This window comes from Chenopodium album, chromosome 8 (assembly GCF_948465745.1).
Source record: "Chenopodium album chromosome 8, dcCheAlbu1.1, whole genome shotgun sequence".
NCBI classification, from domain to species: domain Eukaryota; kingdom Viridiplantae; phylum Streptophyta; class Magnoliopsida; order Caryophyllales; family Amaranthaceae; genus Chenopodium; species Chenopodium album.
The window spans coordinates 7,185,111-7,257,199 of NC_137841.1; the positions used below are offsets into that span (position 1 = coordinate 7,185,111).

The 72,089-nt window shown below is 34.1% G+C and overlaps 6 protein-coding genes across 6 annotated transcripts in view; 3 read left to right on the forward strand and 3 right to left on the reverse strand.

Annotated features, from left to right (window-relative positions):
* Positions 1-1,099, reverse strand: part of LOC145555764 (uncharacterized) — a 4,753-nt gene extending 3,654 nt beyond the window's left edge. Inside the window, exon 1 of the mRNA XM_081617487.1 lies at positions 394-1,099. Coding sequence (XP_081473613.1) covers positions 394-1,092 — 699 coding nt within the window. The 5' untranslated portion in view covers positions 1,093-1,099. The remainder of the gene's footprint in view (positions 1-393) is intronic.
* A 2,549-nt stretch (positions 1,100-3,648) lies between these two features.
* Positions 3,649-5,351, reverse strand: LOC145642695 (protein ACCELERATED CELL DEATH 6-like). The gene is made up of 2 exons (XM_081693868.1): positions 4,796-5,351; positions 3,649-3,719 (listed from the first exon to the last, which is right to left on the reverse strand). The coding sequence occupies exons 1-2, from the start codon at positions 5,349-5,351 to the stop codon at positions 3,649-3,651; spliced, it is 627 nt and encodes a 208-aa protein (XP_081549994.1).
* A 13,414-nt stretch (positions 5,352-18,765) lies between these two features.
* Positions 18,766-21,917, reverse strand: LOC145642697 (uncharacterized). Its single transcript, XM_081693869.1, has 3 exons — positions 21,194-21,917; positions 19,358-20,054; positions 18,766-19,244 (listed from the first exon to the last, which is right to left on the reverse strand). The coding sequence occupies exons 1-3, from the start codon at positions 21,908-21,910 to the stop codon at positions 18,766-18,768; spliced, it is 1,893 nt and encodes a 630-aa protein (XP_081549995.1). The 5' UTR covers positions 21,911-21,917.
* A 1,663-nt stretch (positions 21,918-23,580) lies between these two features.
* Positions 23,581-27,312, forward strand: LOC145642698 (uncharacterized). The gene is made up of 6 exons (XM_081693870.1): positions 23,581-23,858; positions 24,957-25,216; positions 25,293-25,416; positions 25,499-25,798; positions 25,892-26,008; positions 26,815-27,312. Exons 2-6 carry the CDS (start codon positions 24,963-24,965, stop codon positions 27,310-27,312), a joined length of 1,293 nt encoding a protein of 430 aa, XP_081549996.1. The 5' UTR covers positions 23,581-23,858; positions 24,957-24,962.
* A 20,607-nt stretch (positions 27,313-47,919) lies between these two features.
* On the forward strand, positions 47,920-54,329 carry LOC145555766 (uncharacterized). Its single transcript, XM_081617488.1, has 5 exons — positions 47,920-48,482; positions 49,536-50,287; positions 51,427-52,123; positions 52,237-52,715; positions 53,162-54,329. The coding sequence occupies exons 1-5, from the start codon at positions 47,924-47,926 to the stop codon at positions 53,849-53,851; spliced, it is 3,177 nt and encodes a 1,058-aa protein (XP_081473614.1). The 5' UTR covers positions 47,920-47,923; the 3' UTR covers positions 53,852-54,329.
* Positions 54,330-58,708: 4,379 nt separating this feature from the next.
* Positions 58,709-67,243, forward strand: LOC145642699 (nucleotide pyrophosphatase/phosphodiesterase-like). Its single transcript, XM_081693872.1, has 13 exons — positions 58,709-59,013; positions 59,150-59,237; positions 59,441-59,710; positions 59,816-59,924; positions 60,615-60,729; positions 60,968-61,100; positions 61,287-61,474; positions 61,722-61,908; positions 62,060-62,127; positions 65,694-65,787; positions 65,892-66,080; positions 66,298-66,378; positions 67,153-67,243. The coding sequence occupies exons 1-13, from the start codon at positions 58,709-58,711 to the stop codon at positions 67,207-67,209; spliced, it is 1,884 nt and encodes a 627-aa protein (XP_081549998.1). The 3' UTR covers positions 67,210-67,243.
* Positions 67,244-72,089: the final 4,846 nt, after the last annotated feature.

Below are 72,089 nucleotides of genomic sequence, written 5' to 3' on the forward strand. Positions count from 1 at the left end.
TGATGAATTTGACTTAATAAATGACCTTTTACAGAATTTATCATGCATGGACATGCTTTAACGTTTTAGCTTAAAAATTATTTTAGTTTTAAATTGAAGTTTAGGTACAGTAGCTCTAGATCACCCATATCTAATTTATTTTTCTTGAACACTTAATTATCTCTCTTAAACTTCTTCATTCAAAAGTCTTCTATATATCAACCTTATCTAAACTTTCTTTTCTTAAGCTTTTAATCATCTAATTCAAAGTTTCAACTTTATTTTCCAAATATAGATGAAAATGAGAAGCACTTCCACTTAAAATTAAAAGACCTATCTTAAAGGGCTTGAACTAAATCAACTAAATTAAAGAGAGAAATAAAAACATGTAGCTAGCTAAGCCAAACATCTTACCCTTGGTAGTAATCCAGTACATGAGAAATGCGATTTAACTTGTTGAAAAAGAGCAGTAGCTGATAGTCCTTCTTTGTTTTTAAGGCTGAAGTTTGTTGATGATTCCAACAAAGCTCTAATCACCCCAATAATATCATCGTCTCTCTTGATGACCATTTGTTCATCGAGAATGTTTTTCTTGCGATTCATTACAATGGGTGGTGTTAGAGTATTTTCTTCATTATTGCCTTGTTCATCATCTTTCAAGCTAATGAGTTGCGAAGTTTTCATCGTAGTAACCCTACCATCTTGCCCTCCTTGGACCTTATTACTTTGTTTCGAAATCCTTTCAATGCAATTCATTACAGCAATATGTGCTGGAGTGTTTCCCATATGGTCTTGTTGATCCTTCAAGTTAAGAATTCGTGGATTCTTTCGAAAAAACTTCTTTGCCTCATCATAGCTTTGAAACTTCAAGAGATGCAAAACGGTCTTTCCCTTTGGATCACACGTCTCCAAACACTCTGGATGTTCATCAAGCATAATTTCGATTGCACGAAAATGTGATTGAAGGGCAGCTCTAAGTAAAGGGGTTAGACCATCGTTGTCCCATTCATTGACAATAACTTTATTTTTTTGTAATAGTAGTTTTATTATGGACATCGAACCTTCTTCCAACCTTGATCCTTTGTAAGATAGGCTTGCTTGTTTCTTGTTCATTAGCTCAATGGTGTCTATTGCTAGCTTTTTATCCCCTGCACAAGTTTCTCGAATTAATTTATCATAATTGAATACATTATTGATAATGTATCAGCTAAGATCGAGGCCCATCGAGCTAGTCTTTAATTCTTAAAATTGATAGGGTAGTTAGTTAAACATACTATCTGATATTGTAGTTAAAAAAAGGACGAGTAGAGTAATACAAAGTAGGTCATGATAAAGGATATGAAATTAAAATATATAGACCTGCTAATTTTAACCTGACCCGAATGACCTGATCAGTAATCCGAACTTGACTAAAAAACAATAACCTAAAACTTGAAAACTACGTACTCGGCCCAACCTATGCTGACCCGAAATCGGAGATTACCCGATGTTGACCCGATGCCCGAAATAACCTGACCCAATTGTACCAAATATGAAGTTGACTCAATACCCAAAATTACCTAACCCGAAGTTGGCTCGATCTGATTTTAACCCGAATTGCTTGATCTGAACAAAATCTATACGGAGATGACTTGAACTAAAATTATCTTATACCCAAACTAAAAATGACTTGAACTAAAATTATCTTATACCCAAACTAAAAATACCTGGTGCCAAAAATGGCTCAAAGTAACTGGTATAATAAAACTAATAAAATTTTCGATTTGAGCTGGATCCACTGGTGTATATTGACTAGGGGTGAACATGGTTTGGTTTGGTGCGGTTTGAGTCCAAACCAAACCAAACCGCAAAATACGGTTTGGTAAAATTTTCAAACCAAACCAAACCATATTAGTATTGAAACCAAACCAAACCAAACCGTAATAATACGGTTTGGTGCGGTTTGGTTTGCGGTTTATGATGAGATGATATATTTTTTTCCAAAAATTGTCAAATAATACTTCACTAATTTATAATAATGTTTAAATAAGTAGCCCTAACGGATTAAATTGTACTACAAAGTTGCAATAAAAATATCAAGTGCTAACACATAATAAAAATAATACATAACAATAAAAGATATTCATATGAGTACTACAGTATAGTCATTAATTACAGAGTATTGACGGTATAGTTTTTATCTATTTTTCATGGTTTTTTTAATTTATTCTTTAATTTTTTTAATATAATATAAAAAAAAAATTATTGAAAAATTATATAAATATTAAAATATGGTTTATTGGTTTACGGTTTGGTTTGGTTTATAATTTTTGCAAAACCAAACCAAACCATAAACCATATTTACAAAAAAAATCAAGACCAAACCGTAATTTTATAAACCGTAAACCAAACCAAACCGCTAAAATACGGTTTGGTCTGGTTTGGTTACGGTCCAGACCAAACTGTGTACAACCCTTATTGACACAAAATTAGACCCAAACATAATCCGGTCCAATTTTGACCTAACCTGAATATACTCAATTCGAAATAGACCCCAACCAAAATAGACTCGACCCCAAACATGCCCAAATAAAAATTGAATTAACCCCACCTGAATGTTAGCTGACCCGACTTGATTGACTCATACCCAATCCGAATGACCTATTTGCCAAGTCTAGATATACTCATAAATGATATTTTATTTGTTTCATATTAGTTGTCACATTTCATTAGGCACGTTTTTCTATGCATACATTCAAATACAAATACTCTTGATTACATATAAGCAAATTATAAAAATTTAAATATTATAAAATAGATGTTGAGACGAACAAGGCCTCACATGACTATAGTATTTCATATAAAAATTACAATATGAAATACTTCCTCCGTTAACTATTATTTGCAACAAAGGGGGTGTTTGCGAATCCTAGGTAAAATTTGTTTGTGAGAGTAAAATGGAGAGAGAAAAAGTTTGGTGCATGTGATGAGGAGAGAGATAGAGAGAAATGATTACCTAAAAAGGAAAAAAAACATTTGTTGCACATAATAATTAGCATCCATTTATAGTATATGTTGCAAATAACCGTTAACAGAGGTAGTATTATATATTGAATATATCAGATGATTCAATATTTACTATAAATGGATTGAGGTACATAATACTCGCCAATGCTTAGTATTCCCTCCAATTCTAAATGTTCTTTCAATTAAACTACAAGAATACTAGTTTAGAAGAATCGAATTAGATCTAAGTATGATATGTTTTATACATTGACAGTAATTTTAAAAAGGATTTGTTTTTTTTTTTTTTTTTTTTTTTTTTTTTTTTTTTTTTTTTTTATGTGAGAAACTACCTATTAAAAACTTCTTTTTGTGAGAAACTACCTATTATAAAATATGTTGTAAGAAACTACCTATTAAATGCAAAATGTTGTAAGTGACTACCATAGACCGGAATCTCATCATTAACTTTTTTCTCCAACATTGACTAGACCACGTGAGGGTCACGTGCCCTATATTAACCACCCTGCCACCCCTTTCCCTTTTTTGGTTTTTGACCACCCCCACTCCCTCCCTTACATTGTCTAGTTTCTGACCACCCTCATCTCTATTGCATGCACTTGATGTTGCCCCTCCGCCCCCCTTTTCCAATTTCCGACCATCCCCCCTCCTTTTCCCTAGCCATCCCTACCCTCCTCCTTCCCCGCAACCACCCCCAAAACCCACCTCAATGTCCCTAAACCTAGAATTCAAAACCTCTGAAACACCCAAAACCCAAAATACAGAAATTAAAAAGGGGTTCTTGTTTTTTTTTCGAGGGGGGTCAAGGTTTCTTGGGTACGTGTCGAGGGAGGGTGCGTGGGGTTTCGAGGGCAGGGGATTTGTGTGGGTGGGTGTCACATTTAGCCGGAAAAGTTATTATGGGGTGGTCGTAAATCGAGAAGCGAGGATAGGGGAAGGGTTTTGAGGTGTTCGGAGAAGGGATGAGGAAGGGGGTGCGGTGAAGGGAGGTTAGCAAGGGAGAGGTGGCCGGAAATGGAAGTGGGGATAAGGAGTGGCCGGAAAAGCTTATGGGGAACATGGGGCGACAAGGGGGAGGGGGGTTAGTAAAGGTCACGTGACATGGTCAACGCTGCAAATATAAGTTAATGACGAGATTCCGGCCTATGGTAGTCGCTTATAACATTTTGCATTTTTTGTAGGTAGTGTCTTATAACATATTTTGTAAAAGATAGTTTCTCACAAAAAAAGCTAAGTGATTTTTAATAGGTAGTTTCTCACAAAAAATCCTTTAAAAAATCCTCACAAGATATTGTTTACATTACATCTTTCCTTTCCATGAAATCTCCCACTCCGTGTTTATTTAGTTGACACCGTTTGACCTTTACACTATTATACACTACACTTTGAGTCATTTTTGTGACGTTTTAAATAGGTAGTTTCTCACAAAAAATCCTTTAAAAAATCCTCACAACATATTGTTTACATTACATCTTTCCTTTAAATGAAATCTCCCACTCCGTCTTTATTTAGTTGACACCGTTTGACCTTTACACTATTCATACACTACACTTTGACTCGCTTATGTGATTTATAGATATGATAAAATATTGACATGTGAGATTTTGTTTAAATCGTCTCAGTATATATTATATTAATATCTTTTTTTCAATGTTAATAACTAAAGATATTAATTGTTAAAAACATGTACTAAAGATATTAATTATTGTTAAAACATGTGTTAGCGCAGCAAGTGTGATAATATAATGGTGTCGACTAATAAAAAAAAAAAAAGGAATTATATCATAGTAATTAAGAAAGTAAAATAAAATACCATCCACATTGTATTTGATGGCAAGATGGAGAGGAGTTTCTCCATTGTTGTTCACAAAGCTAGCAAGTAGAGGATCAACCTCTACCAAGTATGTCGCAACTTCAATCTTGCCATTGATGAGTGCTTCATGAAGGGGTGTGTTCCCCTCCATATTCTTAACCCTCCATGGCCTTTTCTCCTCCCCTTCGGCCGCCTCGCTACTCACTCCCCCTAACTCATTAAATATCTCTACCTCTCCAAACACCAACTCATAGGCTTCTACTAGTAGCCTCACAATCTTTTTGTTTCCCTTCCTAGAAGCCACATGAAGAGGTGTATCACCATTAGTATTTGTGCTAGCGATCATGAGAGGAGAGAAATTAAATAAACTGAAACCCTTCTTTAAGAAATCATATTGGTCATAAAGGGATGCAATGTGTATTATGTTGTTTTTTTGGGATGTTAGGGAACCAAGAAAGTGTTTGTTCCAGCAGCCAGTTTCAATTTCTCGGTCGCGGACTACCCGAAGGAAGTCCACGTTTCCTTCCATGGCTGCTCGGTACATTGTCTTCTCCATTTTTGGTTTTGGTTGTTATTTCTAAATTTTTGGATGGTTGTCACACATTTTTTTTTCCTTGAATTTTTCTAGTGATAAAAGGTTTTTACTACGTAGTGATGCATATATATACTATAGCGTAAAGCATGTAATGCATGCATATTAAATTCTTTTTCTAGTGCTTTCAAGTGTACAAAATTCAGAAATTATTTATTCTTTGCTTATCATTCCATTTAAGAATTATTTATTCTTTGCTTATCACTCCATTTAAGAATTCACTAAGGCTGATGATCGATCAGCCTTAACTTTCAATTTGCTTTGTCTTTAATTTATTACTTTATTCTTATTCCTCCGTTTACACGTTTGGGTCATCATTAGATTATTAATTGTTTACTGATCTTACTATAAAGGTATTGAGTAATTATGATTTGCTACTTGCGTCTTACTAATCCAATTGCATTGTGCCCTTGTATTTCTAATAAAAATCCCTCCTAGTTTGCCTCATTTATATACATTAACTTCCACCTTTATAACTAGCCCTTGTACAACGAAATATTATAGACAAAAAACTTCTCTATCTTTACAAAGCCAAACATTTACAAAAACAAGACAATTCGCTATAAAGTTATCTTAAAATGTTCAAAAGTTACCCAGTATATATTAGTTATCCTGACATAAATAAAAATTATTTATGATTTGTTGATAAAAGTTAGCCAAAAAATTCTAAAATTTACCCTAAGTTAAAAAAAAATTTTGTCGATGTACAGTATTATTATTGTACATCAAATGCATATAAAAGTGTGAATTGAAGGGTACGAAACAATTTTAAAAATTTAAATTAAGGGGCTTTTGTGAGATCATACTCGTAAAGGACTAAAGGGTAGGAGACTAGGAGATTAAACAAACACAAAACCTACAAGAGTTTGTGAGGTGAGTGATTTGATATTTGATATACCAAACACATACAAATTCTTAAATGGACCTGGTTCACACTAAGTTATTGTGGACCACTAATATTTGAGAAACTATATTTGTTTTATTAGTTAAAAAAAAGTTCACTTTAGTTGAAAAAAGGTCTCTATGTTGAAATAAAAGTCATTTTGGTAATATATAGACTATAAGAGGTTAATTTTTTAATGAAATATTTTATATACTAGTTAATATGAATAATAAAGGTCAATATGTTAACATTAGGGTCATAACGTTGTGCTTTAAGTTCACAATAATATTAAACGTTATATTAATTTTAATAAGGTTACTAAGTTAAAATTAAGGTTACTATGTCAAGACTAAGGGTCACTATGTTCAATATAATGTTAGTTGCGTGTGTATAAATATCGAATCCACAATAACATTATTGTGGACCGGGTCCACGCAAGTCTTTGTGCCAAACACAAACCCACGAGATTTCGTGAGGTGTGATTGTGTGAAAGTAGTGAACCTTAAATTTATAACTCACAAGAGTTTGTGAGGTGAGAGAGAATTTGTTACCAAATACAAACTCCTATTAGAGTTCGTGACGGAAATTTTTGATTTTTATTTTTTTGGGATTCAATTATACGTTATTTCATATTGCGTATAATATGAGGTTGTGTGAAATTGTGAAAAAAAATTATTTTATTTTATACGTTATTTTCATAATTAACTTATAATATTGTGATTGTGTGAGAATTATCGTGAGAGTTCACAAATAATATATTTTTTATTGAGAGATTTGATAATTTCAATGGCGAGGAATATCGTAACGTGATGAAGTTCAAAAGGATTAGGAGGCGGATGATTACATACTGCGGCTTGATGATGATATGATGCACATTTTATTTTATTGTCCATGTCGAACGTTCGAGATCTACACCTCCGACTTGAGGGAGGGTATTGACTTGAGGGAGGGTATTGAGATAGGAATGTATATTGTGATATGATATTATGAGAATAATATCATATAAAGTATTATTGTGAAAAGATATACGTAAGATATTATGATAGAGTTTAGGAAGTTGAGATAATAAGGAATATTAGGGTTAGGTATTCCTACTGTCTATATATATTGTAATGTGACCAACTATTATAAATGGAAATATAGAGAGAACTATTTTCCCCAATATTTAACAGAACTGGTTAGAGCCAATCTCAAAATCGAAGGTTACATACTTCCACTGTTTTATTAGTTTAACGCTTTAGCTGGCATTACGACACAGAGTTTTAAATTAGATTGTTGGACAATTGGGTTGGGTTTATTAAAATATTTTGTAAATAAGGTTTGTTATGTATATATATGGATTTAGGGTAAAAAGAGAATGAAGTTCCTTAAAATGAGAAGGATTTTATGTACATATATTTTGTTCTTAATGTGCATATTTTTCGAAGTGAATGTGCAAATATTTTTCGACTCAAATTCGATGTGCATAATTTTTGAATAATTTTACTTCTAAATATGCATATTGTTCACTCTTCCTACTTCTCTGTCTCCGTCATCCTTTATTTACATTAAGATGAGTCTGCATGTTGACTTATATGTTGAGTTTACAGACATTTGGAAGCTGCATATTGTTTACTTTCTTATTCCTCTGTCTCCCTCATCTTCTATTACGGAATACACAACAGCAATCGACATCAAGGGTGATAGCAACGTTGACCGATGAGGGGTCACAAGCCTTAAAATGATTTGTGGAACGACATTCATCGGCGTTGCGAATGGCGGCATGCTTCATAAAAAATTGATGATCCATGAATAATAATGAAGATTATTGAATTGCTTCTGTTGGAGGAAAGTCATGGAGTTGTTTCCTTGGAAGAGAGATAATTACAGAGTTGCAATTTTGCCCATTGTTTTAATTTTGTTATTTCGCCTGTTGGATTTAATGATTTGGATGGTTGAGATTGCTTCTCATCCTTCTCATTTTAAAGTCCATCTCATCAATTAACCTATACTAAAAGCGAACCTAAAGTGACACTTGTCAAGATGTCATTAAAAAATTTCCCGCTTTATTTATTTTTTTTTCTTTCTTTATTTTTATTTTGCGAAATTTGAATGACTTCCAATAACTTATTTTCATTTTGCCAACACATTTAATCAAATCATACTCAACTAATTTTTTTATTATTATTTTTTAACATATATTTTATATACTTGGAATCTTTTAGTTACAAATATAGTAGCATAGATTAAAATTAAGGCATTGAAATACTTCGTATATCATTATCCAAGTTTATTAAAATATTATCAATTTTTTCCTCTAACTTAAAATTTATTTTAATTAAAAATAGAAAAAAAATATTTTGGTAGCATACTTTGTATAGATCTTAAAAATTATGCATAACATTTATAAGAACAACCAAACAAAATTATTTTATTATATAATACTCTTCCTTTTTTTATATGTTATAGTTGAATTTGCACATTTGTCGAGACACAACTTTAACCATCAATATCCTTAATTAAAGACTATTATTTTGTTACAAATATTTTTTTTTGGTAAATTATTGTTAAATTAACATCATTCTTTATAATTTTTGTTATAAAGTTTAATTATTACCGTGCATGGCACGGGACTTAACCTAGTTATATATATATATATATATATATATATATATATATATATATATATATATATCATCAATCAATAATCATCAATAATATCACTGATTTATAGAGTCGGTCACACAGCCAGGCCATGAAATAGCGACACTTGACATTTAAGTTTTTTGCCAAGTATCGTACCACGTTAGCAACAAATACGATGCAAAATAATCGAATTTTGGATAGATTTTTGAAGACAAAAATGTTGTATAGAGTTTTATTATCGATACACTAATAATATTTCATATATACAAAATTAATCATAACTTTTAATAAAAATCTAATAATTCGGTTCTATTTCCGTCATAAAATTCGTTTTAAAAGGTTCCATGAAATAAGATCCATTTATAATATATTTATAATACTAGAGAATTAGTAAAAAAAAAAAAAAAAATTAACCGATAAAAATACTTTCAGTTTTGTAAAAATAATTTAAGTATGACCGTATTTAACATTCAAGCCAATGAAAACACATAGGTACAGTTAAGAATCTTAACATTTACGCAGAGAATCATGTAATTTGGTACTGTGGTAATTTCTTAGAATAATATAGAATATAGTCTATAGACAAGCTAAGGAATGAACCCTTAGCGCCCTTCAAAGCCATTATTATTTAAATAAGCACAAATAGTTATTACATAACATGGTTTTCAAAGTAAGCAACATAACCAAAAAAATGAAGAAATTGTACATAATACTATTAGTTACAATGCTGAGACTCACCACGATTCAAACCAACGCACTAGAGAGGATCTTATTATACATTGATATCAATGGCGCATACAATCGCACAATCTGATTTGGCAAAAGCATAGTCGATGGCAACCGTCTTTTACACTTTGTTTGGATAGGAAGAAATGGAAGGAAAAGAAGAGAAGAGAAATGGAGGGGGACAAAATCTCTTGTTTGGGTAAAAGATTGGGGGAAGGAAGGGGAAGGAGAGGGAGGGATCCATTTTCCCTCTCTCTTTAATAACCATAATCTCTCCAAAATTAGAGAGATTTGGAGGGAAAATGGAGCTCACCTCCCCCTCCCTTTCTTTTCCCTTCCCTTCCTTCATTTTCCCTCCCCTTCTTTTCCTTCCTTCTTTGCTATCCAAACAAAGCGTTAGGCTATGGTTGGATATAAATTCTTAAATGGACCTAGTTCACACTAATTTATTGTGGACCACTAACATTAGAGAAAGTATGGTTGTTTTATTAATAAAAAAAGTCACTATAATTAAAAAAAAGTCACTATATTGAAATAAAAATCATGTTGGTAATATACATGCCTAAGTGGTTATTTTTGTAATGAAATATTTTATATACTGATTAATATGAATAACAAAGGTCACTATGTTAAAATTAGGGTAATAGCGTCATATTTCAAGTTCACAATATTATTAAACGTTGTAGTAGTTTTAATAAAAGTTACTTGGTTAAAAATAAGGTTATTATGTTAAAAATAATGGTCACTATGTTCAATATAATGTCAGTTGCGTGTGTATAGACCTCGGGTCCACAATAATATTATTGTGGACCAGGTCCACGCAAGTCTTTTTGATGTTTGGATAACAAAAAATGGAAGGAAAGGAAGGGAAGGGATGGGGAGGGAGACAAACTTCCTTGTTTGGATAATATGTTGGTGGAGGGAAGAGGAGGGGGTGGGAGGGATCCATTTTCCCTCCTCCTTTATAAAGACCATCCCTTCAAAATTGGAGAGATTTGGAGGGAAAATGGAGCTCATCATTTCCTCCACTTTCCCTTCCTTCCCCTTCCTCCTATTTCTCTCCCTTCCATTTCCCTTCTAATTTGTTATCCAAACATAGCATTAATCTGTTGTACAAACTCTTTACTGCTTTGCTCGAAGTAACCCATCCAAAGGTAATTTAGTATTGAGGTAATTTGGTATTGAGGTACAAACTCTTTTAATCATATATGTACAAACTCTTTTAATCTGCTTTGTACAAACTCTTTTAATCATATATGTACAAACTCTTTTAATCTGCTTTGTACAAACTCTTTTAATCATATATGTAATTTGGTATTGAGGTAATTTCTTTGAATAATACTCCTATATATAGTTTATAGACAAGCTAAGGAACCCTTAGCTCCCTACAAAGCCATTATTATTTATCACAAATAATTATTACACAACATGGTTTTCCAAGAAAGCAACAAAACCAAAAAAAATGAAGAAATTGTACATAATATTTTTTGTTACAATGGCTAAAACATACCACGATTCAAACACACTAGAGAGGATCTTACCTTAGCTTATTATATATTGATATCAAATTATGTACGAAACACACAACCGCCCTCTCTGGCTGCTCGAAAGCATAGTCGATTGCAACCGACTTTTAATGTGTTGTATGAATTTTTTACTGCTTTGCTCGAAGCAACCCATCGAAAAGTACCCGTAATTGCCAAATAGACAGTGAGGAAAACGTACTGAAGGGGTCTCATAACTACACATTTTTGGAAAAGCAACATTATCGTAGAGCACACAGCAACAGTGAAGATGGCCAAGGTACTCACCATATGATAATTCGAGGCAAACACTCCCATCATAAACGCTACAAATGTTGTCATAAAACCCAGATTAAGAAGACAAAGGCAGAGGTCCGTTATCACAAACTTTTCCTTGTCATCGCCGGTGAGGATCCATTGGAGACAAAACAAAACCATCATAGATAGACACATTGTTAGTATATCCGCCACCATGAACACCCAGAATGCAGCTACCCTGTAGAATTCAATTGCAGCATCATTTTGGCTGAGGTGATCATGCTTTTTAAACAGCACTGGATATCCATCATCTGAATGGTAACCTCCTGGCACGGCGAAAGCTCCTTGGAATGCAATTGTGGCAAGAAGAGCAGCTATCACACCAATTGTATTGGTGTAATTGCTTATTGAAAGATAATGGAATTTGAATGCTTGCCTTTCATTAGAAATTGGCAGGATATATACACGATTACAAGTCAGAGTTAGGCCTACAATTAAGCCTTAGATTAGGGAGCTAATTTACAGATTACTACCTATTAATATGCACAAGAGAAATATATGGCAAGTATAGATATGTACAATATAACAGAATATAATTATCATTATATTCTAACACACCCCCGCAGTCGAAACGGGAGAATCACGAACGCTGAGACTGGCTCGAAAATCTTCAAATAAAACACGAGGTAACCCTTTTGTAAAAATATCTGCAATCTGATATCGAGAGGGAATATGTAGGACTCGTACCTCGCCTTTAGCGACTTTTTCTCTGACAAAATGGATGTCCATTTCAATATGTTTGGTACGTTGATGTTGTACCGGATTTCCTGATAAATATATGGCACTCACATTGTCACAATAAACTAGAGTAGCCTTATGAATAGGACAATGAAGTTCAAGTAACAAGTTTCGGATCCAACATGAATCAGAAACCACATTGGCAACTCCTCTGTACTCGGCCTCTGCACTGGATTTTGATAAAGTTGGTTGTCTTTTGGATGACCAACTAATCAAATTATCACCAAGATAAACACAATAGCCGGAAGTAGAACGTCTAGTATCCGGGCATCCTCCCCAATCAGCATCAGTGAAAGAAATAAGCTTAGTCAGAGAGGATTTATACAAGTGAAGACCAAAAGATAAAGTACCCTGTAAATAGCGTAGAATACGCTTGAGAGCAAGCATATGCTCGGATCTGGGATCATGCATATGGAGACAAATTTGTTGCACAGCATAGGAAATGTCCGGTCTGGTAAAAGTGAGATACTGTAGAGCACCAGCCAAACTACGGTACTTGGATGGGTCTTCACATGGAGAGCCAGCAGAAGAACTGAGTTTTGGTTTGGTGTCAACCGGAGTAGCACAAGAGCTGCAATCAGCCATGCCGGCTCTTTCAATGATCTCTTTGGCATACTGTGTCTGAGACAAGAACATACCATTAGCATCGCGGGACACAGCTATCCCTAAGAAGAAGCTGAGAGGACCTAAGTCCTTCATAGCGAACTCGCCACTCAAAAGAGTCATGAATTTCGTTCTTAACCTGTCAGAAGAGGCTGTAAGGATAATATCATCAACATACAGTAAGATATATGCCATATCTGAGCCCTGTCTGTAAATGAACAAAGAGTTATCAGATTTACTGTGAGAAAAACCAATAGTGGCTACAAAATCTGCAAATCGCTGATACCAGGCTCTGGGTGCCTGTTTGAGACCATATAGAGATTTCTCCAGTAAACAAACATGATCAGGATGAGTTTTATCACGAAACCCCATGGGTTGATGCATGTAGACAGTCTCATTCAGATAACCATGTAAGAAAGCATTCTTGACATCTAACTGATGAACAGGCCAAGATTTAGATATAGCCATGCTAAGTACTGTACGAATAGTAGCCGGTTTGACAACCGGACTAAAAGTCTCATCACAATCAACACCTGGCTGTTGAGTTTTACCATCACCTACAAGACGAGCCTTATACCGCTCAAAAGAACCATCAGATTTCTTTTTATGCCGAAAAATCCACATAGATCTAATTACATTCACATCCGGTGGCCGAGGGACCAATTTCCATGTTTTATTTTCAATTAGAGCATTAAATTCATCTAACATTGCCGCTTTCCAATTAGGGTCACGAATAGCACTAACCGGGTCTTTAGGTAAGGGGGATAGGTTAGTGGTAGTCATGACAGCAAGGTTGGAAAAATATTTGGAGTTGGGCTTGTAGATGCCATTTTGAGCTCTAGTGGTCATGGGATGGGAAGGAAGAGGGAATGTTGGGGTTTGCTGAGCTGTGGTGGTTTGTTGGGCCGGCCCAGTTTGGTTGGGAGAGGGAGTGGGCTGCTGGTCGGTTTGTTGGAGATGGACAGTACCAGGTGAAGGGGAAGTTGGGCTAGAGTTAGGCCCAGCCGAAAGTGAAGGGGATTGAGGAGATGAAGGAGAGGTGGGTGGCGGCCCAGCAGGGGGAGAAGGGGGTGGGCCGTGAGTATTGGGCTGCTCCAAAGTAGGACGTGGGTCATTAGATTGATGCATGTGATGGACAAAAGAATTTTCATCTAGGAAATTATAATCATCAGAATGTGGAGTATGAAGTTTTGAAAAGGGGAATTCATGTTCAACGAATTTCACATGACGACATATGATGATTTTGCCATTAGACATGTCATAGCATTTTGACCCTCTATGATTTGAAGCTGGACCAAGATATACACAAGGAACGGACCTTTGTTGCAATTTGTGAATAGAAGTGGACGGGAATAAAGGAAAACATAAGCAACCAAAAATACGTAATTCCGAGTACATGGGATCACATTGATATAGAATTTGAGTTGGTGACTGAAATCCTAAAATTTTGGTCGGAAGAATGTTTAGAAGATATGTGGCCATTTCTAGAGCATGATGCCAAAAGGAGAGGGGTAATGAGGCATGAGCAAGTAAGGTCCGTATAATATTGTTTATTGATTTTATGTGTCTTTCTGCTTTTCCATTTTGAGGTGAGGTATGAGGACAAGAGAGACGGAATAGCATACCATGGTGATCAAAAAACTCTTTAAGGGTGCCATTGATATATTCTGTGCCATTATCACATTGAAAGGTCTTAATTTTACAGTTAAATTGTGTACCTATGAGGCTATGAAAGGATTTAAATAAATGCTTTACTTGAGATTTCTTAGCAATAGGAAAAGTCCACAAAAATTTACTATAATCATCAAGAAATAGCACATAATAACAATGGCCGGAAGAACTCACAATGGGCGAAGTCCATAGATCACTATGAATAATATCAAAAGGAGAAACAGTGTTTGACATAGAATCATGAAAAGGAAACTTAGAAAGTTTTCCGAGAGGACAAGAAGAGCAAAAACTTTTACAAGCCTTATTACATTCAATTAATTTGTTACTACTAAGAGACCTAAGTACTGCATCACCGGGATGCCCTAAGCGATTATGCCAAAGGTCGGAAGAGAGAGCAGTAAAAGCTGAATTATTGACTTGAGGATTGGCTTGAGTTTTTGAGAGGATAGGATAGAGGTCACCGGTACTGTCACATCTCATTAGTTTGACTCCCGTCTGTAAATCATTAACAGAAAAACCAAAAGGGTCAAATTCAACGGAAACCGAATTATCAGTGGTGAATTTTCGGACGGATATTAAATTCTTAATTAAGTTGGGAGCATGTAACATGTTTGTCAAATGAAAAGGTTTGTTGGGTGATGGTATAGTAGTACTACCGTGACCGATAATTGGAATTAAATGACCACTACCAACAACAATGTTATGATTTTTATTGCTCGAATTAAAATAAGAATTAAAAATACCTTGATCCGAGGTCATATGAGAAGTTGCACCGGTGTCCATGTAAAAATTCCCATCGGGTTGAGTGTAAGACGAGGAAAGAGCATTCATTGCCGCCTCAATATCCGTGGGAGTGTAGCTGGCAGTAGGGGCAATTGCACTGTAAGCTTGAGGACGAGAGCCCAAAATGCCAGGCCCAGCTGGACGAGGCCCAGCAGATTGGGCCGCTGATGGTCTTGGAGCCCATGATGTAGCCGGATATGGACAAGGAGGAACCCAAGGAGCATAGGCCCAAGGTTGGTGCTGCCAAGTATATGGCACATGTGGGCCATGAAGTGGTGGCTGCTGTTGGGCCCCAAGAGGAGAACTTTGGGTATTTCGGCCCTTCCCAGAATTTTTAGAAGAATTAGTTTTCTTCTGTTTTCCCCCTTTAGAGCTAGAGGATGAAGTACGGGCTGAAGAAGAAGAGGTCGGGTTGTTGCTTCCACCAGTGCTGGCCACGAGAGCCGCTTGGTTCCGGCTGCCGCCCTCCTTGGCTAAACGGTTCTTAAGGGTCCGCTCAGCAAGTTTAAGCCGGGAACGGCAGCTTTCGAACGAAGGTAGCGGTTCTTGGTTGTGAATAATGTCCACCGTACCGGCATAGGCCTCGGGTAAGCCGGCGGTGAGTTTGAGTACTAGTCGGCTGTCCGAAATTGGGGCATCAACGTCAGCAAGTCGATCAGCAAGAGACTTAATATGATTGCAATAAGAATCAATCGATGTAAAATTCTCAAAGTCGAGATCGGCGAGTTCTTCTTCAAGATGAGTAGCACGGGAAGCCTTATTATCTTGAAATAGCGATTCAAGACGAGCCCATGCCCCTGCGGCGGTATCGTCTTTGAGAAGAATAGCATTGAGAAGATCAGGAGATATGTTGCCATAAATCCAGTTCAAAACGGCAGCATCAAGTCGTTTCCAGAGAGCCGGGTCGGCGGTCTTGGTGGCTTGATAAGCGGCAACTTCCGTTGCCTCCGTTGGGGGAATTATATGGTGATGTAAATCATGGACCCTAACAAGTACCTTGAATAAGGTAGCCCAAGAATGATACATGCCTTGGTCATCCAAAGTCACGGGTATGAGAGATTTGACATTGGTGATGGTGAGAGCGGGATGGAATTTTGAGGAGTCGGAAGACATGATGAGCAGCGGAAGAGAAGGTAGGGAGGGCGGTTGTTAGGGAGGTGAAGCCTAGGTCGAAACCGTATCTGATACCATGAAAGATAATGGAATTTGAATGCTTGCCTTTCATTAGAAATTGGCAGGATATATACACGATTACAAGTCAGAGTTAGGCCTACAATTAAGCCTTAGATTAGGGAGCTAATTTACAGATTACTACCTATTAATATGCACAAGAGAAATATATGGCAAGTATAGATATGTACAATATAACAGAATATAATTATCATTATATTCTAACACTTATTTCTGATTTTGGCACTCCAAATATGCTCTTCACGCCTAAATTCTTCATTTTCTTCCAGAGTTCCTTCTCTAACTATTAAACCAAAATAATCAATGTTATTTTTATATATCAGCGGCCACAATTCATTGTGATAAATTAAATCACAACCGTTTATTTTTTATTGACTAACATGAATCGCTGATATGGTTTACTTTTTATTTTATTTTATTTTTGAAGATTTAAATTATATAAAAAATACGTAAAAGAAAATACTCCAAATTCTACATCATACTATTCAATTAGTTAAATCTATCATAAATCATAATCAGGTTCAAATTGATCAGAGCAAGAAATAAGCATCTCAATGATCCAAACCAATTGGCCACTATTAAATCCTTTGAATTAGACTAGCGACAATTTGACAAATAGACCTCGGCCAAATCTTTTAAAAAACCAGATTTTTCCAATTATTTTCCATCATTTTTCTTAAGTACAGAGTGATATGGGTGAACAAAGATTGAAAAAAAAAGTGAAGGGGAAAAATTATTGAGTAAACAATGAAGAAACTTAAAGAGAAACTGATAACAACGTGATAATTAGCCAATAAAAATATGTGATTTTATACAATGACCACAATTTTACTGTGGCCATTTGAAAACTATCCTATCATCATATGTTAGTTTCAATATCATATAGCTAATGTTAGTACGTTTCCTGTTATTATACTTGCTTGATCCTTTTAATTTACTTAAATTTCATGTTTTTATGTGTAATATTGTACATCATTCTCTGTAGTATATAGAATAATATTATAGTTATATTGCAATTCCATTGAAATGAGTAAATATAAATGAAGCAACAACAAATAATGGAATAGATATATATTTATACGTACCTGTGCAGGAAGATAACTTGCAATACTTAGTATAAAGAGAGTGTATCGCATTGAAACAGCCTGCTCAGCTAGCAGTTCATTGACACTTTGTTAATTGAGATGAACACTACAAGAGGGGGGTGAATTGTAGTTAAGTTCCTAATTACTAATTTTGCAAATATAAAACATAACAGAATAGGAACTTGCAAAGCACACAGGATTTTACGAGGAAACCTTCTAGTGCCCAACTAGAAGTAAAACCTCGACCCTACCTTAGGGATTTCAAACACAAATATCTCCACTATAATAGGGCAAACACCAAGTTACAACCTATTATAATTAAGTCTCTACTCACAAGTTCCAGAATGAACTTGCTACAGAACAACACCTTGTTCTACCCAGTTTGAGTCCCACACTCAAACTCACTCGTACTCCCAAAGTACAAATCTTCCCCTTCTCACTAGAAGCTCTCTAACTGTATGCAATAATAAAAATACTCACTCACCCAAATAACCCAAACCAATTACAAATACAAACACCTAGTATATGATAGGCAAGCTATGCATGAAACCCGAAACTAATATGACAATGTGAAAAGCTTGGCAAACTTACACGATTGTAGCTCTGTAAATTCTTCACGCATAAAACTCACAAAAACCTAAACTCCTATTATTCTCTACTATTTATACAAGTATTACTTGTATAGAAAGTAGGTTTTCATAAAGATAAATAAGTAAAACTTAACTTATCTTAAAACACTGTTTTTTAAATAAATCTTTTGAAGAAAATCTTTTCAGAAAATAAGATAGAAATATTGAGTTAAAAAGCATAATATCTTTTTAACAAACTGATTTTAAAAGATAAATATTTAAAGAAAATCTTTTTCTATTTCTATCTTTTATCTTTTCCGATTTTAATTTATTTGCCAAGCTAATTGTCACGCTTCTAATAAATTTCATGCATATCCTACTTAACATATTTAACAATGAATCTAGAAGATAAAATCTTAACTAAAACATTGATGCGCTGCACTCTTGTTCTGGTAGGTTTACTTGGGCTTCACGTTTACTAAGTTCCTCCAAAGACCTTAGCCAACAATCTCCAAGTTCCTGTAAAGGAACGTTCCTGTGAGGGAACTCAGTTCTTGTTAGGGAACTCTTCTTTTATTTTGAATAACTTTCTTGATAAAGGACTCCTTCAAGTCTTCTCAGCTTTAGTTACTTCTTCCATCTCCAAGATCAATTTCACCTAGGCTACACAAACACTTGAAAGATCTTTATGAGACGAGTTTGCTGTAACTTAAGTTCCTCATCATCAAAACCTTTAAACATCAACACACTTTTCTTTGTAATTTTACTAAGAACTTGTGCAAGGTTGTAATTGTGGTCATTGATAGCTTGAACAAGTGGTGTTTTCCCAACATTATCTGTTGCACTTGATAATCTTACTATCACTACAAATTCTTTTTGATGTGCCTTTTTCACTAGCTCTCCCTCTTGTTCTTTAGTTGTGTCTGCCATGTCCAGCATATGCCAAAATGTTCGACCGCCACAATCACGTAGGTGTGCTGATTCTGGAGAAGTCTCCCAAATCTGCTTAACTACTTCAATCTGTCCATTTTTGGCTGCTTTTAATAATGGGGTTAAACCATATGCATCGCGATATGTGGCAGCCCATTTGTTTGCTTCAAGTATCTCCTTGATCATATTTTTATGATCATCACCAATTTTTTCTATTTCAAGAAAAGGATAGATATACCGGCCTTATTAAACATGTACGTTAAAAAAGTTGATACAAAAAAATGTAATAAGTAATTAAAACATGATGAAGAGACTTGAAACTAACCTTTGCTTCCACAAAAAACATGAAGTGGTGTCTCACTTTGATTGTTCAAGTACATACCAATGATATTGCGATCTTGTTTGTTGTCTTGGCTTCGAAACACATTTGGTTCACAATCCATCAAGAAATTGATAACAGTCACATTATTTGGAGTAAAATGCAAAAGTGCTTCATGAATCGGTGTATTTCCTTCCAAGTTCTTTACCCTCCAAGGTGGACAATAAACCCCAAGCTCATTGCCATTTTCATGCAATTGCTTTATTTGGTTTAAGAGTGAACCACTTGAAAAAAGCTCTTGAACGCGCACCATTACATGAAGTGGAGTTTCCCCTCGAGAGTTTGTTTGGTATATGTACAAAGGGTTCTTTTCGAAAAGACCCTTCATGAGTTCTTCAATTTTTTGGTAGCAACTACATGTGCTTGTAGTCTTTGAACTCTCAAAATTTTCGCTACGATTGTGATTGGAGCAACAACATGCAACCTTCATTGTTTGAGTGTCATCACTATGTTTGATCTCACAAGCTTTTACTAATTTGTAGAGGAGATCTGTTATGCTCAAAATACCATCCTTTATACAATTTTCCATTTCTTGGCTCAAACAATTCACATTCTTCATATTTTCCACATCTTCTCTTAAAATTTTCTCATCCATCCATTTGTGGTTCTTTTCTGCTAACAACCCTTCTATCTCCATATCAAGCTACAAGATTAAACAATATGCATTTAATTAAAGTGTTCTATTATCTGAATTTCATTTATCCAATCTTAACTGAACTTAACATATACAACAATCATGGACGAATCTTAAATATTAGGTTTATATTTAAATTCCTACACTTAATTAAGACGTTAAACCTTACCTAATCAAACTTATTTTTCCTAAATAAATATTAATCTATTTATCATTTATTAACGTTTGAACTTAATTTTAATATTTATATCTTCTTTTTTAAAAAAAAAAAGTAATATACTTTAGCTTTACACTATTCACATATTAGTTTTGACATAATTTTTATTTTTTTAATTGTTATGTAATAATTTAATGTTATTTTACACTATATTGTTGGATTGATCTCAATGTATATTTTCATAATATCAATATTATAATTTTTTATTCTAAAGATATTAAGGGTCAAACTTATGTCTCTAAATGCATGAAATTTGCTATTGTCTCTTAAATAGTAACATATGGACTATAGTGAAAATGAGAAGGAATTCTATTTATCCATTCATACTAAATCAATGGCCACGATTGAATGTGAGTGATTCACTTTTGTGCATATGCATTTTGAACTAAAAAAATATGCATATATTAATACAAACAGATCCACATCCAACCTTCAAATCATTCTCATTTTAAGATTCTTCCCTTCAATGATACTTATAATCATATACATCTACCCAAAAAAAAGACTAATATCACTTTAAATGTATGTACACAAAAGAATAATATCATACTCTTTATCATATTTACATCTAGTTGAGTAATGGGAGTAATTGGGATTGGGGTTGACTAGTTTTGAATATTATTACAGTATACGAAACTTATAACACTAATTTAGAATTCATATTTTATTCTTGATAGATTTTTACAAGGATTAATGTTAGTGTAAAGCAATGCAACAATTTATTTAGAGGATGCCCCAATTTCTCATGCAAAAATTTATTTAGAGGATTTTCCTAGATGATGTTGTTCGACTAGTAATATACAACCAATACTTGTTTCGCTTGTATTGAAAAATTCATTTTACTTAATAAGGATAACCTAGCTTAAAGGGCTTGAAGACCTTGAAATGAATCAATTAAATGAAACTAGCTAAGATCAGAGATCGATCTTACCTCAGGTAGCAAGCTTGTACATTTGAAACGCGGTTTAACTTGTTGAAGCAGAGCAATAGCTGATACACCTTCCTTGTTTTTAAGGCTGAAATTTGTTGATGATTCCAACAAAGCTCTTATTACCCCAATAATGTCATGCTCTCTCTTGACCTTTTGTTCATTTTTGGAGCTTTTCATGCAATTCATTACAACAGCGGGTGATGTCATATTTTCCTTTGCCTCATTGCCTTGGTCATCAACACCATCTTTCAAGCTAAGTTGATGCGAAGTTTTCATAAACTTCATTACCTCCTCGCAGCTTTGAAACTTCATTGTAACACTAGCATCTTGCTCTTTCGAAATCCTTTCAATGCAGTTCATTACAGCAATATGTGCTGGAGTGTTCCCCATATTATCTTGTTGATCCTTCAAGTTAAGAATTCGCGGATTCTCATGAAAAAACTTCTTTGCCTCGTCATAGCTTTGAAACTTCAAGAGATGCAAAATGGTCTTTCCCTCTAAATCACACATCTCCAAACACTCTGGATGTTCATCGAGTATAGTTTTAACTACACAAAAATGAGATTGAAGGGCTGCTCGGAGTATGGGGGTTAGACCGTCTTTATCCCTTTCATTAACAGAAACTTCACTTTTTTGTAAGAGAAGTTGTATTATGGACATTGAACCTTCTTCCAACCTTGATCCTTGGTAACATAGGCTTGCTTGTTGCTTGTTCATTAGCTCAATGGTGTCTATTGTTAACTTTTTATCACCTATACAAGTTTTGTCAACTTAATATCATGACATTATTACATAAATGTATGAATTTTCATTTGATGAAGATAATTTAAAAATATCAACAAGTTATTCTCTCCACATAAAATTGATTGTTCAACGTATGTGATTGAAATGGGACGTATATAACACGAGTAAAGTAATAAATCATAATAGCAAGATCAAATGTATAGATATACTTGTAATTAGAGGTGTTAATTCGAATGTTTAACTCAGGTCTATTTTTATACTTTTGTCATGCTAAATAATAAATAAAAATTAAAAAGTACACCTCTTTAACTAATAAGTAGGGGAAAGTGTTGGACCTTATAACTTTTCGTAGAAACTTAATTGCTAGAAGGGGTTTTAGTAATCTTTAATTGGACATTATATAGTAGTGTATTAACCTATCTTATACCAAAAGAAAAAAAATATTGAAATATTGATCATATCAACTTATTTAATATTTAACTATATAGCCCTCTAAAAGTTACTCCGTATATATATTTGGATTACATAACATTAATTATTACTTGTACATATAGTTGTCAATTCGGTAAACGGGTCGGGTTTGAATCGGGTTAGTGTGAGTCGGGTCATCTCGGGTCGGGTCAATACGGGTTAATGTCATAACATATGCGGGTCAGGTTCGGGTTGGATCATGCTTGAGTCGGGTCACGTCGGGTCATACAGCTTATCGGGTTTGGGTTGGGTTTAGGTCGGTTAGTAAAAGGTCGGGTTACATTCGGGTCAAGTGAAAAATAGGTCAGGTTAAATTCGGGTCTTAACGGGTTTAAACGAGTTATGGTCGTTTTCGGGTTCGAGTCGGGTTCGGTTCAAGTCCATTATTTACAGGTTATAATAAGGTCGGGTCATTCGCGGGTTCACGGCGGGTTCGGTTCAAGTCAATAATTTGCGGGTTATAATTAAGTCGGGTCATTTCCAAGTCAGGTCATTCTCGGGTTCGAGTCGGGCTCGGTTCAAGTCAATAATTTGCGGAAAACATGTTTCGTCCCTGAAATTCGTCCCTAAAAACATGTTATGAAACTAACCTCTTAAATTCAAAGTGAAATATTGAAGGTATAGAGTTAGGATTCAATTTCTGTTCCAATACCAACATGAGATAACGACTTATACATATTGATTTAATAACAAGTCGGGTTGAATTTGGGTCAGGTTAATAACCAGTCGGGTTGATTTGGGTCGGGTTGAATTTTGAGTCGGGTTTGTAGCAAGTCGGGTTAAATTTGAGTCGGGTTAGGATTAGGTCAGGTTGAATTCGGGTCGACACTACAAGAAATAGGTCATTTTGCGACGGAAACCTTGCAACGGACTACAATTCCGTCGCAAAAAGGGTTAATTTGCGAGGGAATAAATTCCGTCGCAACTTTGCGACGGAAACAAACTTTTGCGACGGAAATTCCGTCGCAAAGTTTGCGACGGAATTTATTCCCTCGCAAAAGTTTGTTTGCGACGGAAATAATCGTCGCAAAACAATATTAAAAAAAAAATAAAAAAAAAATATTTTGCGACGGATTCTGCGACGGAAATTCCGTCGCAAAAAGTTTTTAAATTTTTTTAAAAAAAACTGAAGTTTCGCTGAAGGAGAGAGAAAAAGAAAACGAAGAACAGAAAGAGGAAAGCGTAGAGAGAGATAGAGGAAAGCGTAGAGAGAGAAAGAAAATCCGGCCACTTCACCGCCGCTGTCGCCACCGGAACGACCGGAATCCGGCCACTCACACCTACTAACGCCCACCCCCTCCGTTCACTCCCACTCACGCGCACTCACGCCCACCCACGCCACCCCCTCCGTTCAAGCCCACTCACGCCCCTCCGTTCGCCGGCGGTGTGCAGCCACCACACCACCCTCCTTCCGGCAGCCGGATTTCCGCCACAACACCCTCAAATCCCGGTGAGTATTCCACTATCCCCCTTTGTTTTTGTTTTCAATTTAATTTTAATGTAAACCCTAACTTTTTCTAATTATGTTTTTTAATTTAATTTGTAACTAAATTTTATTATTTAATTACTTGTGTTTAGTGTAGTGTAGTTTAATTTATATTGCAATGTTAGAATTAGTTTAATTTTTAAGATATATTGCAATGTTAGAATTAGTTTAATGTATGTTAGTTTAGTTTAAAATATATGTTAGATTAGTTTATAATGTATGTTATTTTAGTTTAAAATATATGTTAGTTAGTTTATAATGTATGTTAGTTTAGTTTAAAATATATGTTAGATTAGTTTAAAATATATGTTAGATTAGTTTAAAATATATGTTAATTTAAAAATACATGTTAGTGTATGTATGTTTATTTGAATGTGGGTAATTGTGTGTTAATTATATGTGTTTCATCACTTGCTTTAAACTTGTTTAAATTAAACAATTATGGTATGTATGTTAATTATATATGTTCACTAAGATTTGAAAGCATTTGCATCTTCTTATTCCTAGATACCCGTTCAAGACATACACATTAGGAGTATGTCTTGAATAGTCCCCGGTTGGGACTGTCCTTTGACGTTTAATCTCACTTTAGGTGGTGAATGTATGCAATGTTTTTGATTCTATGGAATATCTTGGCGTCTCATTTCTCTACAATGTTTTCTGGGTACATATGTTGGTGTGTTTAATTACCTACATCGTGTACTTGGAGAACTGTAGGGATATGCTGTCGGATTTTCTATAGAATTGAAAACTAGGCATACATTCACTAGTGAGATAAGATGTCCAAGGATGGGTTAGGTTGGAGTGGTAAGGACCCCTGGATATATGTCATCTAAAACCTCATGTAGGTTTGATTTTATGAAGAAAAGAACTTAGCTTGATACTTTGCTACTATTGTTTGTGACTGATATGATTATATGCGTGAGTTGTTAATTGAAACTTAATTTTTGCTTTTGGATGCGTATCTTGGTTTAACTGTGATTTAATTTGATGTTATATTCAATTTGATGTTATATTTGTTGTTAATTGAAAAACCTATCATGTGAAATGAATATGATGCAGGTATCAATGGGTAAACGGGGTGATCCGAAGAAGAAATCAAGCAAGAGCAGAGAGTTTCCTTCTTATCACTTGCAGGTTCCTGTTCCGGTTACCATCACCGAGGATGCCACCAGGTTGGGTGACACTCAGGTACCCACCCCTCATTCAGAGGCGGAGCCGAGTACCGTGCACCGTTCGAGTATGGATACGGATGACACTCAGCTTGAGCAACCTAGCTCAACCGGGTCTAACATGCCGGTGTTGGAACCTTCTATGCTCTGGTAAGATTTTAAATGAAAAGGGAAAATTCTGATTTGTTATTCATATAATGCTAATACAAATACCCTTGTTTCATAGGTTTGATAATGACGCTGTAAAGGGGAATGTCACTGATGTAATTCAAGGCTACTACAAAGCTCCTTGGAAGAACTACAGCGAGGTTGAAGGTCCCACCAAGGAACATTGGTTCACCTTGTTCAAGGTATAAGTTTAACTTATAAATAATAGGTGTCATAAATTTAACCAAATGAATATGTAACTAATAGAGTTTTTTGTATATTCAGCAACATTACAGTTGGGCACCTGCTTTGGAGGGGCAAGTGCGTAGGGCGTTTGATACTTATGCTGCAACTCGGTTGCGACAAATGTTCTACAACGTCACTAAAAGGATGGGAGGGAGAAAGCCAGACTGGATCTCAAAAGACATCCACAAGATGATGATGGATATTCCCCAAGTGGATGACGTTTACAAGAAGAGGTCAGCACAGAACAGATTGAACCGACGATCTGGCTCTATGGATAATGAAATAGAACCGACCCATTTTCAAGGTTCCATCTCTGCGGTACAACATGCAAAAAAGCTGGTAAGTTGTTGTATAAAAAATTGAATGTACGTATTTATATGTGCTTAATTACATTTGTATCTAATAATACTGTTCACTTGTTCACATTGCAAGGCGGCAAAGAATCAAGGGAAGCTTCCATCAGCACCTGATCTCTTCTTGCATACACACTTCAAGGAGGTGCCCGGGAAAGGGAAGGTTCCTGCGAACAAAAGAGCGAAGGAAATTGCGGTAATAACTAGTTTTCGCCCATTTTCAAGCCACTTGTTTCCTATATTGCCACTTATGAACTATTTCAAGCCTCGAACTCAAGTAACTATGTTAGGTAGGTGTATTATGGTCAAAATAAGCTCATTTGATAACAAATGTGAGAAATAGGCAAGTTAGAACCAAAAACGCCCCATTTTCGCCCATTTTTTCTAGTTTTAGGACCTAGTGAACCTATATTGCCACTTATAAACAATTTCAAGCCTCAAACTCAAGTAACTATGTTAGTTAGGTGTATTAAGGTCAAAAATAGGTTCATTAGATAACAAATGTGAGAAATAGGCAAGTTAGAACCAAAAACGCCCCATTTTCACCCAATTTTCCTAGTTTTAGGACCTAGTGAACCTATATTGCCACTTATGAACTATTTCAAGCCTCGAACTCAAGTAACTATGTTATTTAGGTGTATTATGGTCAAAAATAAGCTCATTTGATAACAAATGTGAGAAATAGGCAAGTTAGAACCAAAAACGCCCCATTTTCGCCCATTTTTTCTAGTTTTAGGACCTAGTGAACCTATATTGCCACTTATAAACAATTTCAAGCCTCAAACTCAAGTAACTATGTTAGTTAGGTGTATTAAGGTCAAAAATAGGTTCATTAGATAACAAATGTGAGAAATAGACAAGTTAGAACCAAAAACGCCCCATTTTCACCCAATTTTCCTAGTTTTAGGACCTAGTGAACCTATATTGCCACTTATGAACTATATCAATAGGTTCTCATTCTTTATTTTTATTTCTGCATTGTATATCCTTTGTTTGTTACAGGAGGCGTACCAACACAGACAGGAGGAATCAAGAACCCAGGGTTCCCAACTGTCTGAAAATGAAATTTTCTTTGAGGCGGCTGGTGGTCGTAATAAGAAGGGTCGTGTTAGAGGTCTTGGTGTTGGTGCTGACTTGTACTACGGCACATCTAGGGGACGAGGATCGGGTTCTTCCAGCCAATACGTACCGTCGGTCATAACTCAAATGCAGGAAAACTTCCACAAGGAGTTGAATGAGAGGGTGGAAGCAATTGAGAGCCAGATCGATAGCCGTGTGGCGGAACAGCTCGATGCTCGAGTGGAGGCTCGAGTGGCAGAACGGATGGCTGAAATCGAGAGGAAGAACAAGGAGTTCTTAGAGGAGTTAGCCAGTAGATTTACAGGATTGACCACTCCTTTCACTTGTTCTACGATTCAGCCTCAGATTCGAGACCCCAGGAACGACCCGGGTGGTGGTGGTGGTGGTGGTGCAGGCCAAGGACAGCCAGCTTGTGTTTAGTTAGGTGTCATTTTTCGATTTTTGTATATGGATGACATTGTAGTTTAAAAAATTATATCATGTACCGTACTTGGTAGTTACGGCTACGTGTTGTATATATTTGAATTATGTTAGGGCGTGGACTTTTTGACTGAAATTATTTTAAATGCACGTATTTTATTAAACAGGATTGCATGAATACAGGTTCCAGGAAAACAAAACAAAATACAAAAAAATTAAACAGGATTGCAGGAATACAGGTTCCAGGAAAAAAAACAAAATACAAAAAAAAAAAAAATTAAAATTACAATAACTTTGCGACGGAATGTAATTCCGTCGCAAAATGGAGTATTTTGCGACGGATTATTTTCCGTCGCACAAATAATCCGTCGCAAAATATTCCATTTTGCGACGGAATTACATTCCGTCGCAAAATTTGTGACGGACTATTCCGTCGCAAAAGAATCCATTTTGCGACGGAAATACATTCCGTCGCAAAATTTGTGACGGAATATTCCGTCGCAAAATGATTCCTCTTGCTACGGAATTTTCGTCGCAAATGTTGTTTTCAGCTACAACTACCTTTCCGTCGCAAAATCCGTCGCAATTTGTTTTGCGACGGATATTCCGTCACAAAAGGACTGTTTGCTACGAAAGTTCGAGCGACGCCATGCCTGTGACGGAAATCCGTCGCAAAGTCACTTTGCGACGGAATTTTGCCAGTTTGCGACGAATTATTTCCGTCGCAAAACGGCCCTTTTCTTGTTGTGCGAGTTAGGAATAAGTCGGGTTGAATTCGGGTTTTGACGGGTTAAAACGGGTTTAGGTCAATTTCGATTCAGGTCGGGTTCGGTTCAGGTCAATAATTTACGAGTTACATTTGGGTCGGGTCTTCTCTAGGTCGGTTAATGTTCGGGTTTGGGTCTCAAATACTCGGGTCAACTCGGGTCTAGGGTTGGTTTCAGGTCGGGTTAGGTTGGGTTCGGGTCGCCATTTTTTCGGGTTCAGACGGGTTGGTTAATAGGTCAGGTTAGGGTCAGTATTTCGGGTCGGGTCAGCTTTTGACAGCTCTAGCTATGATAGTATTGTGAGATTACGAGAGAATTCAAGTTGGGAGCTTGAATTGGGTAGGATAGAGTCCTACTGTGTAGCAGGTTCTAATTGGAACTTGTGAGTAAAGATCTGTCTTATAATAGGTTTGTAACTTGGTGTTTGCCCTATTATAGTGGATTGGTTTTTGTCTGGAAATCCCTTAGAAGGGTAGAGATTTTATTTCCAGTTGGGCCCTGGAAGGTTTCCTCGTAAAATCTTGTGTGCTTTGCAAAGTTCCTTTTATGTTCTGTTTTATAATTTGCAAAAGTAGTCAGTAGGAACTCACCTACAATTCACCCCCCCTCTTGTAGTGTTCGTTTCAACTAACAATTGGTATCAGAGCAAGGTTCTCACATTTAAGCAGATAATTTTGCTGAGTAAGTTCCTGAGGAGAAATGAACTACGAGGAGAAACTTGAAGAAGGGTATTCCACCCAACGTCCACCTATGTTCAACGGTATGTTTTACACCTACTAGAAGAACTGAATAGAGATCTTCATCAAGGCTGAAAATTACCAGGTTTGGCGTGTTATTGAAGCTGGTGATTTTGAGGTAACTGCAACCAATGACAAAACGAGGTAGTTCCTAAACTTATTTCTGATTATGACAAAGAGGACTATCAGAAACTTGAATTGAATGCTTTAGCAATAAAGTATTTGCATTGTGGGCTTGGACCTCATGAACATAATCGTATCATGGGATGCAAGTCTGCTAAACAGATTTGGGATCTAGTAGAGGTAACTCATGAAGGTACAAATGAGGTAAAACGTTCTAAAATTGATCTATTGATGTCTAGATATGAAAGGTTTGAAATGCATTCTAAGGAAACTATAGAAGAAATGCTTACTAGGTTCAATGACATAATTAATGAACTGAGTTCCCTTGGCAAGCAAATTCCTATTGATGAATAGGCTAGAAAGATCTTGAGAAGCCTACCACAAGATGATGAACGGTGGAGATCTAAAGTTACTGCCATGCAGGAAGCAAAGGACTTCACTAAGTTCAATATGGAACAGCTAGCAGGATCATTGATGACTCATGAACTACACCTAAGTTTCAATACTGAAAGTTCCAAAAACAAAAGTCTTGCTCTAAAGGCTCAAGATTCAGAGGACTCAGAAGTTGATGAAGAAAAGATGGCCATTCTAGTCAAACGATTTAAAAAGATGATGAATAACAGGAAGTTTGATAGGAACAAGAAGTTCACGAGTTCCAGAGACACTACCTGTTTCATGTGTGGGGAAAAAGATCATTTTATTAAAGACTGTCCCCTTAAGGAAGGAAAGAACAAAGGAAAGGAGAAATCTAAAGAATCCAGAGTATATAAGCCTTACTTCACTAAGGACAATGTGAAAAAGACAATTCTAGCTGCCTGGGGAGACACAGATTCAGAAGAGGAAGAAGACCAACCTCCTGAAGAAACTGCTTATCTATGTCTTATGGCCAAAACTGATGAAAAAGCCAAGCTGAAGGAACTTGAGGCTGAGGTATGGTTTTCTTAAAATGATTTAAAACATTTTTCTAAAGTGAATCTAATATGTGCTATTTTAGATATTCAAGAGGAACTTAAAGAATTTCATAGCACTAAACAACAAAGTGATAAAGCTTTAACTACTTACAAAGAAAATAGTGAGTGGGTTGATAACATAAAATTTGACAACATTGTTTTAAAAGAGACTATAGAAAGATTAAAACATGATAACATACTATTGATTGTGGAACTGTCCTTGTTAAAACTTGGTATTGATACTCCTAATTCTGAAGTTCCTTCTCTAGCTCATTTCACCAATTTTGAAAAATTGAAATCGGATGTGGAAAATGCGAAAATGGAGAAAGCTAGACTTGAGGGGGAACTTGAGAAGGTTAGGAAAGGAAAACAACCTGTTAAGTATAGAGTTCCTGACTGGATCACTAATTCTCAGACCAAAAGAACAGAGGGATTAGGTTTTAAGAAGAAGTTCCAAAAGGAAAAGAAGTATGTAAATTTGCCTAGTAGTATTGTTTGTTATTTCTGTGGAAATACAGGACAAATGCAGGTTAAATGTCCTAAGAAAGAAAAAAGTACACAGAAGAATGAAAAATTTGTTAAACAGATTTGGGTTATGAAAAATAATCCCACTCCTATTACACAGGAACCCAAGGAAACCTGGGTTCCTGATATACCGTTTGATTCTTCATGCAGGTTCCAGTGAGGGGAAACAACACTTGGTACCTCGACAGTGGTTGTTCTAAGCACATGACTGGAGATAAATCTAGATTTCTCTCACTGGATGCCTATTATGGTGGAACTGTGACCTTTGGTGATAATATGAAAGGAGATACCGTTGCTATTGGCAAAGTAGGAAGGTCAAGTTCCCATGCTATTGATAATGTATTTTTAGTCGAGGCTCTCAAACACAACTTGTTAAGCATTTCACAATTTTGTGACAAAGGTAACTCTATTAGCTTTACTTCTAATAAGTGTCGAATCATACACAATGACACTTGGAACATAATCTTAGAAGGAACTCGAAAAGGGAACACATATGTTGTGGGTCTTAACGAGGTTCCTAACAGCAGTCTAACATGTCTCAGTGTTATTGAGGATGATCCTCTATTATGGCACAAGAGATTTGGTCATGCAAGCTTTTCTTTACTTGATAAATTTAGATCTAAGGATTGCATTAAGTTCCTATATGATAAAGTGTGTGATGCTTGTGTTAGAGGAAAACAAACTCGAGTTTCTTTTAAATCCAAAAAGATGGTAAGCCCCAAAAGGCCTTTGGAACTTATTCATATGGATCTCTGTGGTCCTATGAGAATCCAAAGAAGAAGTGGTAAGAGATATGTAATGGTTATTGTTGATGATTTTTCAAGGTTCACTTATTGTTGATGATATCTTCAACTTCCTGTTAGGGAACATTCCTGTTAAGGAACTCAGTTCTTGTTAGGGAAATCTTCTTCTACTTTGTTTGACTTTTCTTCAAAGGCCTCTTCATGTCTTCTTAGCTTGGGTTACTCTTCCACCACCAAGGTCAACTTCACCTGTACTAATCAAACACTAATAAACCTTTATGAGTTGAGTTTGCTTTAGTTTAAATTCATCATCATCAAAACCTTTAAGCTTCAACAATTTCCCCCTTTTTAATGATGACAAACTTAAGCAAACTCCTTTGAAAAGTTAAAACTAATAGAAGGACGTATTTTTGGATTTTTTTGTTTATTGACATAAAGTAAACACACAACTGAAATTAAAAACAAAAACAAGAAAAACAAAAATAGACAGAATAGAAAATGAAACTAAGCTACTGGCATCATATCAGAAGAAATTTCTGATACTTTCTCAACTGGAACCCAGAACAACTTCAGCCTCTAAGTTTGCTTCTTCTTTTCCCCCTTTTGGCATCATCAAAAAGTCCTGCTTTTTCAAGGTATTAAGCATTTAGCCACAGCCCCACAAGCAAATCATCGAGTGTGGGAAACTGAAGGCAGCGCTGCTAACTTCCCTTAAGTTAGTTCCACTTTCCTGCATAAGCTTTCATAATATACACAAACACGTATGCATATATAGGCAAAGTTCCAAAAGCATTCATTAAAAACCAAAAAATTAACATCCTGCTAGTTAAAAATTACTACAAACCAAAATATGTTTTTCAAAAACATAAACTGAAACTGAAATGTAGTGTTTGAGTTTTGTTGAAGATGCAAGGGTCTTTGAAGCCATTTCCAAACAACACAAATGTTATATTTGTTCGTATGTTGATGACATGAAACTTTATTGAGGTCGTGCACGTTGTAACTAAGCATGTGCCCCTTGTACTAGTCTATTTACATTCACTTTTTTTGCAACTAAGATAATTTGGATCGGATTTTAAGTATGCTGCCTAGAATTTAGGGTAATAAGAAGAGTTAGATATCAAGAATATAAATTTGAGAAAAGAAATTAAGGTGTTTGTTCATTTTTATTAGAGCATAATAGATCATTTATACCTTTACAGAATTGAAGTTATCTACTATATAAAGCTAATCATTATATGCTTGCCTTACCTCAACAGCCTATTTAATTTGGTACTCGTAATGTAGTAATGAGAATGAATTTGTATGTAAATTTAATTTGTTACGTGTGCAAACAGAACTTAACATGGTGATGACAGAGGAGAGGAAGATCACTGAGATCCCCCATCTCTAAACATCGAATGACATTAAAAGGGCAGTTTTGTACACTGCAAAATATTAACATGATACATTGTAAGAAATTTTACTAGAGTTTCACAAAATTATTGTTAAATTGTGACTCGAAATCTAGTATGGTTGAATTTGAACGTAGATATCTTTCAAACTACAAGCGATTTTGAGGTGATTCAAGTTGGAGGTGATAGCTTTGGTTCAAGAGCTTTCCAACGATATGTCATATGTCCAATTCCAATAAGAAACGAGAAAGTTATGATCGTTTTACGAAAACCTGACGAAGCTTAAAATTTACAACGAGGCTGCGAGCTATAGCTCTATGCGAGTGAGCTATAGCTCGACCCTATGAGGACTTGCGGCAGGCATGAGCTAGCTGCCGAGCTCTAGCTCGGTAGTTAGGTTATTCTAGGATAATTGACAGAATATTTCATAAAATTATATCTTTTCTATAACGACTATTTGAGTATACTTGGGGAACAATCTTAGGGTTTTATTAGGGTTTCCTTGTGTTATAAAAGGACCTTTTAGTTGATCTTTTAGATCATAACCTTTTTTGAGCCATTAGATTTAGGACTCCTTGTATTATTCTCTTGTTTCTTTCTCCATTATAGTGATGAAACTCTCGAATCCCCCACCCGTGGATGTAGGTCTATTTTGACCGAACCACGTAAATCCTTGTGTTCTTTGTTTATCTTCTTTATTGTTGTTCTCGTTCTTAATTTCATTGACTTGTTCCGCATTAATCAAACACAATTACACCCTAATTTCTTAACAATTATATTTACAGTTTGCTACATTTATATACCAGCTCTTGTCAAAAAAGAAAAATACATTTATATACCAAATATAAATAGTCAAATATATTAATAGTATATTGTACGTGGTTTACGTACTTTGAATGGGAGGGTGAAATCATAGCAACCCAATCTTTATCCGATGGGTGTAAGACGCCGGAGACAGTCACCGTAACGATTTGCTCAGCGGCGAGAGGAGAAACAGCATCAGTGCCTATACGAAGGTATGGACTAATGGGAGAAAAATCGGTTAAAAATTTTCTATTGAGCATCCTAAAATGAGGTATTTCAGCATCATTTGGTAAATTATGTGGTTTGAAATGAACATTTGGAAATGAAGGACTTAGGTGAGAATTGAGAGTTTGCTGAGCGAATGATGCCGAGCAGTAGGAAAAATAAATTCATGACTTTTGGATGATAGATTAAACATGAATATTTTGCTGCTCTAAGTATTGTATTCAAAGTCATACGAAGTATATTTTTTTCTTGCTACACTTTAGAGTTTGAGGAATATACTACCCCCGGTCCAAATTACTCGCAATTTTGGGGTATTATATGTGAGATATAAAATATTCCAAAGTTGCGAGTAATTTGGACCGGAGGTAGTATATAGAGAATGTAGTTCTGTGTGTGATATAAAATATTCCAAAGTTGCGAGTAAGTACATATATACCAAGGTAATTATGTGTGTATATTGTGTGTCGTTGAACATTCAAGAGTGTGAGATGAAGGTAATTAAACTCTTATGATTGTTAAGAACCTTATCTCAAACTTTCTAAACTAAGAGCACAACATTCGTCTCAAGTTCCTTTTACTCGAAATATTTCCATTATCTTCTTTCGTATCTTTTGAGCCAAATATTCATTATCCTTTTCTCTAACAAACTTTCAAAATCGATCTTTGCTTGATTTTGTATCTTATATGTCAAGTTCCTTCATTGGTTTTGAAGTTGGGTCTTTGGATTGTGAATTGGAAATTTGTGTAGCAGCATCCTAGTTTGAAAATTGAGTCTCTTAAACTTTTAGGAATACCAAGTGTTTAACCATTTTTATGGTGGTATGTGTGACATTTGCCCTTATGTATGTATGCATAAATGATTGAATTGAATTAATAATTGTGTGCAAGAATACCCTTTTCGATAATGACAAAAGGGGGAAGAATATGTGTGTTTGATGCTTATTATGTGATGTGCTAATTGAAATGCTTATTGAATATTTATTTATGAGTGATGCGTATTGAATATTTATTTATATAGATAAGCTAAGTCATATTGATGAACATCCATATAATGTACTTTTTGCATGTTATTGTCCTTTTATGAGTAGTTCCTTATCGTACATGCATGAATTGTTCAATAGCTCCTAATTTGCATGATTAAGGGGGAATATATATATACATCTTCTGTTATTTATCTTGTGATAAGCATCATTTGTTTGTCATCATCAAAAAGGGGGAAATTGTTGTAAGGTTTTGATGATTGTGAACAAATGATGATTATCTAACTAACATGTGTATTGAGATGTGCGTGAACAAGTCATGAAGCAAGAAGATGATTGAGTATAGGTTAGATCATTATTGAAGATGGTTCCAACATACAATGTATGGATCGTGCTTAAGTTCCTCGGGGGGAACACAAAGAGAAGAAGAGTTTCCGAGGGGGAACACAAAGAGAAGAAGTCTAAACGTACTAACGTATTGTTAGACTTTGTATGCAGTTCCTAAGAAGTAGTTCTTTGCAAGGAATAAGCAGCAATTCGTATGTGAGAACAAGAGAAGAGAAGTTCCTTTGAAGGAACAGAAGCTTTGGAGTAGAAGCTTCAAGACAGAAAAATAGGAGTATATTTTTCTAGGAATCATGTAAGTATGTTGGACACGAGAAATTGTTTGAAACATGCCTATGGAACTAAATTGGAACTTCAGTCTCGAAGGAACTGATAGTCTGGAAGGAACTGGGTGTTGCTGACCAGCCAGTTCCTTACGGGTTAGTCTAAAATTCGTGTATTGGAGAAACACGAGTTTGCACAGCTCTAAAAGATAGTTTTCAACGTTAATAGTCATTGCATTATCTTTGCCTACTTTTTAGGTAGTTAGTTTTGACTAAGTATTATTTATTTTTAAATAGATTTTATTTTATAAAAGATAAGTTTTTAAAATAAAATCTTATATTCATGTTAGTCAAAGAGATATTTTATTCTCCTTATCTTCTCCTATATTTTAGGGATTTATTATAGGTTGCTTCCTATCTAATCTCTAATTGGTTTAAAATTTTAAATTAAATGGGTTAGTTGTTTTAGGATAAAATAGTTTTTTTTAAATATTTTATTTTTAATGAATAAAATCCGAATCAGTTTTTAATTGATAAAAATCTGATTCGGTTAGGATTTAATTGTTTTATATTTTCTATTTTTATTTAGTAAGTTTTTGGAAAAATAAAAATTACTTTTCACGTTTAATTTGAAACAGCTTTTTACTGGAGAAAAATAAGGAGATCATGGAGAACATGTTTTTAACTCCAATCCATGTCTTCCATTACTTCTTATGTTCATGGAGTTAATGGAGATAATGCCTAGAATTTAGGAAGCACTACTATTATGGTTGAAGATCATGAGGTGAATGGGTTTGTCTTGAAGCACTATAAAAAGAGAAGTTTTCATTCATTCCAAACTGTCTGGCTTAATTGAGTCATTCCATAATGGAGTTTATCCAAAGTGGTAGAGCAGTAGAAAAGAAATATATTTTCTCTCCACGTTGGTAAGCCAGTTCCTCCAGGTTCCAAGTTCCTTACATATCTCAAAGTGTCCAACATATTAGTTTTATACATTATATCTTTTACATGTATTTCAGAGTTGTTTAAGGGTTTGAGTGAACTCTTGTAATGGGGAATTAATAAGGGTTTGAGTGAACTCTTGTATTGGGGTGAGAACTTGAGTGAGTTCTTTGTATGTAGAGAAGGCTTTGAGTGAAGCTTGAGAGAAAGAGAAAGAGTAAGGTTTTGAGTGAAGTCTTGAGTGAGAAGAGAGGTCTTTGAGGGAAGATTTCGAGCTGCAACTATTAGAGGGAATAGTTGTTGGGGATATGAGTTCGTTGAGGAACACGGTAGAGGCTCAAGCTCCTCATAGGTTGTAACAGAGTCGTTGGCCTATTTTAGTGGAATGTTTTGAGTCAAAATCCCTTTGGGTCGAGGTTTTTCACTTCCTATTTGGCCTAGGAAGTTTTCCTCGTAAAATCTCTCTTGCACTATTTCTCTATTGCGTTAAGTTTCTTTTAATTCCGCAAAAAGTAACTAGCAATCTCCATACTACAATTCACCCCCCCTCTAGTAATATTTCATCTAAATAACATACACGCAATAGCTTTAAATATAAGACAATGAAAAAACTTGAATTATTTGAATAATAAGTCTCCATACACAATACTAGAGTAATAACTTTGCATAATATTTCAGTAATTGAATAAATATGAAACGGTGTAATTGAAAAGATTAATATTTTGAAATAGATACTCATAAAATCGGAAGATTAGAGGAAGAAGAAGAGGTTATATTGCATAATTATCTCCACCTAATTGACATCTAAGTAATTTAATATTAATTGCTAACTAAATGCATTTATTATCTTTTTTAAAAGTGCTTATTTTTTAACGAGTAAAAACTACAGTTTAGACAGTTTAAATTCTACAGCTATGCAAATCGATTTTTTTTTGAATTTTTGGGCCCCTTTCTGGCGTGGGCCCTAGGCGGTCGCACTCGAGGCCTACCCCTCCGGGCCGGCCCTGGAGGCTTGCATTTAATATAAGTGTAAAAGTAACCTGAAAAATAACCTCAATAAAAAGTAAAAAAAAAAAAAATAAAATAAAATAAAATAAAATAAAAAAGGAAAAAAAGTAACCTGAAAAATCCAACTTAAAAAAAAAACTCAACTCAAATTTGAAAAAGACTTAACCTAACTGAATCTAACCCAATTACTAAAATTGACACCTTTAGCATTATTGGTCAAACATGTCCTTAAAGTTCATAACTAGTTTAGTACCGCACAACAAGGTTATTGTAAGTTTATTTAATTTGTTTTATATAAACTAATAATTTATAAGATTGTACACGGAGTATAACTGTTTCGTATGGATAATACTATTATCAATTTTTTTTTTTGGGAAATTCTCAATGATAGCCACGTACTATTGCTTCTTTTCAATAGTAGCCAATTTTTTTTTCGATTCTCAATGGTAGCCTTTAACTTTTTTAAAGTTTCAACCGTAACCTCATTTACTAAATAACGTTAAGTAACTGTTAAGTTAACTAGAGTTTAACAAAATAATTGTTAAATTTAACTATAGTTAAACATTTTTTCTTTCCTTCCCTTCATCTTCATGGCTGCCACCCATCCCCATTCTTCATCTTCTTCCTCCCTTCATGGCTGCCATCCCTAACTCTTTCCTCCGTTCTAGCCCACCGGCACCGGCCAACCCCCACCCACTGCCACTTCCCCCCGACATCCCATGTCCCCCTTTCAAACACATCCCCCTTCACCCACACCCCCAAATGCACTCGCGATGGTTCCGTTCAAACTTGGGGACATTAATGGCGGAAACTCACACGCCACCACAGTCATCATCTCGACGAATATTCAGCAAAATTTGATCGTCTAAAAGAAGGTAATTGTTCGATAGCAACCCAAATAAGGTCGTCTTCGTCTTTAGCAATCGATTCGGAGTTGGAAATTAGGGGTTGATTGAGTTGAAGTTTGATGAAATTGGGGAAATTGATTAAGGATTTCTACAATTTGCAAATGCATTGGAAGCGTAGAAGTGATTTAACGGGTTAGCGTGAGACAATTTCGGCGGTTATTTCAGTCATGAGTATCGCCATTGTTGACTTAGCTCGAGCTTGAAAATCAGAGGGGGTGGGGGAAGAAGATGATTGGCGTCTTGGTTAAGGGCTGGGGTAAAATTGGCGGTGGAGGAGATTGGGGAAAGGGTTGGTGGCTGGTGTGGAGGGTTGTTTTATTTTTTATTTATTTTATGTTTGTATTATTTTTACTTGTATTTTATTTATTTTTATTTAAAAAAAGTTAACCTTGGTTTGAAATAAGGTTATATTTAACATAAATTTAACGGAAGTATATAAATGAGGTTACAATTGAAACTTTTAAAAAGTTGGAGGCTACCATTGAGAATCGAAAAAAAAATTGGCTACCATTGACAATAAGCAATAATACGTGGCTACCATTGGGAATTTCCCTTTTTTTTTCCTCAATTGTAATAATTTTAGAGGTGATCAAAAGAGTGAGATGGGGCGGATTTCAGAGAAGAAAAATAAGCCCATTTTATCGGGTTAGGCCAAAAAATGCATGCCCAAACCCACATAATAAGTAGATCGAGCTTTTTGTGCGCAAATTCTTCTATGGACCCTGGTCCATTTAATTTAGAAATAGGTGGATCATGCATATACTTTTAAACATTTAGTAAAAAGATCTGAGCAATTTCAATTTTTGAACAATTAGTAAAAAAATATGAACATCGTAAATTTTGAACATCTAGTAAAAATATTTGAACAATTGCAATGTACCACGCCTATACTTTTGAACATTTAGTAAAAATATTTAGGAAAAATTAGAAAAAATAATCCCAACTTTCATGGATTTTGCTAGAATAATCCCAACTTTGTATTATTCTGGAATAATCCGAACTTTAGGGGTTTCTCTTTTTCTTCAATCCCTAGCCGGGTCAACAAAAGTCAATGACCTATTATATTAGGTGATTTGACATGTGTCAAGCCCTCATTAGTCCAAATTTTTTTTAAAAAAAAAAAGCAAAAATATCAAACCACCAGTCAGCCTCCCCTCTCCCACCGAACCACCCTAACCACCACCCAACTTCCAGCCTACCACCCCTTTCTCGTCGACGAGCCGCGTGAAAAACCTTACACCGCATTGCCGTCTTCTTCCGTCCACGAAACACCCCCCATTCCCCCACGAAACCACCAATGAAACCCCAAACCATTCCTCCCACCACCCCAAAAGATCGAAACCTTAAGCAACTAGGTTGGGGGTTCGATGGTAGGGTTGGGGGTTTTCGATTGAGAAGGGTCGCCGGAAAACTGAAGAAGGAGATTCGATGGCAAGGGGAGGGGGAAAACCGGCGCAGGGGCCGAATATCATGGTTGTCGGAGTGAATGGTTGGGGGCAATTGACCGACAGGAGGTCGGGAAAGGGTTGGCGACGGTGGTGAGGGGAAACCGGCCCTGTTTTTCGACCGGCCGACATCATGTAGTGGCTGATCGGGTTTCGTGGTGGGTGGCTGGCCAGATTTCGTTAGGCTTTTTGTTTGGGCGGTGGTTTTTTTTCTTTTTGTTTTACATTTTCTTTTTTTTTATTTGTTTTTCTTTTTATATTTTTAAACCAATTAACGAGTGACAAGTGTCACTTTTAAAAAAAAACAATAAAAGAAACCCATTCAACCGGTTACCGGTATTTGGGATTGAAGAAAAAGAAGACCCCCTAAAGTTTGGATTATTCCAAAATAATTTGAAGTTGGGATTATTCTAACAAAATTGATGAAAGTTGGGATTATTTTTTCTAATTTTTCCAAATATTTAAGCAATTGCAAATTTTTTTGTCAATGTACCGGTCACTTGGGATCGTTTAAAGCGAATAACCCCTAAAGTTGGGATTATTTAAATATAATTCAAAGTTGGGATTATTTTGAGCGAAACAGCGAAAGTTGGGATTATTTTTGTCAATTTTTCCAGGTTTTTAAGCAAGAAATGAAGTTTGTAGCGTAAATGGGGTGGTAGTATGCTATTCTAGTTGGACCAAGCTTCACAATAGACTTTACTCCCCCCGTTTCGTAATGTTAGTCGCATATGGAATCAATCACATAAAATAAGAAAAGAAATATATTTGGAATCTAACATTAAAATACAACATAATTCATAATTAGTTTACCGTATTTAACTTTTTTTATTTTTTATTAGAAAAGCATAAGTCATAATTGCATAATTTAAGGTAAATATTTCATTACCTAGAGTCATGTCATCAATCCACAACTAATTAATTCCAAAAAAAAACAAGTTATACATGAAATATATTCAATATGGGTACATCTTTTTGAAACGCCCAAAATAGTATATGGGACTAACATTATGAAGCGAAGGAAGTATTTTTTTTTTGTGCCTAGCCAAAAAAAATAACTTAGAATCTAAAAAAAAGTAAGTCCAAACTTGGGGCAAACTAAAAAAAAAAAGAAAAATAAAAAAAATAATCTGGTTGGGCCGAGTTTAACCCATCTTCAAGCCGAAAAATTCTATTCAAAGCCCGTTCAAATTTAGTTGGTTCAGCCGGGTTGACTTTGATCAACTCTAAATATTTCTTATTCTATTTAATGAATTGGGCTTAGCTCCTCATATTCAATCACACTTGTCGATACTCAATATTGCAAAATTTATTTCATAAATTTATTTATTTATTTTATTTTATTTTTTGTAAAAATTAGTTAAAGTTGATATTTTGAATACATATTTACCATGGAAACTCTAAAAAAAATCACAAGACTAATTCTTGTTTGCTAAGTAAGGAAAAGAAAAATCTAAAGAGCACCTTAGAATAAATAATGCCTAACATGACAAATGACAATAATACAATAATACATACATTTCTAGCATACTTGATCTTTCTCAAATGGGTTGTAAGGCTGATTAGTTATCTTCAGCTTCCCACGTTTCCTTCATTGTTACTTTGTTCATGTTGTGTACGAAATGAAAGATGTATAAAATCATAATTAAAAGGTTGGGAAATTCTAGCCGAAACAAACATGGTTAACAAATAACAATGTATCAACTATCAAACACTCGCGAATTCCGATTTACTCGTAGCTGCTAGCGAGTTTGCCCCATAAGATGATATTTATGAAGCATGCATACAGTTACATTTCGTGCATTATGCCATTATAGGTTGAATTTATATTGAATTGCGACCGGTTTTCTACGACCGTCTGAAAAACGGTCGCAAAATATGTCATTTACGACCGTTTTTTATGCGGTCGCAATATTACGACTGCTTTGACAACGGTCGCAAATTTGCAACCGTTTTTAGCCTTTTAGACGGTCGCTAGGATGTTTGAACAATTAAAAATAATTCTAAATTAAAATAAATTGTTTGCGACCGTCAAAGACGGTCGTAAATGTCATAATCTGCGACCGTCACAGAGACGGTCGTAAATTTCATAATCTGCGACCGTCAAAGGCGGTCGTAAATGTCATAATTTGCGACCGTTTTAATAGCGGTCGCAGATTTGCGACCGTTTAAACTCTAAAAAACGGTCGCAAATGTATTTAAATATTTATTTAAAATAAAATACTTGGCCAAAAAAAATTTAAATTTAAATTTAAATTATTCTATTACGATCGCCTTAGCGGTCGCAATTTTTGAAAATTGCGACCGATTAATAACCGGTCGCAAAGCCGTCGCAACACAATTAATTTTTTTTTTAAAAGAAGGGTATAAAAGGTCAGCTAACTAACCCTAAAACTCAAAACGCCGCTCGTATACAAACTTTCCTTTCTCTCTCTTCTCACTCCCTTCCACTTCTCTTTCCTTTCTCCTTTTCTCTTTCCTTTCTCTAAATCAAATTTAATTTACCATCAAACTAACATTTTCCTCTTCAATTACCCCTAAAAAATCAAGAAAAATAATTTTATGGTTTCGAATTTGTAACAAATTGGAGGAATTTCAGATCTATAACCCTATTCTCTTCTATTTTCTCACGCTTAGCCTCTCAACCTCCCTCTGTTACTGTTTCAAATTTTGGTATAAGGGTTTGAGCAACACATGAATTTGGTATTAATGGTCAAATTTGACCATAAAAATTCCAGATCTGGAGTTTTCATGGTCGAATTTGATCATATAACCCCAAAGAGGAAGAATTATTAGGAAAGGTACGTTGTTTTTTCTGAAATTTTTGTTTGTTTGTATTTATTTTCAAATTTTGTTTTTTAATTTCGTTTTTGTGCGAAATTTGTTTGAGTTTTTGTTCGAATTTCGTTTATTTTGGGTTTGATTTTGAGTTTCGTTGGTTTTGTTCGATTTTTAGGATGGGTTAAGGTGTTTTCATTGATTTTATTTTCGAATTTCCTTGTTTTTAATCTTTAAGGGTTTTCGTTGATTTTATTTTTTATTTCATTATTTTTATTTTTTAGGTTTTTCGTTGATTTTGTTTTCCTTGGTTTTGATTTGTCGTTGTTTTTGTTCTAATTTTTAAGATGGGTTTGAATTTCTTTGTTCCAATTTAATTTTTTTCTGGGTTGTTTTGGGTTGACGATGGCGGTGGTTAAAGGTTTTTCAGGTGGGTGGCGGTGGTGGTAGGTAGAAGTTTAAAGTACGTTTGCGTAGTGGGTGGAAAATGGCAGTGGGGCTAGGTAGGCAGTGGGACGCATTTGTTTTCATTTTTATTTTTTTCAAAAAATTTTGCGACCGCTTTGGCCGTCGCAATTTTTTAAATTTGCGATCGCTTTGGCCGTCGCAATTTATTAAATTTGCGACCGGTTTTAAAACAGTCGCAATTACTAATCTTTGCGATCGTTTTACATCCGGTCGTTGAAAATAAAGAAAACGGTCGCAATAAAATTTGCGACCGTCAACCAGTCGTAATTATGATTTTTTGCGACTAAGTAAATAACGACCATCCGTTGCGACCGTTGGCGGTCGCAATTATTTTCTGCGACCGTTTTTGCTATTTTCAGCGACCGTTTGTGACAGTCGCAAAAACCTTCATTTTTAGTAGTGGCAGCAATCTCCATTTTTTTCAGCGAAATTAAGCAAGGTAAGTGACAAAATTTGTTATTTAATTCCCACCATTGAAGAGTCAATAAGCTACACCCCACGAATTACCCCTTATTTCGTACTCTTGCTTCCTTAATCTTTCAATTGAAGCAAAACCCTACCTCAATGGGTAAACCAAAAAACTGATTCTTTCCCCAAAAATTTAATCGAGTGAAGTTGAGGGTTGTGCAATTGAATAGGAATCTACAAATAGGGGGAGAATTCTTGTTCATATTTTTAGGTTATTGGAATTTTTTTTTAATTATTATGTGTGGATGTCGATTGTTGTTGTTGAGGTTGTTAGTGGTTGTCGGTTATATTTGTTGATGGAGGTAGTTTGACAGGTGGTTGTTTATAAGATAGCTAGAGTTGAAGACGGTGGTTTAAGAGGTTGGGGTGGAGGAAAGTGGGTGGTGGTGGATCTCGGGGTTCGGGTGGTGAGAGTGAAGGAAGTGGTGGTGGTTAGGTGGAAGAGGAGGAAAGAGAATTCATGGGTTGGGGGGAAAGGGAAGGGAGTAGGATCGCCGGCGTCGAGGTAGGGAGGTGGTCGTCGGCGTCGGCAGCTAGCAAGGGCTGGCAGTGGGCGGGGGAAATTGGTTGGCCGTCAGAAAATTGGTTAGTTGTTTTAGGGCGTCACGTGTGAGGCATGTGGTCGAGTCAACCCCGGAATACAAGGTCAAAGACTATTTTCCGACCAAAGGTGTGACCTTGCAAAAAAAAATTAGATTAAGGTGTGTTTTTGCAAAAAAAAATTTATAAGATGGTTTCCTGCAAAAATATAGTTATAAAAGGTGGTTTAATGCAAAAATTCCTTATATTACATATGTTCTTTACATATATAAAAAAAAAATAAATAAATAAAATTTAATATGAATAATCCAACCTTTCGCTTGTTCTCCCAAAATAATCCAACCTTTGGATTAACCCTAAATAATCCTACCTTTACCTATTATTCTCCTACACCGCCCCCAGCAGGTCACCTTACCCTCTATGACCGGTTGCCAAGCCACGTGGTAGCTTCCCTGGCCCTAAACTTCCCACCATCAACCCCACCGTCAATCCACCATCATCCGCACCGCCGCAGCCCCACAACACCACCACAACCCACCGTCGATCAAACCACCAACCCACCTCCGTACCACCATCAACCAACCCAAAATCCCCCACCGTACCGTGCTACCTTCTGTCTTCCCGTGACGAAAATCAACCAGCCCACAAACCTCCACTTCCCAAAGGTTGGATTATTTTGGGAGAACTAACCAGCGAAAGGTTGGATCATTGATGTTAAATTTTCCTAAAAAAAACATAAAATTGTTTGTTCTTTAAAAAAAAAAATTGCTATATGTTCTTTAAAAACAGTGGAATGTTCTTTACAAAATAGTTACACGTTCTTTCCAATCATTGTTGCTCGAATTAAATTCCCCTATTAAATTAGATAGGCATGTAAAAACAAAATTCATCAATAAATTAAACGAAACATAAACGTATAATCGTTAAATATCCCCTAAAAAACATAATGTAAATAATAATTACAAATATAAATTTAAACATATATTTTAAAAGTTAAACTAAGAATTACCCAACTATTGATGAATTAAAACTGACAGAAAATTACTGACACAAATTCGCTTGATAGAGTTTTGTATTGATACAAAATTTCGTTGATAGATGTCTTACGATGCATCAATTATAAGCTATATAAAAATATCTTATAAACGTAGGTATCACGAATATTATTAAAGACGTTTATCATATAAATCTAATATTACTTGTGATATAATTTTAAGTATTATTTATTAGTATTTTTTTAGCGTGTATATTATAAAAAAAAATTATCTTATAATGCACGCCCTTATGGTAACTTATAATGCATTACCATTAAAATCAAAATCTAATTTAACCATTAATATCAAAATTTAAGTTTTTTGATAATTTAAACACAAAGTTTTATATGTGGCTGGTTGCACCGTATGACCAGCCAGTACATATATATATATGGCTAGAGGGGTTACTTGGTCCGGTCAGAGGTTACTAAGTCCGGGTTTACTTTGTCCAGTTAGGGGCTACTAAGTCTGGTCAGGGGTTACTTGGTTGGAGGGGTCACTAGATTGGTGTGTTTACTAGGTTGGTGGGGTTACTTTGTCATTTGCTGATTTGACACCGTGCCGCATGGTGCGGCCAGTCACACCAGAAACGCATTGTAATTTAAATCCTAATATTTAAATATTATTGTTATTTTTTTTTTCAAACAGATAATTTTATTTTTTTAAATAATTTATATTCTAATAAATTACTATTCGTCGTTTAAACTATGTGGAAAAATTCTTAAATTTTGTTCGTCACTTTTTCTTAGGTGGCGAATAAATTATTTAATTCTAAATTAAAATACAAATCTAATTTTTGATTGGTCGAAGCTTGTGTGGTGCGCCAAATGCTTCCGAAAAATGTCTACTTTATTTATATAAATATTAGATTACACTTTCTTAATATGGTTGTTCATGTAAAAGAAAAATAAGGTTGTTTTTATTTAGTACTACTGTATGATACTTTTATTTTTGGCAAACTACTAAAGATATTTTAATTACAAATTCTTAAATGGACCTGGTTCACACTAATTTATTGTGAATCACCAACATTAGTGACAATATGATTGTTTTATTAATTAAAAAAAAGGTCACTAAATTAATATAAAGGTTATTATATTATGTTGAAAAAAAAGTTAGTGTGACATTATAAAAGTTATAAGAGAATAATTTTTTTTAATGAAATTTTTAATATAATAGTCAATATGAATAATAAAGATCACTATGTTAAAATTAGGTCACTATTCAACATAATGTTGTACTTTAAGTTCATAATAACATCAAAGATCACACAAGTTTTTAAAAATGTGACTATGTTAAAAATAAGGTTACTATATTAAAATTAGGGGTCACTATGTTGAATATAATGTCAGTTACGTGGGTATAAACCTTATATTCACAATAATATTATAGTAGACCAGATCCACACAATATTTTCTGTATTTTAATACTATCCTGGAGTATTATATCTCTCTCCCCTATCTCATGGTTCACATACATATTTATTACAAAATTATTTATCTTCTCTAACATAACTTACTTATCAAAAAGATAATTACTTCTTATTATTTAAAAATGCATTTCCTGAATTTTTAGACTATTCATATATTCTATCCGTTTTTAAAAGTTTGACTCACTTTGCATTTGCACGGTCTCCAATAAGCATCTTTGATTACTAATAACTTTTGCTATATATGTATAAGTACAATTTTTAAAAAGTTAGTATTTGAAAAATTTATCATAAGGGGAATCTAATAAGATTAAACTTTTTAATTTATTTTGATTGTACAAATCATAAAATGTGATTAAAGTTAATTTATTTTGACCACATGAATAATAAATGAGTCGAATTTTCAGGAACGAGGGTAGTATGTTGTCATAAAAACTGTTGGACTATTCATATTAAACTTGGTTGGACTTAATTTTTTTAATAAATATTTACTTTTTAAAAAGTTATCATCAAAAATGTTGTACGATTAGTTTTAACGGCTACTTTTAAAATTTATTTTAATTTTTTTTATAGTGTTTGTAATTAAATTTGAATTGGTGATTAAAACTGTCTCCATAATTGCATTACTAGTCAAAGTGACGCACTAGTACGAAGTAAAATTTGAGGGTTGGAGTATATCCACTATTTTTTATTTTAAAAAGTATTTTAATATTTCAACTACTCTACTCACATCTTATTATAACATTTGTCAACTAAATTACCTAAAATAATGTACTTTGAGGAAATAAAGGGCCTGTTCATATTTATTTACTTATTTTCAGTTCAGTTCAGTTCAGTTCAGCTCCAATCAGTTCAGTTCAGTTCAGTTCAATTCAGCTCCAATCAGTTCAGTTCAGTTCAGCTCTTAATTTCCATCTCTCATAAAATATTCATTTCAGCTTAGTTCAGTTCAGTTCAGTTCAGTTCAGCTCCAATCAGTTCAATTCAGTTCAGTTCAGTTCAGCTCCAATCAGTTCAGTTCAGTTCAGTTCAGTAAATATGAACAGACCCTAAAACAAACAACAGACATGAGTCGAAGAGAGTGTTATTATATTCTCTCATTTTTTATATTAATCGTAATACTTTAACTGATTTATATGTCAATGTAAAACTTTGTGTATAATATTTATACTATAAAAATTATTAATAATTATAAAAGATTAATAAATATACATCAGATCATTCCATAATTATTTTACATGGCAACATATATTTTAATCATATAAATAACGTAATAATCAAATTGTTGTGATTATTATTAAACGAAAGCGGTAGAAATAGAATACTTAGAACATTGAGCAACCAATATTTATATTCTAGCTTAGTGATGACCCAACGTGTAAATCGAGGAACAAGAATAAAGTAATTAATTAAAGAGAAAGCAAATTAAAGAGAAAGCAAATTGATAACTAAGCTGCTCAGCCTTATGGTAAATTCTTGAATAAAGGGTAAGCAAAGAATATGACAAATTAAAAAACGACTCAAAGTTTTACTGATCGTACTACTTGCTACTATACTGTAATTCTTAAATGTATTGATAAGCAAAGAATAATATAATTTGTCAATTGATTACACGTGAATGCATTTGCATGCATGCTTTACGCTAACCTAGTTTACGTTAGTGTGTATATATATATATGCTTCACTATGTAGTACGTAACTTCTATCACTAAAAACTAGATATACACCACCTAAAATGGAGAAAGCAATGTACCGAGCAGCCATGGAAGGGGACGTGGACTTCCTTCGGGTAGTCCGCGACCGAGAAATCGAAACTGGCTGCTGGAACAAACACTTTCTAGGTTCCCTAACACCCCAAAAAAACAACATAATACACATTGCATCCCAATTTGATCAGTATGATTTCTTAAAGAAGGGTTTCACATTATTTAATTTCTCTCCTCTCATGATCGCCAGCACAAATGCTAATGGTGATACACCTCTTCATGTGGCTTCTAAGAGGGGCAACAAAATGATGGTGAGGCTACTAGTAGAAGCCTTTAATGAGTTGGTGTTTGGAGAGGTAGAGATATTGAATGAGATTGGAAGAGTGAGTAGCGAGGCAGCCGAAGGGGAGGAGAAAAGGCCATGGAGGGTTAAGAATATGGAGGGAAACACACCCCTTCATGAAGCACTCATCAATGGCAAGATTGAAGTTGCGACATACTTGGTAGAGGTTGATCCTCTACTTGCTAGCTTTGTGAACAACAATGGAGAAACTCCTCTCCATCTTGCCATCAAATACAATGTGGATGGTATGTTTTTTTTGTTATTTTCTTACTATACTTCAATTTGTATTTAATTACTAGCTAGCTAGCTTTCAAACTCGTGCAATGCATGTACTTAAACTGTAGTACGTACTTAATTGTCATGTTCATGGACGGTTTGATAGAAAGGAAGGATGCAATATAATATAATTATATAAACAATAATAGATTTACCTAAATACATCATGGAATCATGGATAACGTACCTATAGTAATAAAAAAAAAATTATTTGGTAAAATAAGAAAGGAAAAAATAAATTAAATAAACAAGTAGTTTAAAGTTTAAGAAATATAGAATTCACCCTCCATTTCATTTTATTCATTACATTTTTTCTTTTGTAACGAGCTTATAAAAACTTTGACTATTATTACAATATTATAAAGCTTAATAGCATATCAATTGAAATGATATTTAGATTCGTTTCGAAATAAATTTTCATTTTTTTTTTTTAATCATAATGTCTAACTGAATATGTAGAAGTCAAAACATAACTTTAAAAAAATAATATAAAAGGATTGAGAGTGTGTATGTGCAAGTACTATGTAATATTTAATGTTGAGTAATCTAAATATATATACGGAGTAACTTTTAGAGGGCTATATAGTTAATATTAAATCAGTTGATATGATCAATATTTCTATCTTTTTTTTTTTTCCCTTTTCCTTTTGGTATGGGATAGGTTAATACACTACTACACTGTCCAATTAAAGATTACCAAAACCCCTTCTAGCAAGTTTCTACACTGTCTAACACTTTCTCCTACTTATTATAAGTAAAACAGGCGTACACAATTTTTTAAATTAACTCGACCTAAACATTCAAATTAACACCTCTAATTACGAGTATATTCTATACATACGACATTCGCTATTATGATTTATTATTTTACTCGTGTCATATGTCTCATTCCAATCGCATGTTAAACCGTTAATTTTATGTGGAGAGAACATTTTATTCAAATTGTTAAATTTTCTTCACTAATGAAAATTCATACATTTATGTAATAATGTCATGATATTAAGTTGACAAAACTTGTATAGGTGATAAAAAGTTAACAATAGACACCATTGAGCTAATGAACAAGCAACAAGCAAGCCTATGTTACCAAGGATCAAGGTTGGAAGAAGGTTCAATGTCCATAATACAACTTCTCTTACAAAAAAGTGAAGTTTCTGTTAATGAAAGGGATAAAGACGGTCTAACCCCCATACTCCGAGCAGCCCTTCAATCTCATTTTTGTGTAGTTAAAACTATACTCGATGAACATCCAGAGTGTTTGGAGATGTGTGATTTAGAGGGAAAGACCATTTTGCATCTCTTGAAGTTTCAAAGCTATGACGAGGCAAAGAAGTTTTTTCATGAGAATCCGCGAATTCTTAACTTGAAGGATCAACAAGATAATATGGGGAACACTCCAGCACATATTGCTGTAATGAACTGCATTGAAAGGATTTCGAAAGAGCAAGATGCTAGTGTTACAATGAAGTTTCAAAGCTGCGAGGAGGTAATGAAGTTTATGAAAACTTCGCATCAACTTAGCTTGAAAGATGGTGTTGATGACCAAGGCAATGAGGCAAAGGAAAATATGACATCACCCGCTGTTGTAATGAATTGCATGAAAAGCTCCAAAAATGAACAAAAGGTCAAGAGAGAGCATGACATTATTGGGGTAATAAGAGCTTTGTTGGAATCATCAACAAATTTCAGCCTTAAAAACAAGGAAGGTGTATCAGCTATTGCTCTGCTTCAACAAGTTAAACCGCGTTTCAAATGTACAAGCTTGCTACCTGAGGTAAGATCGATCTCTGATCTTAGCTAGTTTCATTTAATTGATTCATTTCAAGGTCTTCAAGCCCTTTAAGCTAGGTTATCCTTATTAAGTAAAATGAATTTTTCAATACAAGCGAAACAAGTATTGGTTGTATATTACTAGTCGAACAACATCATCTAGGAAAATCCTCTAAATAAATTTTTGCATGAGAAATTGGGGCATCCTCTAAATAAATTGTTGCATTGCTTTACACTAACATTAATCCTTGTAAAAATCTATCAAGAATAAAATATGAATTCTAAATTAGTGTTATAAGTTTCGTATACTGTAATAATATTCAAAACTAGTCAACCCCAATCCCAATTACTCCCATTACTCAACTAGATGTAAATATGATAAAGAGTATGATATTATTCTTTTGTGTACATACATTTAAAGTGATATTAGTCTTTTTTTTGGGTAGATGTATATGATTATAAGTATCATTGAAGGGAAGAATCTTAAAATGAGAATGATTTGAAGGTTGGATGTGGATCTGTTTGTATTAATATATGCATATTTTTTTAGTTCAAAATGCATATGCACAAAAGTGAATCACTCACATTCAATCGTGGCCATTGATTTAGTATGAATGGATAAATAGAATTCCTTCTCATTTTCACTATAGTCCATATGTTACTATTTAAGAGACAATAGCAAATTTCATGCATTTAGAGACATAAGTTTGACCCTTAATATCTTTAGAATAAAAAATTATAATATTGATATTATGAAAATATACATTGAGATCAATCCAACAATATAGTGTAAAATAACATTAAATTATTACATAACAATTAAAAAAATAAAAATTATGTCAAAACTAATATGTGAATAGTGTAAAGCTAAAGTATATTACTTTTTTTTTTTAAAAAAGAAGATATAAATATTAAAATTAAGTTCAAACGTTAATAAATGATAAATAGATTAATATTTATTTAGGAAAAATAAGTTTGATTAGGTAAGGTTTAACGTCTTAATTAAGTGTAGGAATTTAAATATAAACCTAATATTTAAGATTCGTCCATGATTGTTGTATATGTTAAGTTCAGTTAAGATTGGATAAATGAAATTCAGATAATAGAACACTTTAATTAAATGCATATTGTTTAATCTTGTAGCTTGATATGGAGATAGAAGGGTTGTTAGCAGAAAAGAACCACAAATGGATGGATGAGAAAATTTTAAGAGAAGATGTGGAAAATATGAAGAATGTGAATTGTTTGAGCCAAGAAATGGAAAATTGTATAAAGGATGGTATTTTGAGCATAACAGATCTCCTCTACAAATTAGTAAAAGCTTGTGAGATCAAACATAGTGATGACACTCAAACAATGAAGGTTGCATGTTGTTGCTCCAATCACAATCGTAGCGAAAATTTTGAGAGTTCAAAGACTACAAGCACATGTAGTTGCTACCAAAAAATTGAAGAACTCATGAAGGGTCTTTTCGAAAAGAACCCTTTGTACATATACCAAACAAACTCTCGAGGGGAAACTCCACTTCATGTAATGGTGCGCGTTCAAGAGCTTTTTTCAAGTGGTTCACTCTTAAACCAAATAAAGCAATTGCATGAAAATGGCAATGAGCTTGGGGTTTATTGTCCACCTTGGAGGGTAAAGAACTTGGAAGGAAATACACCGATTCATGAAGCACTTTTGCATTTTACTCCAAATAATGTGACTGTTATCAATTTCTTGATGGATTGTGAACCAAATGTGTTTCGAAGCCAAGACAACAAACAAGATCGCAATATCATTGGTATGTACTTGAACAATCAAAGTGAGACACCACTTCATGTTTTTTGTGGAAGCAAAGGTTAGTTTCAAGTCTCTTCATCATGTTTTAATTACTTATTACATTTTTTTGTATCAACTTTTTTAACGTACATGTTTAATAAGGCCGGTATATCTATCCTTTTCTTGAAATAGAAAAAATTGGTGATGATCATAAAAATATGATCAAGGAGATACTTGAAGCAAACAAATGGGCTGCCACATATCGCGATGCATATGGTTTAACCCCATTATTAAAAGCAGCCAAAAATGGACAGATTGAAGTAGTTAAGCAGATTTGGGAGACTTCTCCAGAATCAGCACACCTACGTGATTGTGGCGGTCGAACATTTTGGCATATGCTGGACATGGCAGACACAACTAAAGAACAAGAGGGAGAGCTAGTGAAAAAGGCACATCAAAAAGAATTTGTAGTGATAGTAAGATTATCAAGTGCAACAGATAATGTTGGGAAAACACCACTTGTTCAAGCTATCAATGACCACAATTACAACCTTGCACAAGTTCTTAGTAAAATTACAAAGAAAAGTGTCAATGAAGTGCTAGCTGAGCAGGCTGTTTCAATGCGATACACTCTCTTTATACTAAGTATTGCAAGTTATCTTCCTGCACAGGTAAGTAATAAAAGATAAAATGTTGTATGCTGGATTTAAACCGTTGACCAATTTCCTCGCCGTTGACCCACCACAAAACACCCCAGACACTGCACGGTTTTAGGGTTAGAGGGTGGTTTTGGCTTGGTGAAGGCAATTTAAAGTGGAATACGATTGTTTTGGGGTGGAAGCAGGTGGTTGTGAGGGTGTTTTGTGGTAGGTCAACGCCGCAAAATTCGGTCAATGGTGGAAATCCGGCCAACGATAGTCTTGTACGGTATTTTACCTTTTAATAGTTAGTATCTTACAAAAAAAAAAAAAATATTAGGTAGTTTCTCAGAAATTGTAGGTTTTATTAAGTAGTTTATGACTAAAAATCCTAACAGGAATGACTAACATTAGCTATATGATAAAGAAACTAACATAAGATGATAATAAAAATAACATTGAATATTTTGCTTTAATAGTTAGAGAAGGAACTCTGGAAGAAAATGAAGAATTTAGGCGTTAAGAGCATATTTGGAGTGCCAAAATCAGAAATAAGCAGTTATACCAATACAATTGGTGTGATAGCTGCTCTTTTGGCCACAATTGCATTCCAAGGAGCTTTCGCCGTGCCAGGAGGATACCATTCAGATGACGGATATCCAGTTCTGTTTAAGAAACATGATCATCTCAGCCCAAAAGATGCTACAATTGAATTCTACAGGGTAGCTGCATTCTGGGTGTTCATGGTGGCGGATATACTAACAATGTGTCTATCGATGATGGTCTTGTTTTGTCTCCAATGGATCCTTACCGGCGATGACAAGGAAAAGTTTGTTATAACAGACCTCTGCCTTTTTCTACTTAATCTGGGTTTTATGACAACGTTTGTAGCGTTTATGATGGGAGTGTTTGCCTCGAATTATCATATGGTGAGTACCTTGGCCATCTTCGCTGTTGCTGTGTGCTCTACGGTAATGTTGCTTCTCCAAAAATGTGTAGTTATGAGACCCCTTCAGTACGTTTTCCTCACTGTCTATTTGGCAATTACGGGTATCTTTCGATGGGTTACTTCGAGCAAAGCAGTAAAGGGTTTATACAACAGATTAAAAGACGGTTGCCATCGACTATGCTTTCGAGCAGCCAGACAGGGCGGTTGTGTGTTTCCATAGATAATTTGATATCAATATATATTAAGATAAGATCCTCTCTAGTGTGTTTGAATTGTGGTGAATTTAAGCCATTGTAACTAATAATATTATGTACAATTTCTTCATTTTTTTTTTTTTTTTTTTTTTTTTTTGGTTTAGTTGCTTACTTGAAAATAAAACCATGTTTGTGTATGAGAACCATGCATGTTGTGTAATAATAATGGCTTTGTAGGGAGCTAAGGGTTCCTTAGCTTGTTTAATTATAGACTATATTATTCAAATAAATTGCCTCAATACCAAATTACATATATATATGATTTTCTACATACATAAATGAAATTATGATTCTTATTAACTACGTACCTATGTGTTTTTATTGCCTTCATTCTTTTTCCTTAAGCTTAAATATTCTACATTCTATCCATGCATGCAAAATAAAGCATATTTTATGAAGACATTTATTTGTCATTACAACCCATTTGAAATATCAACTAGTGTATGGAACTAACCCTAACATTACAATAAGGTGTAATGTGTAGTATGTTGTTTGTTTTTTTTTTTTAACTTTAAGTGTTCGTTAACCAAGAAACTAAGAAAGTGTTTGTTCCACCAACCAATTTCAATTTCTCCTTTCTCACATGGTTGCCAACTTGACATCCCCATTTCATTAATGAAAGAGGGTGACACGTGAGCAGTCAGATGAAGCGTGATTTTAATAAATCCAACCTAATTCAACCATTGGAAACTTAGTGCTGCAGTGCCGGCTAAAGTGTTGAATTAATAAATTAGAGGGAGTATGAATCCCTTGATTTTGAGATTAGTTCTAACCAAATCCAAGTCAAGGCCGCTTAAGTAAATTCTTAAGATTGTTTCATACCCTTCTATTCATTTATAGAGATTGTTTCCAAAAAAAAAAAAAAAAAAAACATTTATAAGGATAGAATAGTTTTTCAGCCTCGGCCCTGAGAGGTGAAATGAGAAAATCAATAATTAGTTCATACTCCGTATATAAAAAGGAAAACTTGTCAAGAATAAGCCAACTTTTGCGCAGTTAGTTCAAAATAAGTCAACCTTTCAATTAACTAAGAATAATTTGATTTTTAATAGGTATTTTCTTTGAATAGATCAAATGACCTATCACCTACCAAACAAAGTCATTTTCATTTTTTTTTAATTAAAAATTATTTATTTTAATTTATTAATACAAACCTCTTTCATAAAATAAAAAAAATAAAAAAATTCAACCCCATCACTACGTTTGCTTGCCACCGCTTGGACCACCTCCTTCCCTATGCCTCTACCCTCCCACCGGCCACCGCCAACCCTCCACCCCTGACCCTTTTCTCGTTTCCTCCGAGAATGCCAGCCGACTTTCTCTCTCCTCCACCTGGCCCCTTTCTCTCTCTTTGCGTGTCGAGTGGCGATTCGACCTGCTCTTCATGCTTTTCAAACAACTATACTGTGAATTGTAATTCTATTCTATAAATTCAAGATTTAAGGGGTAAAATCTCAGTTTTGCGTGAAGAAAATCTAGTGTTTTTCAGTTTTATGGTTTAATCGAAAAAACCCTAAAATTTGGGGATCAACTGGTGATTATCGAGAATTGAACATTAGGGATAATGACCACAGGAAGAAGGGAGTAACGAATTGCAGCTGCGGTTGTCTTGTTGTCAATTTTTGTCAACGTTGAACGGTTGCCGATTTCCAGTCGCTGAAGAAAGGCGACTAAGATACCCGACCCTAACCACTGAAACCCACCCGAAAATCCACCACGATAAGCTCTTTACCCACCCGAAAAAAGTCCCAATCCATAAATTCGTAAAAAAAAAAAGAGAGGCGATGGTGGTGGGAGGAGACATAGATATAGGGATCGGCAGTGGACGTTTTGTTGGTGGGATGTGGTCTGCGGGAGGTTGTTCCTCGTTGGTAGACCTGGTTATTCCCATGTGTTTGATACATCGTTAACCATGTTCCTTTCGGCTACAACTGCCCAACCTTTTGATTATAATTTTATATTTTTATACATCTTTCATTTCGTACACAACATGAACAAAGTAACCATGAAGAAAACGTGGGAAGCCAAAGATAACTAATCAGCCTTACAACTCATTTGAGAGAGATCAAGCTTGCTAGACGTGTATGTATTGTCATTTATCATGTTAGGCATTATTTATTTTAAGGTGCATTTTACAATTTTTTTTTTTTTTTTTTTTTTTTTTTTCCTTCTTCCTCGTTGGCAAACGAGATCATGTGAAAAATTGTTAAAATTACCTTGATAAATAAGTATTCAAAATATCAACTTTAGCTAATTTTTACAAAAAAAGTTACTAAAAAATTAATGAAGCAAATTTTGCGTTGATAAGTGTGAAATTCCTTTTTTCCATTATTTTTTTTTTTTTAACATAGAATGTGACCAGCTAAGAATTATTCACTAATTAAATAGAATACAAATTATTTAGAGTTGATCAAAGTCAACCTAGCGTGAATTGACCACAAATTTGGCACGGGCTTTGGATAGAATTTTTCGGCCCAACCCGTTTTTTTTTTCTTTGCAGAGGATTTGGGCTTGCATTTATGTAAATTCTAAGTTAATCTTTTTCAATTAGTCTAAGGTGCACCCTTGTGCACCGTAGATAGGTGTAACAATGCAGCCCAAAAGCCCAATTACACACAACCCAATTAAAAAAAGCCCTAAAACAAAAAAACACGGAAACAACAATACACCCACTCGTACCCAATACACCCACCCTCACCCAATAAATGTAACGTCACCTCCAAACTCAAAATTTTTTTTCTTCTATATGATTTTCTCTCTCCTCTTTTTCACTCTCTCTCTCCTCTATTTCATTTCCTCACTAAAAAACTGCAAAAACATTAATGGACATTAGAGAAGAAATGCAAAATCAAAAGGATCCTCCCTAAAAAAAGTCAATTTTATGTAAATTTCACTTAATTTTGTTTGAATTTATATGATTATCACTTAATTTTGTTTAAATATTTATTCGATACTATCTATTGTTCGAAATTTTTATTGGAATTGTCAAGAAAAATTAGTGAAATCAAACGGATACCTTATGTTCACATTGCGAAATGCATATGTTCATATTTTAAATTCTTATGTTCATGTTTTGAATCCTTTTGTAAACTTTCTGAAATGCTTATATTCACTTTCTTAATTCATATGTTCATATTTTTTTATGTATATGTTCACCTTCTGAAATGCTTAATTATGTTCATACGCATTCAAAAATGAACCACTGCATATGTTCATATTTTGAATGCATATGTTCATATTTTGAATGGATATGTTCATATTTTTAATACTTATGATGCATATGTTTCATAATCATATTATTTTTTATTTCTTCAATTTTTTTGTTCACAATTAAATGCCTTATATTCATTTATATTCATAATAATATTTTATATGTTCATAATGTATATATTCATAGTAAATATTTGTTGTTCATAAATATTCTCATTAAGTCTGTTTATGCATATGTTCTCTTTCTTAAATGCATATGTTCATATTTTTTTTTACGCATATGTTCACCTTTTAAATGGTTATATTCACTTTAAATAAACTAGTGCTTACGTTTAGATTTTGAATTATTATGTTTACTTTCTGAAATGCATATGTTCATATATTTTATGCCTATGTTCACCTTCTGAAAAGCTAATGTTCACATTTAAGGGAATCTATGCATATGTTCATATTTTGCATGATTATGTTCATTGATAAAAATAAAATGCTAGAAAATCAGATGAAATTCATACACAGATGAAATTGATCGAAGCTAAAAAAAATCCAATTCATATGAATTCAAAAAATCAGATAAACAACCAATTCCATATTGTAAGGAACAAATTCAATCGTTAAATCGAAAAACGAGAAAAATAGAAAAAAAAATAGAGGAAAAAGGAATTAAAGAAGGAAGGAGAAAAAACCGAGTATAATTTGTGAATTCAAAGATTCATATAAACCTTAATCAATCAGAATTAAAGCACAAAATTGAAATTCACACAAAAATTCATACTTAATAACTACTTTCATGTTGTAAGAAACAAATTTAATCAAAAAAGTGTAAAAAAGGGGTAAAATTAAAAACCAGAGGAGAGAGAAAATAAAAAACAAAGGAGAAAAATAGAGGAAAAGAAAGCTAATGTTCATATTTGTGCTATTGTTACACCTATTTCTAGGTGCATGAGTGTGCACCTAAAAATATGCGAATCTTTTTGGCTCAGCCTGAAAAGCTCGATCTTATTTTATGGGTTTGGACATGCATTTTGCGGCCCAACCAGATAAAGTGGGCTTATTTTCTTGCCTGAAATCAGCCCGGCTCTCTCTTTTGATCACTTCTAAAATTATGGAAAAGTATTCAAGGGCTACAATAAAATTGTAGCTATTGTAATTAGTTCTAATCTTGACCCTTTATTTTTAATGTTCAATCTTGTCCATTCATTAATTGACTTTAATTTTTAATAAGAAATGAAAAAAGAAAAAAAGTAGTTATGCAGTTTCTAAAAAAAAAAAAACTGAACTTGCCGCCATTTTGTAGTATTAAAGAAACTGAATTATTTTTATCTCTTTTTTTTTTTTGGATAGATAAGATGTATTTTAAAGTCAACTAAATGGATGGATATATATGATGAATTTTATTTATCGGAGGGTTGTGATGAATCGATTTTTTTTAGTCGGTGAGAATCGATCCCAAGACCTTCTAGAATCGAGAGGGAAGCTCTAACCTACCACTTGAGCTATCCTTCACTCTTAATATATATTCCTCAAACTCTAATTTGTAGCAAGAAAAAAAATATGACTTTGAATACAATACTTAAAGCACAAAATATTCATGTTTAATCTATCATCCAAAAGTCATGAATTTATTTTTTCTACTACTCGGCATTATTCACTCAGCAAACTCTCAATTCTCACCAAGTCCTTCATTTCCAAATGTTCATTTCAAACCACATAATTTACCAAATGATGCTGAAATACCTCATTTTAAGATGGTCAATAGAAAATTTTTAACCAATTGTTCTCCCATTAGTCCATACCTTCGTATAGGTACTGATGCTGTTTCTCCTCTCGCCGCTGAGCAAATCGTTACGGTGACTGTTTCCGGAGTCTTACACCCATCGGATAAAGATTGGGTTGCTATGATTTCACCCTCTCATTCAAAGTAAGTAAACCACGTACTATATACTACTAAAATATTTGACTATTTATATTTGGTATATAAATGTAGCAAACTGCAAATATAATTATGTGAAACTCTAGTAAAATTTCTTACAATGTATCATGTTAATATTTTGCAGTGTACGAAACTGCCCTTTTAATTTCATTCGATATTTAGAGACGGGGGATCTCAGTGATCTTCCTCTCCTCTGTCATTACCCTGTTAAGGTAAAATGTTCTGTTTGCACACGTAACAAATTTACATACATATTCATTCTCATTACTACATTACGAGACCAAACTAAGCTAATATTGAAAAATTTTATAAATTTGTGATATATATACCGGGACATTACCCGGGCCAATAGCTAGTTTCTTTTCTCAAATATATATTTTTGATATCTAACTCTTCTTATTAACCTAAATTCTAGGCAGCATACTTAAAATCCGATCCAAATTATCTTAGTTGCAAAAAAAGTGAATGCAAGGAGAATAGTACAAGGGGTACATGCTTAGTTACAACGTGCACGGCCTCAATAAAGTTTCATGTCATCAACATACGAACAAATATAACATTTGTGTTGTTTGGCAATGGCTTTAAAGACCCTTGCATCTTCAACAAAACTCAGACACTACATTTCGCGAATCCTTATCAGCCACTCTACGCGCATATCTCAATTATAGACTCAACCGGGAAATCTGTACTCTACTAAACTTATCAATCATGCTAGCTACTAATAGATCTGATTTTTTTTTTATTAACTTCATAATTTGGTAATTAAAGAGTAAATATGTTACATTTGCAGATGAGAGTTACATGGGTTAGTGGAAATAATTCATCTCAAGAGGTTCGATATGGCAATGGAAAATCAAAGAACTCTGTTGTCACCACTTTCACTTCAGATGATATGTGCGGTAATAATTGTTCATGTTCAATTAACTCCATTGTCGTAAAATGCTTGAGTTTGTACATTACATGTTATTTATATATATATATATATATATATATATATATATATATATATATATATATATATATATATATATATATATATATATATATATATATATATATATATATATATATATATATAGTAATAAGAAACCATTGGGAGGTCTAAATGCAAATGAAACGTTGAGTTTTTAAAAAAAAAAACATTTCAAGCTAAGTGATTGTAATTTACGAAGTAGTTCATTATGGGAAATTCCCTGTTTCTCATGGTGAGAAACAAATTTGTTTCTCATAATGGTATTTTCGTGAATAAATCAACAATTTTTTTCATTATTGTGGGCTCCACAATTGAATAAAGTTGTTGATTTATTTACGAAAATGTCATGTGAGAAACAAAATTTGTTTCTCACCATGAGAAAGTGGGGCATCCTCATTCATTATTATATGACAGGCCTGAGTATTGTTACACATTTTTCTCTGTTTTATCAGTTTAACATTATTACACGGCAATTGTGAATTCAATCAATCAATCAATCAATCAAAGCCTTAATCCCAAAAGTGGGGTCGGCTAACATGAACCAAATATGATTATTCCGTGTAGTCTATTACACGGCAATTGTGAATTGATGCAAAAATAATATGGGCGTACATAGGTACACCTCTAAAAAGTCCTGCACAAGATTTCGGGTGGCATGATCCGGGTTACATACATTCAGCAATTATGACAGATCTTCTGCCTTCAACCCGATATTCCTTCAAGTACGGAAGGTACGTAACGTATTTAACTTGTATCATACTTTGTATATGAGTTTTTCTTGTGTGTACATCTTGCACATAATAGAGCTATAAATGGGTGTCATACAATCCAATATGTTTTATAATGAGAAAATACAAGTTTATCAAATGACAAAATATTAAATAAATCAACAACTTTTTATTAAAAAAAAAATGGACCACACAATAGTTGATTTGCCGCCTACTAATATAAATGCATATAGAAAAGCAGTAATTTAGTTGGGTGGAGCGACGACATCAAGTTCAGAACTCCTTCTGCAGGAGGATCGAACGAGTTAAAGTTTATAGCATACGGAGATATGGGAAAGGCTCCACGAGACAATACAGTTGAGCATTTCATTCAGGTATGTAGTGTTGCATTGAATGAAGAGATGAAAACTTTTGTTAAAAATTGAAATTTAATACTACCTCCGTTATATATTATTTGCAACGATTTAACATAAAGTAGAGAGGGAAAATGTCTAATCGTTGTAAATAATATGTAACAGAGGTAATACATCTTACATTCTGAATTTTGCCAACAATATTAGCCAGGATCTTTGTTAGTGGTGGACGCGATAACTGAGGAAGTCTCTTCAGGCAACATTGATTCGATTTTTCACATTGGAGACATTAGCTATGCTACCGGATTTTTAGTTGAATGGGATTACTTTCTTCATATGATTAGTCCTTTTGCGTCTCAAGTACCCTACATGACTGCTATCGGCAACCATGAAAGGTACACGAAACACTCTTTATTACATGAATCTAAACACAAATTGTAGTACAAAAAGGCGACTAGCATTAGTGCCTTAGGGGTGCACTTAACTTTTGTTCCGTGGCAAAACCAGTCGCAAACCATTTACCTCAATGTACATAAATAAATATAAGCCTTTATGTACTAAAACTGCTAGTAGTACTATGAGTTATAACATTATTTCTTTGTAATTACATTTATTGGTTTTGATCTCATGAATTGAAAACAGAGATTACCCTGGTTCGGGATCAATGTATATAACAACAGACTCGGGTGGAGAATGTGGGATTCCTTACGAAACATATTTCCAAATGCCAACCTCAGCTAAGGATAAGCCATGGTATTCGATCGAGCAAGGTCCTGTTCACTTTACTGTCATTTCTACTGAGCATGATTGGAAGCCTAATTCTGAGCAGGTGAGCTAAGTGTAAATGTATTTGTACGTTTTTCAATTTTACAAGTCAGGTAAAATGTTGCACTTTAGAAACGGAGGTAGTAATATTTATCAAACACTGACTATCTTTTGTTTGTGTTTATTAAAAAATTACACCATATTATTTCGAGCAGTATAACTGGATGAAATCAGACATGGAATCCATAAACAGAACAAGAACTCCTTGGCTAATTTTTACAAGGTATGTTGTAATGTTATATCATTAATCTCAAAAAATTCATTTTAATTTACACTTTCTTAATCTTCTTTTTATGTATATGTAGTTGTTACGAACACTACAAGAGGGGAGGTGAATTGTATGTGAGTTCCTATTGCTATTTTTTGCGAAAACTAAATAAACTGTAAAATGAACTTATAAAGCACACAAATTTTTACTAGGAAACCTTACAGGGCCCAACTGGATGTAAAACCTCGACCCTTCCTAAGGAATTTCCAAAACCAAATAACTTCACTATAATAGAGCAATCCCAAATTACAACCTATAATACACAGACCTTTACTCACAAGTTCCTCACTGAACTTGCTACACAGTAGGACCCTATCCTATCCAATCTAAATCCCAAACATAGATTCACTCGTACTCCCAAAGTATTCTCTGCCTCACACTAGAAGCTTACACATTGTATGCAAAAGCTAAATTACACACTCGCCCAAGAACCCAACCAGTACAAAACATGTGACCCTGGTATATGATAGGCAAGCTATGCACGAAACCCGAAACTAATATGACAAGAATATAAGCTTAGCAAACTTACACAATTAAAGCACAAATGATTTCTTCAAGCATAACTCACAAAAAACTATGAAATGAGATCTCTACTATTTATACAAGAATAATTGTATAGCAAGTAGGGTTTTCAAAAGAGATTTATGTTAATTTTAACTAAATCTCAAAACACGGTTTTTTAAGTAAATCAAGTTTAAAGAAAATCTTTTCGGAAAATAAGATAAGGAAAGATTATCAAAAAGAATAATATCTTTTTGATATTCTGATTCTAAGAAATAATTATTTGAAAAATCTTTTCCTAAAATCTATCTTTTATCCTTTCTGTTTTATTAGCTTTGCCAAGCTCTTGCCATACTTCTAATAGGTTTCATGTATATCCTACTTAAAATATTTAACAACATATCTAGAAAATAAAATCTTAACTAAATTAAGTCGCTGCGCCGTTTTATTCTGTACTCGAAGATTGCTTGGGCTTCACGCAGACCAGGACCAAGTTCCTGCCTTCTTCAAGTTCCTATTAGGGAACGTTCCCGTTAGGGAACTTAGATAGTTCTTGTTAGAGAACTAAGTTCCTGTTAGGGAACTCTTCTTTTATCTTGTTTAATCTTCTTAAAGTATTCTCTTCATGTTCTTCGTAGTCAAGGTTACTGTTATTTCGGATGATATACTACAAGAGGGGGTGAATTGTAGTATGTTCCTAGTGCCTACTTTTCGCGGAATATAAAACTGATTGCTGTTAGGAACTTAGACAATGCAAAGCGGATTTTACGAGAAAACCATCCAGGCCCCAAGTGGAAGTAAAACCTCGACCCTCTAAGGGATTTCAAGCCAAACCAATCCACTATAATAGGCCAAACACTCCTAGTTACAAACCTATTACAAACAGACCTTTCTCACAAGTTCTTGACTAAACTTGCTACACGATAAGACACTATCTTACCCAACCTAAGTCCCAAACTTAGATTCACTCAGCATTTTTAAAGTGCCTACACTCGACCTCTCACTAGAAGCTCATTCGGCTTTACCCTAGAAGCTCACACATTGCATTCTTACAATACAATATTATAAAAACGAGAATCCTCACGAACTCTCACACCCCCAATACATAAAACACTCAAAACCCTTTTTCCCTTTTACAAGATCTCAAAGAATACCTCTAAAAACATATCAATGAATAAAGAGATAAAACTAATATGTTGGACACTCAAGATCTATCTGGATTTTACTGGACGAACTGAAACCAAACCTTACTGGTACTTTAACCTGGAGGTTTGAATTAGCTTCGTGGTGAAGGATGAAACCATAAAGCACGACCACTAAGCTTCATCAACCTCAACTTTGAATGAATACATATGAGCATATTTATAGTACACCCAAATCATTCTTTTCGTAAAAGATAAGTTTTATTAAAAGATAGAAATAAAAGATATTTTCCAAAAATAAGTTTTCTAAAAATATATCTTTTGTTAAGAATATATTCTATCAATAATAATAAGATATATTTACCATGAAATCAGATTTTATCTAAATCTTATATTTTCCAAATATACTAATATATCTTTTTACAAAATTTATACTTATCATATCTTTTTACAAAAGATATACTTGCCATAAAATTAGATTTTATTTAAAACTTATTTTGCTGAAAATATTTTCCAAAAATAACTTATCTTTTTCCAAAGGGATTTATTAGGAAATAAATATCTTTATTCTTTAAAATCAAATCCCTACAAGATATGCACGTATTAGTTAAATATATTATCATTAAATACGACCTGCGACCTTTAACGACGTGCAGACCTAAGTTCCAATTAGGTTTTGGAACTATGACGGTCTCTGAGTTCCTGAAAAGTCAGTAACTCTAATTTCATTGATTATCATGAGTTCACCTTGGTTCTTTAGACTTGTTCCAGACTGACTTTTATGTCCAACATACTTACATGAATCCTAGAGCGATATACTTCGATTTCTCTGTCTTCATGTTGTTTCAATTCTTTGAAACTCTTGTTCTGGAATCTTGTAGTATTGATGCATTCCAGATCTTAGGGCAACGTTCCACTTCTGGAACCGCAGGCCAAGTTCCTAACTGGAACTTGATGTCACTCTTTTTCATTCCTTATTGGAACTCGCAGACCAGGTTCCTTTCTAGAATTTGCTATCATATTCGTAGTACAAGCTTCACTCTTTAGCTTGTTGTCATGCTTCAATTAGGAAGCTCCTTGTGTGTATCTGTTAGGGAGGACTTCATGTACCTGTTAGGGAACATGCTTCGGCTCTCGTGGGAAAGCCTGCCGAAGGTTCCTTCTACATCTGGTTAGAGAACATCTTATGGTTCCTTCGTGGTTTGGTTCTTGTGGGAGAACCTACTTTAGGTTTATTCATTCTTTCTTGTTCCTCTTGAAGTCTTCTATGTTCCAACCCATTGACTTCACTTAAGTCAGTTCCTGTCTTCACATAAACACTTAAGAGAAACATTAGATTGAAGTTTGTTTGTCATAAACAAACTTCAAGTGAGATAACTAATTAAACTTAAAGCTTATGTAAATACTCCTACACATATACAACTCATGTATGCATAGCGTACTTACCTTATGAAGCTAACATATGCAAACATCTATTTACATAGTTACCTTCATGGTTCTTTAGCCAGCATCATGCTTATCAACCATGACACTCATCATTGTTCTTGTTTCTCTATTGCTTATCATATATTGCTCATGTTCCTTATATATATATGAGACATTGCTCAGGTTCCTTGTATCATGTTCCAAGCAAAACTTGTTCTTTCTATGCACAACTTAAGAAACACGTTAGATAGATAATCATCATTAGTTTATAATCATCAAAACCTAATTACTCAACAGTTACTCTTCCACCATCAAGGTCCACTTCACTTGTCTTTAGTTGAGTTTGCTTGAGTTTAAGTCTATCATCATCAAAACCTTTAACTTCAACAGTAGTATTCAACTTCACTTTGACACACTGAATAGTATAATGGTTTAAGATTATAAACGTTTCAGACACAGACCGATGTATAGTTCAAATGTTTTATCGTTCTTCAGTGTTGATGGCAACTTCGCTAAATATTTGGAGCCATTGCTACTACAAAATAAGGTATTCATTTCTTGCTTCTAAACTGATACATGTTTTATATCAGTCAAATTAAAGTTTATTATAGCTTTATATTGTGATCCTTAATTAAAATGTAATGTACATAGGTTGATATGGTGATGTGTGGGCATGTCCATAACTATGAGAGGACTTGCGCGGTCTATAAAGGCGAATGCAAGGCTAACCCTGTGAAAGATGAGAATGGAATCGACACCGTTGATAATACTAACTATAGTGCTCCTATTCATGTTGTTATGGGAATGGCAGGCTTCAGTTTGCGAGAATTCTCAATCTTTGTAAGCCTCTTTGTTTGTTTTTAGTTTTGATTTCTTTGCCTTATTTTAGAAAAATTATGTACATTAATTTCAATTCACGATAGGCTGTTTTGATACAATTTCGAAAAAAAATAAGTTGAACGTAACAACTTTGTCAAGATTGGTATAGTTATATACTCTATGATTATTTCTGATTTTCCTTTGAATTTATGAATCTTTGTGTATGAACATTTTACAGGTAAAAAGTTGGAGTATCACAAGGCTAACTAGGTTTGGATATACAAGAGTACATGCAACAAGGAATGAGATACACTTAGAGGTTAGTATACATGATTATGTTACTATAAGTTGAGCAAAAATGGAAGAAAAAAATATAGATGACAAAAATAATAGGAAATTTTGCAAAAAAAACATCTTTAATAAGTAGATTTTTGTATAAATTTATTTTTACAATGACACACTTTAATCAAATTTTTATTTGCAATGCCACGCCTTTGGCCGGAAAATAAAGAGGGTTTGACCCTTTTTCTAGGCGTTGACTCGACCACGTGCAAGGCACGTGACCTCTTAAAGCCACTCTCCAACTACGCCACCCACCAAAACGCCACCAAATAGAGTGATTTCGGTGGTGGTAGAGTGGGTAATGCGGTTTTGATGGGTGGTTAAGTCGGTTTTGGTGTCGTTCTGGTGGTTGGCGTAGTTGGAGAGTAGTTTTAAGAGGTCACATACCTCACACGTGGTCTGGTCAACGCCGAAAAATAGGGTCAAACCCTCTTATCCGACCAAAGGTGTCTCATCGCAAAAAAAAAAAAAAATAATTAATTAAGGTGTGTCATTAAAAAAAAAAAAAATATATATATATATATATATATATATATATATATATATATATATATATATATATATATATATATATATATATATATATATATATATATATATATATAAGGTGATTTCTTACAAAAAAAAAAATTGCTTATAAAAAGTGATTTTTTGCAAAATTTCCAAAATAATATCATAAAATGGAATATGAGGAATTGTTAGCTTGTTTGCAGCTAACAGTTTTGTACTTATGTTCTTCTCTGACTTTCAGTTTGTGAACTCAAAGACGAGAAAAGTGGATGACTCCTTTCGAATCATAAAGACATAAGACATGATTAATCTAAGATGCACATATACTTGAAGATCTTGAAGTATTAACCTAAGATGCACATAAAGTGTAAGTGTATATGTAAATTGAAATTTGATTATTTGTACTGTTGTTGATCTGAAGTTATAGTCATTTCAATCATCTTACATTTTCTATACTTAAAGATCTTTGTTCAAGTATATCATACCAAATAACACATGTAAATGTCCCACATTGTGAAAAGAAGAAAAGGGTTAAAAGGTTAAGGGGCTACTTCTCCTATTAACATATGGTTTTGGGATGGAACATCCATGAACTTTCTCTCTACTTTACAATTACAGTAATGAATAACTTTTGTATACATCTGGTGTACAATAATTTACTGTACATCAGGGATCATTTTTTAGCAAATTAGGATCACTTTTATAATTTTTTGAGTAACCTTTATCAATAAAGCATAAATATTTTGTAACTTTAATTTGTGTCAAGATAACTTTTATTCATATTAGGGTAACTTTTACTCATTTTAGGGATAACTTTATGACGGATGCATAATAAATATTAAGTTATTTTCCAAATTTGGCCGCTTGATCAAGTAAGTCATGGACAATTAATAACACATTAAGAAGTTTCATATCCGACGTAACTAATTTAGGGATGATTTGCCTAACTACTAGAATGAACCAAATTCGATTCTTATTCTAGTTCTAGGTACGTATGTCATTTTGCCTAATTGTTTGCATTACTTGAATGGAAATCGATATCGTTTATCAGGCTTATGTGATGCAATTGTTTGTAAAATTCAGAAGTTAATAATGAGCACGTGGGAGATGGAAAGTTTATAATTCATTGAGAAGTTGAGCAATTAACATTGAAATTTTGTTACAAGGACATGACTTACATGCGCCTAATTGCAACAAAAAATGGTGACAAGTTGGAGTCAAGTCCGGCCAGAAGTTAAATTTGAATACTACCTTTGTTTTTTATTATGTACAATAAATGGCTATTATTTGTGAAACATAAGATATTCTTTGTTGTATATTGATAGAATATAATAAGTATTCTAGTACTTCGTATTATTCTATAAAGAAGGATATATATTTGTGAATATTCTGTAAATATCTTTTGAGATTTCCTAACAAGATTAGGTCTCTCGGTTGTAACCTTTTATAAACGTATCAATGGAAAACAATCCAATCCAAAGAGTTTCATATTATCTAACATGGTATCACAACCTAGGTTACGATCCTAGCTTTCGCAATTTTTTATTTTTTTTTTATTTTCCTAAGCCCTAGCCGCCACCCTCTTCTTCCCGCAGCAACCCTAAAATTCGGCCAGCAGCATGACCAAAGACGGAGACTCCTCGTCCTCTTCCTATGAGTTTCATCCTACTCTCGGGGTAAACAACATAAAAAATGCAATCCCTCTTATCCTTGAACGGAAGGTTCAATACTCAAATTGGGTTGAGTTATTTGAATGTCATTGTCATGCCTATAATGTTCTTGATCACATTGATACAAAAATCAAGAAACCGATGGATCTCTCTAATGACATGTGGAAGAGACTTGATTCAATTGTCGAAAATTGGATATACGGTACTATTTCAAAGGATTTGCTTGAGACCGTTCTATGTCGAGGGGCAATGCCGCAACAAATTTGGGACAGGATCAAAGCATATATATAATAAGAAACTAGTTATTGGCCCGGGCGATGCCCCGGTTTATTATAAATTTAGTAATTTAATGAAACTATACTATGGCCTTGTTTGACACCTAGAGCTCAAATAGTGTGTGTGTGTGTGTGTTTGTTTTTAAAGATGAGATCTTAAGTACGTAGTTAGTTGTTTGTGTGAGCTAGTTGGTTTGACTATAATTTTTGTTTTTTGGTTAATATAGAAAAAATAATAAATCAAAGGAAATTTTAGAAAATAACACCACAAAAAAACACAAATTTTGATTATAACACCACAAAATTTAAAATTTTGCTTATAACACCACAAAAAAAAAACTCACAAATTTGATTTCACCACCACTTAACGGATTCTTGGATGAAATCCGTTAGTGGGGCCATAATTTGACACGTGTCAATAGCCTATAGGTTTAAAAAATTGAATTAATAAAAAGAAAAAAAAAATAATAATAAAAAAAATAAAAAAAAATCCCTAACACAGCTAGCTCCACCACCGGCGCCACCTTACCTCAGCCGCCGACACCGTAACCAAGGTCGCCGGCACCCATTTGCCTCCACCAAAACCGGCGAAACCACCCACGCTGCCGTATTTTGCCTTCCCCCTCTTCGAAAACCACCCACGTCGTCGAAATTCTCACCCGCACCAACCCAAAAACCATCGGCTTCGACGAAATCAACTCCCACACAACCCGAAAACCACCCACGTCGCCGAAATCCTCTCCCACACCATCATCGTCGCCGATTATCCTCTCTCTTACCCAAAACCGTCGTCGAAAACCACCCTCACCTGAACCCTAACCCGTTTCCAGATTTCGAAGTAAATCGGAGTTGGGGGTGAGGCCAAGCTGGGTACGGCGTTTAAGGGTTAGGGAGGTGCGTCGTTCAGGTGGTCGGGGGTCGAGGGTGGTCAACTGGGCGAACCAGTAGCGGCGGTGGGCAGGAGAAACCTACGCCGGTGGTGAGTACGGTGGTTGGGTTTGGATTTTAGGGTTTTTCATTTTTTTTGTTTTTTTTTATTTTTCTTTTTTTTTTAATCCAATATATATCTGACACGTGTACTTTGTGGGGCTCACTAACGGTTTTTTGGATGGTGTTAGAAAGTGGTGGTGAAATCAAATTTTTTGGTTTTTTGGTGGTGTTACAATCAAAATTTTAAATTTTGTGGTGTTATAATCAAAATTTGTGTGTTTTTGTGGTGTTATTTTCTAAAATTTCCTAAATCAAATATTTATAATTTTGATGTCAATATATACTACTTCGTATTAATTATTGCTCGTACTCTATAACTACAATTTTATGAATTAATGCACAAAAAATGGAGTAATGATTAATTTCTTACAAATTATATTATTGTGCAATTACTAAGGATTTCAAGGGGAATTTAAATTGGGGGTTACACATATATGAAAAACCTTTCAATCAAATTATATTATTGTGCAATTATTAAAAATAAATTTAGATAGAGTAGTGGTTATACATATGAAGAGTTTTTCAATCAATTTAACATTAATACTTGGAGGTTAAACCAATGAAGAGTTTTTCAAGAACACTAAATACTACACTTCGATTATGTGGCAATCTTGGAATATGATGTGGCGCAATAAAACGTAAAAATGACACATGGCGTTACAACACTCCTTACCTTGGGTTTTAATAATAATATAGATGGAGATAGTATTTGGCTGAAAAGTGGCTTATGGTGCTCTGATAATAATTTTTTAAAATTAAAGGTACAAGTTAGACAAAAAATATCCAACAAGGTACTTAGTCACAAACTTGAGCAAAGTCAAGCTACTTTTTGAAAATTTTGCCCAAATATGATTCTAAATTATTCCACTCCCTCAATTTTTTATTTTATTTTTTTCAAATTGTTTTTTTTTTTTTCCAATTTTCAATGCAATAATGTGATTTATCAATCATCAATAACTTCAATCTATATATACAAGTACATACTAAAATAACAACCGCTGATGTTATCAGTGTCTACGTGTCACTTTTTTATTTACTTTTTTCCCTCCAATATGTAATAATGATGTCATTTTTTTCCTTTTTAAACTACCCTATTTAACATAACTTTGAAAATACATTCCATTTGAATTTCAAATTTTGAATTTTGGGTTTTCAAAATACATTATGCTTATTTAGTAATTTACGAGTTGTTAACAATAATTAATAATATAATTTAAAAGAAATTTCTTAATTAAAAATGAAAATTATGCACTTTCGAAAATTGCATATTCATATATAATTAGAAATTAGTTAGGAAAATGAGGAAGTTATTTTCTTTCAATACGTGTTAAAAGTCTATATTCAATTTTTATTTAAAATCGTGCATCGCACGGGGTTAATCTAGTCAATAACTAAAAGACACATCAACAATGACACGTGACTTCTCCTGGTGTGTCTTTAATTTTTTTTTTTTTTTTTTTTTTTGGAAAACACTAAATAAGTAAAGTTTTAACGAGGTAAAAAAATTGACTACTAGGTCAATTACCATGCCTAAATTTTAAAAAATTAATTATTATCGAAATCTTTACTTTTAGAAAGAATTAAAAAATCAATCACAACACTAGGAAAAATAGCATAGATTATAATACAATCCATAATAATAATAAAAGATTATTATAAATTATTTTTCCAAGCTAATTACCTTAATCATCTATTAATAACCACATACGAGTAATAAACATTAACCAGTTACTGCATGATATATTGATTGATTACTAATAATTATTTTTTTTTAATATTTGTATAAGATATTGCCAAAACATAAAACATACCTATATTCATGTTTAAAAAAAAAAAACACAAAGTTTCATATGCGGCTCGCCGCACCGTACGACCAGCCGCAATATAATATTTTTTTTATTTTTTTCTCTCTCTTCCCTATCTCCCATTCTCTTTCCTATTTTCTTCTTCCCACCTAAAACACTCCTTTCATGAACTCTCTTCTTTCTCTCCTCTTTCTCTCTCCTATTTTCATCTTCTCTAGTGCGTGAGCCCACTCAAATTAAACAAGTTAAATGGAGCAGCGGTGGTAAGGGGTAAGGAAGCTCCTTGTACTCCGTTGCCGAAAAACTAGCTAGAGGTTTTCTCTCTCTTCTCTATCTCCCATTCTCTTTCCTATTTTCTTCTTCCCACCTAAAACACTCCTTTCATGAACTCTCTTCTTTCTCCCCTCTCTCCTCTTTCTCTCTCCTCTTTCTCTCTCC

Coding starts and splice junctions, on each gene's coding strand:
- LOC145642695 (XM_081693868.1), bottom strand. CDS start 5,351: ATGGAGAAGACAATGTACCGAGCAGCCATGGAAGGAAACGTGGACTTC. Junction 3,720..4,795: donor CATCAAATACAATGTGGATG/GTATTTTATTTT, acceptor TGGGTGTTTCAG/AGGTTTTGAATTCTAGGTTT.
- LOC145642697 (XM_081693869.1), bottom strand. CDS start 21,910: ATGAACAAGCAACAAGCAAGCCTATGTTACCAAGGATCAAGGTTGGAA. Junction 20,055..21,193: donor GTACAAGCTTGCTACCTGAG/GTAAGATCGATC, acceptor TTAATCTTGTAG/CTTGATATGGAGATAGAAGG. Junction 19,245..19,357: donor TGTTTTTTGTGGAAGCAAAG/GTTAGTTTCAAG, acceptor TTCTTGAAATAG/AAAAAATTGGTGATGATCAT.
- LOC145642698 (XM_081693870.1), top strand. CDS start 24,963: ATGGGTAAACGGGGTGATCCGAAGAAGAAATCAAGCAAGAGCAGAGAG. Junction 25,799..25,891: donor TACAACATGCAAAAAAGCTG/GTAAGTTGTTGT, acceptor TCACATTGCAAG/GCGGCAAAGAATCAAGGGAA. Junction 26,009..26,814: donor AAAGAGCGAAGGAAATTGCG/GTAATAACTAGT, acceptor TGTTTGTTACAG/GAGGCGTACCAACACAGACA.
- LOC145555766 (XM_081617488.1), top strand. CDS start 47,924: ATGGAGAAAGCAATGTACCGAGCAGCCATGGAAGGGGACGTGGACTTC. Junction 52,124..52,236: donor TGTTTTTTGTGGAAGCAAAG/GTTAGTTTCAAG, acceptor TTCTTGAAATAG/AAAAAATTGGTGATGATCAT. Junction 52,716..53,161: donor CAAGTTATCTTCCTGCACAG/GTAAGTAATAAA, acceptor TTGCTTTAATAG/TTAGAGAAGGAACTCTGGAA.
- LOC145642699 (XM_081693872.1), top strand. CDS start 58,709: ATGAATTTATTTTTTCTACTACTCGGCATTATTCACTCAGCAAACTCT. Junction 61,909..62,059: donor GGAAGCCTAATTCTGAGCAG/GTGAGCTAAGTG, acceptor TATTTCGAGCAG/TATAACTGGATGAAATCAGA. Junction 62,128..65,693: donor CCTTGGCTAATTTTTACAAG/GTATGTTGTAAT, acceptor TAAACGTTTCAG/ACACAGACCGATGTATAGTT.